Source organism: Hydractinia symbiolongicarpus, chromosome 5 (assembly GCF_029227915.1).
Source record: "Hydractinia symbiolongicarpus strain clone_291-10 chromosome 5, HSymV2.1, whole genome shotgun sequence".
NCBI classification, from domain to species: Eukaryota; Metazoa; Cnidaria; class Hydrozoa; order Anthoathecata; family Hydractiniidae; genus Hydractinia; species Hydractinia symbiolongicarpus.
Genome location: NC_079879.1, coordinates 20419077 through 20472505, shown reverse-complemented (window position 1 = coordinate 20472505; position 53429 = coordinate 20419077). Strand labels below are relative to the sequence as shown.

Below are 53429 nucleotides of genomic sequence, written 5' to 3'. Positions count from 1 at the left end.
CAGTCGGCGAGATATTCATTTCTTAGTGAATAGGAGGTGGGTTTTTCAAAAGATTTAACGATACATTCATTTTTTTAAAATTCACTTGATACCACAACTACCATCTTGTAAGCCTCTATTTCAGTAAAAAGGGACCATGGATGATTCATATCTCCCATAAAAAAACCGGCATCACAAAACGATAATTTTATTTCGCAAACAAATAATTTTCATGCGTAACAAAAGCCATTAAATACGAAATGTATCAATAGTGCTTCGTTAAAGAAGCTGTAATTTCACTCACATCTTTGAAAAGCGTATGTAACACTTTCTGATACTATAAATAACGTTTTATCATTCGAATATTTCGTTAATAATAAAAGATATGCACCAACTTAAAAATTTACGCTTTCATGCTCTTTCATTTCATTTAAAGTCTGTTTACATTGTGGTCTGAAAAAAAATTCTTTGAATCAAATTGCTAACTTCTTTTTATTATTAACAGAGCACGCTTCATTTCGCTCTCCTCCTTAGTAATTTCGGCAACAGCATCCGTTACCTACGCAATGACTTCACTGAAGTCATAACCACGTACACGTGTGTCATGCGAGAAAGGTTAATCAAACTGCGCCGGCTGTGTAATGAAAGCTATCCGAAAGTAGTGCTTCGTAAAGTTTTAACGTTTATACACATTTTTTCCCTAAAAGGCAAACCCAAACACGAAAAAAATGATAACTTCGTGATAATTGTATAGGGCAGAATAATTTAATGGCTGCTAAACCTTTAGCTTTAAAATGTATGCATTCTGATTTTTTTAAAATGAAATACAGAAATGGCGTAACAAAATATTTTTCCTTGGCTTTTTTGTTTACCAACTCCACTCTACACCCTGTTTCTTCAAACCTTTTCACAGATAATTTACACATAGGTCGAAATTATACTGTATGCATGTTCCATACCGTCTAAAACGTTCTGGTTTTATTTGTACTTTGTATTTGTCTGCATTGACAAATTACATAAACTGCATTTTGCGTTGCATACCAAGGATTATTACCACGCACCTTTTTGTCTAATTACAACCTCTTTAAATTGCAAAGTGTTGTAAAGGTTACCGTCAATGCTAAGTCTATCCTTATAACTGGCTTTACCTGTCCTCCATTTGCAACGTTGTTCCATTCTACGCGAATCTCTAACTTCTTGGTCTAAGCAAGACGCTTTACGGTAGTCTAAGACCACACTGGGGTATAAATAAAAAATAATCTTATACCCAATTATTTATTTATCTAAAATTTGCACAAAACTACCATAGAAAATTATTACAAGAAATCTCCCCATAAAAAAATACAAAAATATACCAACGATATACATAGACATTGCTTTTCGATACACACGCCAGCAACACTGTTTTGACTAGAATAATTTACTTACAATTGGGATTAAACTTCCATACTTTGTGTTTAATGGCGTATATAACTTTAAAACATTACAAAAATAAATCATTACATGTGATATGCATAGAACAACAAAAAATATCAAAATATCCAAAAAATATCACGTCAAGAAAATATATCTCATTATTAACAGGCGAGTTGTTTAGTAAAGGATATCGTCTGCACAAAAAGAGATTTTTTTATTAAATTTACCACGAAGAGAAGTTTGTTATACGGGAGTCATAATTATAACAAAAACTAAAACTGAATTGCAATATTTATTTCTTGTGTGTCTACATAAGTCCAATCACACATCTTTTTAGGTTCCGAATACCTTTCTGACAAGATTTCCCTAAAAAAAGAAAAAACATGCGTTGAAAAGCTACATATTGCAAAAATAAGGAAAAGGCTACAAGTTTGATAACTATAGTAGTCAGGTGTTTAAAAATTCTGCAGTACTTACTGGTACGCTGTACAAGAAAAGCACGATGAATGCCAGTACGATCAGGAAGATCAAGAAACCAATAATGTACCACTTATAATTTCTCCAAATGATGTACTTTAATGTCTTCCATGGTGATGTGAACCACAAGAATGAAGTGTCTGGACGACTAAAAACGACAAGTCATAGTCAAAAAATGCAACAGTGAAACATATTCAAGAGCCAAGAAAAGGTTCATGCAGATCAATCTGAGATAAATAAAGTTGAAGAACCTACTTTGGTTCCTCCAACTTAGGATGCATGTTGGGTTCCTCCCGACCTTGACCAGCTGGTTTTTCTTGTGCTTCTTGATCAGACACAATTTCAAGCGTCATTTCAATCTTGCCCTAAAATTAAACAAAGTGTAACACAAGCTTCGTCATTTCCATATTTCCAAACAAAAACATGTCTACTTACTTGTTCCTTCCTGGTGCCATCTTCCAGCTCTTCAACCAAAATCCACCATCCTTTGACCGATTTAGCGCTAAACAAATCCATAGTATCAGAGTTGTCTTCCAACATTGCTAAATTGCATTTCTTCGCCTGTTTCTTTGGGCGCGGTAATTTGCTCAAATCTAATTCAAGATTACCTAAAAACAAAGCATATTTTGTCAAGACAGTACCACACACTGGAAAAAGACTATTGTGCATATTTTGTTAATTTACCAATGAAGTCGTTTGCGGAAAAGAGATCATTATCCCAAACTTGAATGTTAACTCTTGGAGGCAATAGCTGTCTTGTGGCATCTAAACTCCAGAAATGCTCCTAAAAAGAAAAATCGAGTAAAAAGTTCAATATAAAACAAGGCAAGTTAACTAACAGCTCTCCTTTATTCTTTTTCCCTTTGCACATACCTTTTTCTCCACTACCATAACTTTCTCTTCAGGCATGTATTTAAATGGGAAACACATTCTCCAATTAAACATGCCCTCCCCATCCATGGAGCGATAGTGCACATCAGTCTTTTCTTTGTCATCCTCGCCGCCTTCCATCCAACCTAAAATTGATAGTCCATAGTACACAAAGCTATATACAACAGAATCTTCAGTAGCATGCTTAGCACTTAATTTGATCAGTACAATCACGTACCTTTTACGTAAAGATCACTCATTTCTTCACCGGTAATTGAGGTTTCGCTTGGTGGGACATCCGCTGTGTTCCAAATGATACAACGAAGATGATAACTACAAAAATCAATTAGCAATAAAATATTCATAATTTCAGTCAATATTTCTGGCAAACGGGTACAAAATTAATAAGTACTAAGGAACTCACTCTTTCGGTTTACGTGGTTCAATATTTAATGGAGGTCCAGGTTGACCTTGACTGAGAGGGAAAATGTCCACAAACATTTCGAGTTGACCCTAAGTAGACACAGACAGACGGCAATATATCAGCAGGTTAAAACCATATTAATATTGAAAAAACTTGGAAAAAAAGAGAACGAAACATCTGTTTTTACCTGATCCATACTCGGTTGCAATGGGTTACGTAGTGACCTAGTTTCAATATGTTCTGGTACTAATTTAAAGCCAGTTAAATCTCGCGTATTCAGAACATGCAGAGCAAGTCTTTGGTCTGGTGGGCCCAAATGCGGGTTAGTTGGTGGTGTCTCCTCTGAAGTAAATGAAAGTTTAATAGCTACCGAGTTAATAAAAGATACTGTAATGTACAATAAGGTAATTGCTTACCGAAGTCTTCAAGTTTGATCAATTCGCCATTCACAACAACCTGAGTTTGGCTAAGGTACTGTGGTTTGGATTTGCACAATGAATTAAGAAGTTCAACTGGACTCTTTTGGTCACGCCATTGGTATGGTCCAGAGCTAAATAAAGAACAATGTTAAGTTAAAGAATTTTAAATAATTTAACAAAAAAAAGCTTTGCAGCAGTGCACTCACGTGTAGTAAGCAGGTGGTAGACCACAGGTGGGGCGAGCTTTCGACAAATATCTGTTTTCCAGATCAATCACAGTCTCCCCAATCAAGTCATTTCTTGTCAACAGATCATAATCCATGACCTTGATTTTTAAATCTTTAGATAATGGTATTGTAGCTTTTAACTCAAAGTATGCACCAAAGTATGGATTGATTTCATTAGGGATGTAATTATCCTTATCGGATATCTTTTTGTTGCCTAACTCCACCTCAATGAACGGGTCTGCTTTTCCATTAGGGTCTTTGGGTTGCAATTCAATGCCTCGAATAATGTAAACTCGAACAGTGCATGGAACTGGCTTGCTGTCTTTTACTTTCGAGAAATACTTGTTCTTGATCTTCTCATTAGGGTCAGGAGGTAAGGGGTAGATTTTGAAGAGGCCCTAAAAATTGCAGGAATAGATATAGATTGAAAACAGGCGTTTCTAGGTTGAGAGAAAACAAAAAGCTACAGAATTACCTTAAATTCTCCAACCACATTATCATCTTCCTCATCATCTTCTTTTCCTCGTTCTAACGGATATGACTTAACAAAATCTCCAAATCCTCCAAAATCTTGAACTTCTTCCAATTCTTTTCGGTAGATCTAAAACATCAACAACAATAACTACACATGTTCAAAAAATACGTCAGTGGATAAGAACTTGAGAATACGAACACTATTACCTGTATGGTTTGATGTCCCTTTTCCAAAAAGTCTCCACATTTGGCTGTTTCACCGATTGACGCAAAATACTTTGACCACCAATCAAGCTGTTCTTCTACAATTTCCTAAAAGCAACAACAAAAAGGTTAACAAAAGCTCTATGAAAGTTCCCATTTAATTATATCCTCTCATAATATATTCTGACTAATAGCGATGTAATGTCGATGTGAAGAAATACACTTATAAAAATCATTTGAGTACCTTTTTCTTTTGTTTCTCTTCTATATCTAACGTAACGTCTTGTTTAGATTGCTCTCCAACGGGATCAACTAAAATTTTGTTTAGTTTAAAGAAATTTATAAAAGAAGCTAATATCAAATAAAATTTCTTAAACACGTTCCTATTTTCAGAAAAAAATAAGGTGTCGCCATTTTCATTTTATTTGGGAAGAAAAAATCCAGCTTTACACATACCCGGTAGTTCTGCTGGTGGATCAGCTTTCGGTGGAGGATCGAAATCCAATGATTTTATAATATGTCTTCCAACCACTGGCTTACGTCCAAACGTACGATGATCACGAATTTTAATGTTCACAGGAGGCATGTATAAAGGATCTTTAGGCAGATACTACGGAAACAAAACAAACGTTTGTTACAAAATCAAAAAAATTATCAACCTTTTAATTTATAGTTATAACGAAAACTTTACTATGTCTGCAAAGAAGATATTCTTTGAAAAATTAGGGTTTTTCTTTGTATTTTTGATCGTGTCAGATACAATAACTTGTCCACCAATTTCGAAAGTGGCTGACGGAGAAGTGCAACTGGCCAGTTGATACTTCTTCATATTTCTCACTCCCCAACATAAAATCTAAAAAATAATAAAGGTTATACAGTTTGTTGAAACATTTAACATATTGGTGTGAAGCTATTGCTTACCTCAACACCTGTTCGCACCATCACCGGGCGGATTCCATTAGGTACTATATATCGATTGTCTTTCATTGGAGGAGGGAATGGTAAATCTGCACCCTCATCCTAAATACAAATTCAAAGATGACAAAATAAGATTTCTCTATTAATCGGAAGTTACATTACAACTTAACAGAGTAACTAGGGGCTGTGATACAGAAAATTAAAGTTTTCAAAAATAGAAATCAAATATGACTAACCAAAAACAATTCAAACGCAGCTAAAAGCTCGCCACACTGTCGTTCACCTCTCATGACGTCGTACCACATCAAACGTGGTGCTGGAGGCTTTGATCCATTTAATCGCACCATAGGTTGGACAAAGCAACGACCAAGATATTCATCTTTACCCTGAAAAACAATAACAAATCACTTAAAAAATAAATGATATTTTTTAACATCAAAATGAAAGGAATTAAAAGATGTGTACCACTCGATCTTTGTCAAACAATTCTATGGTCACATATGGAGGGTTCTCAGCAATGACTTTTGGTGACCCAAACAAAGACATATCCTCAAACAACAATGTCTGATCCCAGTCAGGGCAAAGTGTTTCCTTCACAACTCTTGTATTTTCACTGACATTCTGAAAGCAAACTTTGGCATAGGCATCTGAAACACCTTCTGAATCCAAACCAAGGATATCTCGAGCTTGATAGAGATATGATCGCAATTGCCATTTATGTGGATCTATAAATTAATAATTAAATGAATTATTTTTTCATGAAAAGTAGGGCAAAGCGTCGAAATTGACTAGGTATTCTTACTATCATACGCCAGGAATATTCGAGGCATATATTGAACTGGTGGTTTGTCTTTATCCTTGTGTTGAATGGAGAACACTGGTGGAGCACCAGGTTCAGTGTTCACCATTTTACGATGCCATCTTCTTCTTCGCACCATATCGAGCTTGCGTTCTTTCAAATGATATTTCATTCCAAATACAGGAGCATATTCCCACCCTTCGCCACGCTTTGCTTCATCCTTCTGCTTTTTGCGTAATTTCTCAGGATCTTGTTCTAGACGTCTCGTTCTAACAAAACGTCTTCTACGGCATAAATGATATGATCTGTACACAGAAGTCCATCCACCTAACGTTGCTTCAACACAATACTCCCAACCTGTAATAAAAAAGTGTTTAAAGGCTTTCATTTGTCAGCTTGCATTACTTAATTAGAAGCTGAAGAAATGCTAGGGTTTTCAAGAAATAAACTAAGTAAACATGCCTTCTTCGTCACAAGCACGATTGACATCAACCTTCCAATCGTCCACCCAAACCCATCCTTCTGGTAGTTTTGTTTCATCACGATGATCAATCTGATCTCCTTGAATGTTTGTATAAGGAATTGTAGATGTTCCCCAATTGCCACCGGGTACACAGGATTCATTTTCAAAAGCATCTTGCACAAAAACTTTGTGGCCTGCATCAGCATCATAGTTTGCACTAAAAATATAAAAATTGTGAAGTAATACTGTATTTTATCCTTTAATATTAAATTGCAGCCACTGAACAGGAATCGTTAATATGGCAAGAAGCTTAGCAAAAGACTCACCTTAATTCTGGATCAACAAACCATTCACCATCTGGTGGGTCATCCCACTTCCATCCTTTCGGTGGCACAAAACTTTCTTTGTTTAATCTTATGTCTCCTTCTGCATCAGAGAACGCTGGTCTTGGACACCCTTTGGAAGTCCAGTCAACAATTGGAACATCAATTTGATTTTCATATGTTTCAGCGTAAACAGAATACTCTCCTTCCATTTGGTCAGTATCTGTCCAAGCAGCCTGGTCAGCTTCTAATCCAAGCCAAAAGATGCCACTCAATATGGCAGGGACTTCAGGATGATCTTCAACGTCTTTACCTTTTTTGCCTGGATACTAAAACAAAAATAGTAATAAATTATATTATAATTGTATTATAAATATGTAATATAATAATATATCTATGCTTTTAAAATCTGGCAGACTGGGGTTTAAACTAAATACCTTATGCACTGGAAGTAAACGCTCGACAAAAGGGCTAACAGTCTATTACCCTACCACAGAATTACCGTTTTAACCTTGGAAATAAAGGCAAGGTTTAATAGTAAAAAAATAGGATTCTTATTTTTTAATAGTAAAAAATAGGATTCTAATTTTTTAATGCATGAAAATTGGATTTGTATTACTTTGCGAAAAACCCATTAAGTTTTATAATATTTAAACGAAATTTTAACAAAAAAGCATTCATAATTGTTGCGAAAACCTACTCGCCCTTCTTCACCGCAGAAATGTTGGAAAAAATAGTAATGATGAAACTTCACAGAAATACACAATAAACCCAAATGTGGGATAATCATAGGCGAGAATATTTCATCAACCTATGCCAAAAAAGCTAGTGTACCGGAGAGGCAGGAATATACAGAAATAGACTTCATTCCGTGTATATTTGTCTGACCACAAATGACACAAAAATCTTAAATATTAATTCACAGAAGCTTACCTTCATAATAATATTCTGTAATTTTGCACAATTTATTCCCTTTGCTGCAGGATTTTTGGAATACATTATCGCATTAGCAGGTATGCGGAAATACGCAATTCTTTTACTTCCTGATATCATTGAAATAACAACATCTGGCATAGAGTTTTGTGGCTAAATTGTAAAGGAACAATAATTACATATAGATGTGAAATTAGTGTGCAAAAGCACTATGTACCTGCACTATTAAAAAGCCTGACTTACCTCAATACAAAGGTCTCTTACTCGTCCTAAATACCCATCAATAACCTCCATGGCTTCATGAATGTCAGTTGCTTGTTCACGAAGGGTGGTAGCTTCATCTACAAGATTAGCCAACTCGACCTGGCGAATTTCCTGCATCTTTAAGTCAAGTTCATTTACACCATTCATAGTGGCATCAAAGGCAGGTAATGGTGTTCTAAAATCAAGTAATTTATCTTTTGACAATTTCAGGTAATGGTTTCTAACGACCAGAATTGCAAAAGTTAGTTAAAAAAGGAAAGAGCGATGGTAAATTTGGCTTATTTTGCAATTAATGGTTTAAAGAAGACAATTACTACGGGTAGGTAGTTAGTGAATCATGATCAAGATAAATATATGTTGGCATTCAGCAAATGCTACCCAAAAAGTCGATGTGTCAACATAGCAGACAAACAAAAATTCAAAGTTGGCAAAAAATTGAATTAGAAAAGCTGACACATCATTCTTAACACTTACCTACAATCAGAGATCAGTTGGTCTAACAAAGCAATTAATAAAGCAGCTATTTCGGCAGGTTGAGATTTAGCTTTGATGGCTAAATTCACAGAATCAATATTTTTCATCAACTTATCAATTAATTTCTCCAGCATGTTAATAGGTTCAAGCCTAAATGCTATATCTTCCCAATGGCTTTCCACCACACAGCAAGGTTTCGTTTCGTTCCATGGCAAGTAATAATAGTTGGCTCCATCAAAAACTGGATTTGTAGGTGGTGTGCTGGATGATTGAGGCGTAACTGTGCTGTCCAACTTGTTGCCATAATTACCAATACTAACTTCAAATTCAACAGGTCCATCTGATTCTGCAATCATGTTTGCACTTAGAAAGCTGGCAAAGAGTTTGTATTTCCTTCGACGCATGTATGTTTGAACCCTTAAAAGTTCTTGGGCCATTATGTCATGGACTGGTTTTTCAGCATGATTACCAAATCTAGTATCAATCTCAACTAATGCTCGACCACGATAGGCAACACCTTCGCCACGACCATTATTTAAGTCATCATATTCATCTGGCAAATTTGAAAACTCCCTAAGTGATCCATACATATTGACAAAACAAGGTCCAAAGGAAGGTAAAAATCCTAAAAAAATACAAAAAGCTTTACTTAATCCTTAATCAAGTGGACTGAGATCTATTTCAAAACGTTTAAAATTGTGAATGCAATTTCAATTTAAATGTATAGATTTAGGTTATACATGGAAATAACATACCATCATCACCCATGCCAGATATTGCTGATAATGGAATGAATGTTGTACCAATGCAATCATCATTTCCAACTCTATCCCAATCAAAGAACTGTAACTTTAGTCTTTCACACATGGATGGAAACTTAAATGACACTCTTAGTTCCTGATTAAATTCGGGGTGATTAACACCATACTTGATATCTGTTTTAGCCTTTTGCCCAGCAAATGTAAATTTTGCATAAGGATCCACATGATCTTTTGGAGGACCAGAACTGAACAGCTTTTTCACACCATCGAATGCAGCTGTATCCATTTGTGGGAGATCTTCTGCCCTATAGATTTTAACAAGAAATGTGGCTGGCCTCAATGAAACCCCAGCTGGTCTAAGCAAATTTGATTCAATATCCTCTTCTTCTTCAGCCTTACCACCGCCTTTTGCTTTGTCGGGAATTTCATCACCTGGTCCTAGGACAAAAGCCGTGATTTTGAGATATCCAGCAGGGGGACCACCAGGTTGGGAAGCAGAGCCTTTTGCTTCTCCTTCTTCCCCTTCCTTGGGCTCCTTATCCTCAGGAGCTGTCATTAACAACCACTTTCGGATGATTGCATGGCCATCTCCATCATAAACAAGACCAACATCACAATGAAATGTACCCAACAAAGCATCTGACATTAAACTCTTGGCATTAAAGACCTCAAAGTTCATTAGTTTATCGAACATATCATTGGGTCTTTCGTTGAAATTAAAAAAAAAAGTTTCATCAAAGTGTGGTTTGTTTGAAGAATGTTTTACACGCGTCTGTTTTGTTTCTTCGCCAACTGTGATTCTTACTGTTGGATTAATGTTGCCACCAGGAAGATGTCTACCTTCAATAATTTTAACACGGACCTAGCAAGAAAAAAATTGTAAACTGCAAACTGCAAAAAAAATCAAGAAAAGCATCCAGGAGTTAAGGTTTTCTAGGATGCTTTACGACTTCAAACTAAAGCAGTAATTGCATTAACAAATTAAATAATACCTGAAAATCTGTGGGTTTATCTGGTAGATTATGCTGCCTTCGTTTGCGTTTCATGACTTTCCTAAAACAAATTCACAAAAACTGCAACAATCTGTTTCAAAAATTAAGGCCATCTAAAAATATTTCAAGCAGCTCAAAAGAGCTGCAAGCAAAGCTTAACTGAAAGGCTTTAAATCTGATAAAACAGTATTTTACAGCATTTTTAATGTAAAAATATAAATTTCATCATACAATAATTTCTTTTAAGTCAACAACATCAGCAAAAAATTAAGAGGACTGGGGCGAGCAAACGAATGTCGTTTGGCAAAAAAATTTATGTTAATCAATTCACCTCCATAATATCTAAGCATTGATAAAGTTTAAATGCCCATTCCTTAACAGGTCTAAAACTACTAGTGACTGAAAATGTCAAAATTTGCTATTACTTAAATATAACATCATAATTTATGCAACATAATTAAATCTTAAATTCTTTAAATGTGAATATCTTAAGAACGAAAAGAGCTTTATAAAAAAAAAAAAAAAAAAAAAACTTGTTAGCCAACTTTTTAGGTTCTGTAATATTAGTCTGACATCATTTTATACCTTGGGGTTCGTTCAATTTCTGTTTGTCAAAATTTTAATAACAAAAAGCTAATATTTCAAATAATGTCATAGCAATGAGTAAAAGAACAAGTCTTTCATCCTTAAATGATCTTTAAATATTTAAAAGAGTTTATCTAATGGTCACACATAAACAATGCAACAATAAAATTTTGAGACAAGCATTAACGACAGTCGAATCCTAATTCATAGGTCACAGTGGTATTAAGCCTGGTGCTGAGAAAACAGATTTTCCCTGTAGGTTAAACCAAATAAAATTTGTACATAATGACTCGTTCTTGCATTTTTAGTCATTTATAAAAAATGTAATGGTAACTCTTTAAGAAACACTAAGTTGATTTTGTCTAAAAAGCTGTTATTATAAATAATATTGTTATTATTTTTTGAAAATCCAAAAATGTCACTTTTTAGCATTTATTAAGGAGTAAAAAAATAATTAGCGGAAAAATGAAAAAATTTATAAAAAGGTTGATAAAATATGATTGAGAATTTGTTTACAAATTTTCCTAGCAAGGTGTAAGCCAGGGAAATTTGATGGAATGTGGAAGCTAAATTTCTATCAATTACTCATCCTGTTGCATAAGGATCACTAAAATGGTTGTCTCCAATAGCAACAGAATTAAATTGATCAACAGAAAACTATTGTTAATATAATCATCATACCTCTGTTTTCGCATTTCATCTCCTTCTGGTCCAGGTGGGATAGGTGTTCCATCAGGCATATGAGTTGCATCCTCATCACCATCAGCATCTCCAAGATCACCTTCGGCATTCTGTCGATCATCTCCACCACCACCTGCAGCTCCTTCAGCACCAGCAGGAGCAGCGTAGTCAATTCGAAATGTGATTTTACCCTAGTAGAAAATTAATACTTTTAAGATCCTGCATAAAATGTGTATAAATGACCCTACTGAACTCCTTAAATTTGTGGTGGCTTACAAACTGCCAGGGCAAATAGGCTGATATAATTTATTATATGCTTCTTCTCATGGTCCTTAGCACTTAATATTCACATAGTATTTATTGTGCATTTATTTTTTCTAAAATTTTGAAAATTAATGTATAATTCTGGGGATAGCTGAAAATATATAAAGTACAAAATAATGGCTAAATACATATTTAGCCGTTATTTATTTATTGTTTATCCCAAAATTAGAAAAAATATATTATATGGGATTATATTTCTAGAAACATAGTTAACTGTTAAAAACAAATTTAGACAATTTTACGTGTTCTGGCCACCCAGTCAACATAAAACTTGTTTAGAATACATTCAGTAAAAAAATTTTTACTATGCTATACCGTTGTTGGACGTCCATTAGAATCATTCAGTGTAGCACTAAACGGTGCACTTGTTGAACCTGGCTTCAACAATGGAGTAAGTGAAATAGTTGCTTTACCAACTAATCGATTTCGACCAATCTTCTCATGATCTTTAACAGTAACTTCAATAAAATCCTCCGGTCCGAGTGCTTTACCAGAAAGATCAAATTCAAAAACCTTAAAAAAATTCATTAGGGATCCATTAATGTTCCTTAACTATTTTTGTTGACATTGTTAGCTAAAAATTATAAAAGATTACCTCTCCAAAAGTAGGGTTTAATTCATTGTCTTTCTTTTCAGTTTTCTTATCAACACCTGCAAAAAATAGAATAAAAATTAAATCTAAAAAAATTGATAAAAATAATATATCCTTTGTTGACAACACAATTACATAATTGGAAATAGGCCATATAATTGTGTTAATCGAATTATAGAGAGCATTAAAATAGAACTGAAATGTGACAGGTAATACACGAGAACAGAGTTTTGATATTTGTATTTACATGTCTTGAGAAAGCGAAGAAGAAGTTGAATTTGTTGCTGTTGCAGTTACTAAGAATTTAATAACGCACATTTTTGTTGTACAGATTAAGCATTTTGATTGGTCAAAAGCTTTTGATTAATAGAAAAAGTTAAACAGGTCAACTTTTTAAAATTCGAATTCTACAAGTCTGCAGATGCCAAAAGCATGCAATTTTATGATATAGATCCAATTTGTTGAAAGCGACAAATCAAATTAATCGAATCATGTATCACTGACTTTAGAGCTTTTTCGATTTTAAAACATCAGGCCACTAAATTTGGGGGTAACAATGTCATTACCCAAACTTTAAATAGTGTAAAAAACATTTTGGTAACTTAGAGTATTAATTTTTTTACTCTTACACCAAGTTCATTTTGCTATGTTTGTTTGCTATTACTATTAATCGAGATAATTTTATGTGACACACATCAATGTGTCCATAATGGCAGATATGAGAAGTAGGACAGAAACTTGTTGGTCAGACAGTGATGCACGTCTCCACACACGCCTGAAACATAATTATGCGTTCTTTTTTATGCCCTAAATACACATGTAAACCAATTACACATGCAAAAGATTGTATATTCCAGTACATTTCAGGTATATTTTATCAATTTTAAACCTTTTTTCTAGCAGAACGGTTATTAAACGAAATGTTAACAGCTTCAATAACATGATGACTAAGAAGCAAATAAATCTAAAACAAATATAGATTCTCATTTTTTTTATTTCTTTTTTAATATTCTAAAAGTTGTTTCCAACAATATTCCACTTGCAGGAGATTGTGGTCACCCTTCTCCATAATATTTTTAATGGAATTATTTTTATCAATACACCATTTTTCAATGATAATCACAGATTCCCTTACTCTGATAGGAAAATTGTTCTGTTGAAAATATACAGCAAATGAGCAAATTATTTATCAGAAGCAAAATAATTTATTTTGCTTCTTTGCTCAGTATGATTACAAGTTTCTTGTTTTCTTTTTTTCATTGGGTTTGTTAAAAAATGTTAAATCCATGCAGAAAATATGCAAAGTCTCTTTATGTTTATCAGTCAGTCAGAAAACTCAGCTACACACAAAACACAAAACAATCATTTCATGAATTAAGTAAAGTAATTTTATCTTACTTATACCACAAAAAATAACCAGGAAATAAATTTCTTGGTGAGAAAATGTTCCTACTTGAATGAAGTTGTTTTGTGATTAAAACAACTTCATTCGATGTTCGATGACATGAAGCACTGACTCAAAACTTTCTTTTTTGTTTCTGGTTTCTCATGTCAAGAGTGGTTACACAGTAAATACTAATGTTTGATAATTTTTAGTGGGAATAAATATATACCCACTTTCCATGACACGTTTTGAGTCATTCAGAACAATGGACATAATACAAAATCATTTCTGAAGGTAATGTAAACAACACATTGGACCTCTCTGATAGATAGATTTCTTATAAATTTACAAAACAAAATTTGCCTAAAATTAAAGACACTTTTTAAAAAGAGGATCTTACTATTTCCAGTGCCTTTTCAAAAAAGGAATTTCAAATAATAGCCATTTTACACTAGCCTATTAACTAAGCTTTCTTCGAGTATATCAACTTCATTTTCTCTTATAGAAAGCTTAGCAAGACAAAAACAAATGTGTCAGACATATCTATAAAAATCCAAATCCACAAAATCACCAAACAAATTATCAGAGCAAGCTATGAAAATCAACTAATGAGCACAAGCAAACATTTTATATACCCTCTTAAATAGTACAAGAATTAATTAAATTGGTTTGGGTGAGTGAGGTTATTAGAAGTCAAAACAAAGTGTTCCAGATGATCAGGTGGGTGAAGAAAATAGACGTAACCAATACATGGCTTGCAATGTTTATAAAAGTGGTAGTATTATGACTGCAGGAAATTCATTCACGAGCCAGTGTATTTTTCCCCAAATTAACTATTATTCTGAGTTCCAGGTAGTAAGAAAAATTGTGCTGGATCTCCTGGATAATTTTACACCCATACAGGCCTGCTTCTTTACACAAATCAATGTGTACACATGTAGAAAGATCTGCAAGTTTTGTAACCTTTTGACAGTAAGTTATAGAACTTTTTTAATGTTTACAATTTTTGAGGTAACCCCTCTTTTAGTTTTAGCAATGGTGTGACAGGCAAAAAGATATAAGCGCTAGGCGAAGGGAGGTCTTTTTAATCTGTCATAGTACTGTGTTTGCAGAAATGGAGGCAATGTGTCTGCTTGGTTTGTTTAAATTTTCGGCGTGGCTAAAGAACCTGTACCGCCTCTTATACTAAAGAACCAGAAATTTTTAGCCGACCCTTTAACTAAAGAACCAGTAAATTAAGAACTACAACAAAAAATTAGCTTGTATAAGCAGAGAAATTTTACTGAAATGTGGATAAGGGATTGTAGAACCATTAAAAAGAATTAAATCCTGATTTGAAATATTAGAGTTAAAGTATGTATGTATCTCAAACGCAAAAGCCGCAAACGCCAGCATATATATGGGCAATGAAGATCACATCCAATGAAGCTTGATTAGATGTTAGCACACTTGGTTTCTGGATTCCTGGCCAACGAGTATTCTGGGATGTCAGGGTCTTTGACCTTAAAGCCCAGAGAGGTATATGCAATGAAAGGAATGAGCAAGAAAAGAAAATATCATACAACAAAAGGGTTTTGCAGGTTGAAAATGGTTCTTTTACACCTTTGGTGTTTTCTACACACGGTGGGTTAGGAAGAGAATGCTAGAGATTCTATCAACGTCTTGCTGAGTTGATAGCACATAAACTTGGTATACCAATGTCTATCGCTATGATGTTTGTCAGAACGAAAATTTGCTTTTTGTTACTCCGATCGACATTGCTATGGCTGTTGGGATCAAGATCATTGCAGCAGGATGTTAACATATCTGATATCGACATGTCTTTGACCAACACACTATCGAATATAAGGAAAAAAACCTGGCACTCTAATTTTTACGAAAAACCGGTATTCTGAGTATCACTGCAAACAAAACCAGCATTTTAATTTTTTCGAAAAAAAACAGTTCTCCAAGTATTATGAAGAAGTCCGGCACTGTTCTGCCCGGATAATGAACATTGGCCTGATTAAGTACGGCGGCTTGCCCAGGTTAAGAACAGGGCAAGAAATACATAATCAGGGCAACATAATCAAAACAGGCCGGCTTATTACTCAGAAAAAATTATGATGTACTTATAAAAGGAACATAATCAGGGCAGGCCAGTTTGTGTACCACAGTCTAATATTATTTCTCACTTATTATAAAACGCACATAATCGGGGAAGGTCAGCTTATGTATGACAGTCAAATATTATTCGAGACTTATAGAACAAATATAATCGGGGCCGACTGCTTTTATATCATTCGTCATCACTGCTGACAGCCCTGGTGGCAAAGTTGTTGTTGTTCTCAAACGAAACAAAATTTTGTGGCAAATACTAAATTTTGGGATTCGCAAGTTTAATAACGTTTCACCAAACTTAATTCCTGCAAAAAGAATAATTTAGGTTCCGTGAAATTTAGTTGCTTCAAGGTATGTATATTATGTTGAAATGTACTTACTACAAGAGTACTTTATACTAAGAATTACATCGATACTTTTTTCTTTCGCCATGTCTAGTTTTTAGGGGTGTTCTATCTTCCAGAGAATGTTTAATTCACAAAAGTTCGAAGAAAATGCCAATCACAGCCTGCCTGGCCAGCCATTATATCAGCGTTCATAATCCGGTCACTACGACATAACCAGTGCAAAAAAATATAATCGGACCATGCGTACATAATCCGGCCGTCCCGGTTGTAAACAGGCCGTTTTTGCAATCTGGGCAGAACAGCACCTTAAGCTTCAGAACGCCTTCAGCTTAAAGCACTGGTAGCTCTTCTACACCATTCACTTTGATTATTTAGCAAAAAAAACTGCATTGTTGAGATTCAGAAGGTGTAATACTTTATTCAGTTAACAAATATGTCAATTTCTTAACTATCGTTGCGCGCATGCCATTTTTAAATTTACCGGTTCTTTAAGCGATTTTGAGCTTGAAGAACCAGTACCAGTGCACTAGCCACGTCCTTAAATTTTACCTCCGTTTTTGTATGCGGATTGGGCATTACGCAATCACTTATATGCGCGCACAAGTAAATATCAGGACTGATTTCATCCATTTACACTCGGTAATTGTGTACCCAACAATGTATCTGTAGAAAGAAATTGACTGAAAAAAACCTTTTTAGCAAGCTCGTGCATCTTTCTACCTGCCACGCAGTTTTTAGAGTCAAAAGGGCCTACCGCAAAAAATGTAAACATTCAAAAAGGTCAAGCTAATAAAACTTGATATTGACATAATTGTAGAACATACCAAGGTACTCAAAAATGACATATGGATCGATAGCACCCTTTTTTTCAAGATTAGGCAATTCTGTGCACTTGATATCAGCGATTTTAAAACTCGTTGCCATCTCGCCCTTCCTTTTACCTCCTTTCTGCACGAAGGATTCTTCACCTTCAGAACTTGCAGCAGGGAAGTGAGAAGTCAACCAGAAGCTCTTTATAAATAACCTCGGTTCGATGCAAAAAAAATAATGGGGCGGGGTAAAAGCAAACTCGTTTTTTTTTTCTAAAAATAGTTTTCCGCGTTTTTCACAGAACTGACAGCACGACAGCAGGAGGTGAGCATGTAGGCGTAAAAAAACTGTCCACTTTTTTAAAATTCTTTTCTTTTTGATTTTTGATATGCCTAATCGTAAGGTTCAAACGTTGATTAAAAATATTTCCCCTACATAGGATTGTTTTTACGCCCAGCCACCTAGAGATATCATCGAACAATTTCTGTACCTCTTTGTCCTGGCGGTGTCTTAGGGTTTTTCATATTTAGAAGATTCCGTATAAATGCAAAATATTAGAAGCTCTAGGGACTAGGTTGTTATTTTGATACATTGTCAACAAAAAACAGTGAAAGTCTACCTTGCTGGTAGACAAGAGTCATTTTTATTGATTAAAGCCACCGACTATAAATTCGTTTCGGGGAAATATGTTGATGCCTTTATCAACTGGTTGAAACGATATACTTGAAATAAACGAAAATAAGCAATTACAGAATATATATCGCATAAATACTTAATGTTATTTTCACTGCTCATAGTAGTTATGGGAGGTTGGAAATGGAATATCAAAAATTCCACAAGAAAAATTTAGGTGTGGTGTTATATTAAAATGTGTTTCTAAAAACACGTTGGCATTGTTGCCATGAAGATATACGTCATGCTAAATCAGAATAGCTGGTTATTAAATATTTGTATGCAACACCTTTATTTAATAATAAGACTGGAGATAATAAAACGTGATTATTTTTTAAACTTGAACCATTCTTTTGCAGTTAAAAAAGAAATCCACGGTTTTATTAAGTGACCGGTTTTTTTATGATTCCAACCTCGTCCCTAGGTTTATGTTACGCTTATGTGATATCGCGTAGTACAGCATTGGAAACCAGTTTGTTTTTTTCGTCAAGAATAATACAAGTTAAATAAAGTAGAAATCCTTTTTACAGAAACTCAAACGCCAAAGTAAATTTGAATGACGTCATTATTATTGTGGAAAAAGATGGTGTTCTGACGGGGTATTTGCCGTCTAAACAAATATGCAATTGAATATCGTAACCATTATTTTTCGCAAAAAATTTCGACCACTTCCAAGCATTGGGGAATTTAGCGTTATTGCCTAGAGTATGACTGGATTTTCCTGTTCTTCATTTTTAACGTTGTTGCATTCTACGCGAATCTGTAACTTCCTGGTCTGCCGTACAGGGCCCTTTACGGTTAATCTAATACGTTGTAGGGATTTGTTCACACCACATCGAGCAAGAGTAAGTGGGAATTGCATCTGCACCAACACATGAAATATCCGAGCTAACCACAAAACCATCACAAAGGAAGCAATGCAGGCTGTGTAACAAATAACATTTTTTTTGTAACCTTTTATCCTTTCATCAAAACTACCATGGAAAATTAATAATATACAAAAGTATCATGGAAAATTAATAAATATACGAATGATCGTGGAAAATTAAAAAATATAAATAAACTATAAATATTAAACAAATACAGAAACTCTCCATAAAAAACTACAAAAATTTACCAACGATATACAAAAAAATTGCTTTTCGATACACACGCCAGCAACACACTGGTTTCGATTAAAGTAATTTAGGATGAAACTTCCATACTTTCATACTCTCAGTGTTTAATGCCGTGTATAACTTTAAAACATTACAAAATAAATCATTACCTGTCATATGCATAGAACAAAAAATATCTAATCCACGTCCAACAAATCGGTCTTACTACTTCAGACGAATTGTTTTAAAGAAAAGGATTTCGTCTGCACAAAAAAGAGATTTTCTAGGCGTGTTTACTACGCGGAAAAATGTGTAACATGAGATTCATAACTGTAACAAAAACCCAAAAGTAAATTGCAATATTCGTTTATTGTGTCCACATAAAAGTCCGATCACACATTCTTTCAACCTGTGAGAATTTAGGTTCCAAATATCCTTCTGACAAGATTTCCCTGAAAAATAAAATAAAACTAGCGTTACCTCGAGTTACATAATGTAAAAAAAGCTACTAAAAAAGACAACAAGTTTCACGAGAATTTACTGACTTTTTTTACACAAACAAGATTAGCAAAAACATGGTGTATCAGACCGAAGGACGACAAACAAAAGAATATTTCTGAAGTACTTACAGGTACGCTATACATGAAGAGCACTATGAACACTAGCAAGAGCAGGAAGATGAGGAAACCAATGATGAACCACCTATAATTTCTCCAAATGACGTATTTCAATGTCTTCCATGGTGATGTGAACCACAAGAATGAAGTTTTCGGACGACTAAAAACAAAAGCTCACTCACTCTTATTGAAAATGCAACAGTGTGACGTATTTAAGAACCGAGAGCAGGTTCATGCGAATCAATCGAGATAATCAAGGTAAAGAACTTACTCTGGTTCCTCCAACTTAGGATTCATGTTTGGTTCCTCCCGCCCTTGACCAGCTGGTTTCTCTTCTGCTTCTTGATCAGATACAATTTCAAGTGTCATTTCTATCTTACCCTTAAAAAATTAAGAGACTGTGTGCTTCGCAATTTCCATAAAAATGGAAAATCAGATAAAAAGGAAATCTCTTGGACTTACTTTTTTCTTCATGGTGCCATCTTCGTTCTCTTCAGCCATCATCCACCATCCTTTGACCGATTTGGCGATAAACAAATCCATAGTATCAGCGTTGTCTTCCAACATTGCTAAATTGCATTTATTCGCCTGTTTCTTTGGTCGTGGTAATTTGCTCAGATCCAGTTCAAGGTTACCTATAAAAGAATGAAAAATATGTTAGGTTCGTCAAGACAGTCACAACGACACAGGAAACAGACGAAGGCGCAAATTTTGTTAATTTACCAATAAAGTCGTTGGCGGAGAAAAGATCATTGTCCCAAACTTGAATGTTAATTTTTGGAGGCAATAGCTGTCTTGTGGTATCCAAACTCCAAAAATGCTCCTGAAAAAACAGTAAAGACAGCAATGTAAACTGATATATGATAAGGCAAGTTAACCATAAGATCTCCGTTAATCAGTTTTCCCTCTGCATGTACCTTTTTGTCCACTATCATAACTTTCTCTTCAGGCATGTATTTAAATGGGAAGCACATTCTCCAGTTAAACATGCCCTCACCGCCCATGGAGCGATAGTGCACATCAGTCTTTTCTTTGTCATCCTCGCCGCCTTCCATCCAACCTAAAATTTATATTACATAATTTATTTTATCTGTATTTTAAAAAAAACCTGGTTCATAGTAAACAAATTTTCAGTAGCATATAAACTTTTGGAAGTTAGTATCATAAGTACAATCACGTACCTTTTACGTAAAGATCACTCATTTTTTCGCCATTAAACGAGGTATCGCTTGGTGGGACATCTGCTGTGTTCCAAATGATACAACGAAGATGATAACTACAAAACAGCAATCGTATACAGAGACTTTTTTGTCAAAACATTTGTTTAAATGGTCTCCATAAGCGCTACCATAGTTGGCGCTGAGAGAAATTTACGATTTAACGCCTGTAGTTTGGCAGAAAATTCATTTGCGATGATAAATCTGCTGCTACATGCCTTTTAAAAACATGCATCTTGTAGCAACAATCTTAACTATTTGTCTTGACAAATTTGGTCAAGTTGTTTTTCCTTGATTTAACGAGAAGATGGCACGTCGTCACACGGTTTTGGAAAAGTTGTAAATAGGGAGAATATTATTGTTTTAAACGGTTAATAGGGAAGATCAACATTTAAACGTTTCTTGCAAACACAGTATTTGTTACAAATCAATTTTAATTTTTAACTTTTTGATTTTTTTAGAATAAGAATTTGGGATTTTATACCAGTCAAATAATAGCAAATACACAATTTCAGTCAATATTTCTGGTAAACGGGACCGAAATAATAAGTACTAACGAACTCACTCTTTCGGTTTACGTGGTTTAATATTAAATGGAGGTCCAGGTTGACCTTGACTGAGAGGGAAAATGTCCACAAACATTTCAAGCTGACCCTAAGTAGACATAGAAAAGAAGTTAATATATTAGCAGGTTAAAGCCATATATTGAAAAAATCCAGAATTTCGAAGAAGAGAGATGAAACATTTGTTCTCACCTGATCCATACTCGGTTGCAATGGGTTGCGTAGTGACCTAGTTTCTACGTGTTCTGGTACTAATTTCGAACCAGTTAAATCTCGTGTGTTTAGAACATGCAAAGCAAGTCTTTGGTCTGGTGGGCCCAAATGCGGGTTGGTCGGTGGTGTTTTCTCTGAAATAAATAGAAGTTTGTTAATGGGTATCGAGTTAATAAAGTTACTGTAATGGGCGATGAGTTAATTGCTTACCGAAGTATTCAAGGTTAATCAGTTCGCCATTCACAACAACCTGCGTTTGGCTAAGGTACTGTGGTGTGGACTTGCACAATGAATTAAGAAGTTCAACTGGACTCTTTTGGTCACGCCATTGGTATGGTCCAGAGCTAAATAAAGAACAACGTTAAGTTAAAGAATTTTAAATAATTCAACAAATAAAGCTTTGCAGCAGTGCACTCACGTGTAGTAAGCAGGTGGTAGACCACAGGTGGGGCGAGCTTTCGACAAATATCTGTTTTCTAGATCAATCACAGTCTCCCCAATCAAGTCATTTCTTGTCAACAGATCATAATCCATGACCTTAATTTTTAAATCTTTAGATAATGGTATTGTAGCTTTTAACTCAAAGTATGCACCAAAGTATGGATTGATTTCATTAGGGATGTAATTATCCTTATCGGATATCTTTTTGTCGCCTAACTCCACCTCAATGAACGGGTCTGCTTTTCCATTAGGGTCTTTGGGTTGCAATTCAATGCCTCGAATAATGTAAACTCGAACAGTGCATGGAACTGGCTTGCTGTCTTTTACTTTCGAGAAATACTTGTTCTTGATTTTCTCATTAGGGTCAGGAGGTAAGGGGTAGATTTTGAAGAGGCCCTGAAAATTGCAGGTATAGATATAGAAAGGCCTTCCTAAGCAAAGAAAAAACAAAATGCTATGACAGTGTAACCTTAAACTCTCCAACCACACTATCATTTTCTTCATCATCTTCTTTTCCTCGTTCTAATGGAAACGACTTAACGAAGTCTTCGAATTCTCCGAATTCTTTAACTTCTTCCAATTCTTTTCGGTAGATCTGTAACATCAATACAAACGTTCATAAGCTACGTCAGTGGAGGAGAGTTTTAGGATGTAAAGACATTTACCTGTATAGGTAGATGTCCTTTTTTAAAAAAGTCTCCACATTTGGCTGTTTCACCAGTCGATGCAAAATACTTTGACCACCAATCAAGTTGTTCCTCTACAATTTCCTAAAAGTATCAATTCGAATGTTAACTCTACAAAAAGTTTTGATTAGAGGAAAAAAAGGTACGTTGGTCACCACCTTTTTCTTTTGTTTCTCTTCTATGTCCAACGTAACGTCTCTTTTAAGTTTTTTCCTAATAGGATCAACTAAAATAATAACAGCTTACTAAATCTTTTTGAGTAGCTACTATTAATCAACTTTCATGAACAGTCAGAAGTAGAATTTCGACTTCATAACTCGTTCTTATTTTTTAAACAAATCTCACAATGAAAACTCCCAATCAATAAAACCAGGTTCTAGAAAGGGTAATTTTACAGCTTTTAAATTTTTTTGGGGGAAATAGAAATCCGGCTACACACATACCTAGCGATTCTGCTGGTGGATCAGCTTTTGGTGGAAGATTGAAATCTAATGATTTTAAAATATGTCTTCCAACCACTGGCTTACGTCCAAAAGTACGATGATCACGAATTTTAATGTTCACAGGAGGCATGTATAAAGGATCTTTAGGTAGATACTACGGAAACAAAGTAAACGTTTGTTATAAAATCAATTTTCAACAAAATTTTAATTTGTAGTTTTAACAAAAAACCTTACCATGTCAATAAAGAAGACATTCTTTACAAAGTTAGGATTTTTCCTTGTATTTTTGATTGTGTCCGATTTGATAACTTGTCCACCGATTTCGAAAGTAGCTGACGGAGAAGTGCAATTCGCCAGTTGATACTTCTTCATATTTCTTACTCCCCAACATAAAATCTGAAAAAAATTAATAAAAAAATAATTTCTTCTTGAAAATTTCACATATTGGTATGTGCAGAGCTATTCCTAACCTCAACGCCTGTTCGCACCATCAGGGGGCGGATTCCATTAGGTACTACATATCGATTCTCTTTCATTGGAGGAGGGAATGGTAAATCTGCACCCTCATCCTAAATACAAATTCAAAAAAATATTAACAATAAATTAAAGATTTATATACATACGTTGTTAACATTTAAACAATGTTTAGAATAAAATATGGTCAACAAGGGTTGCCAATTTTTGAAAAGAAAGTAACCGAAAAATAAATACAATGTACTTGAAGAAAGAGAGAAAATGCGTTCTATAGGAAGCCGCTATCACATTGCATGTTTGCATTTTAACACAAATATGACTTACTAAAAACAACTCAAATGCAGCTAAAAGCTCGCCACACTGTCGTTCACCTCTCATGACGTTGTACCACATTAAACGTGCTGCTGGAGGGTTTGATCCATTTAACCGCACCATAGGTTGGACAAAGCAACGACCAAGATATTCATCTTTACCCTAAAAAAACTAACCCAATATCTTAAAAAATGAATGATATTTTTTTAACAAAATAAAAGGAATTAAAAGATGTATACCACTCGATCTTTGTCAAATAATTCTATGGTCACATATGGAGGGTTCTCAGCAATGACTTTTGGTGACCCAAACAAAGACATATCCTCAAACAACAATGTCTGATCCCAATCAGGGCAAAGTGTTTCCTTCACAACTCTTGTATTTTTACTGACATTCTGAAAGCAAACTTTGGCAAAGGCATCTGAAACACCTTCTGAATCCAAACCAAGGATATCTCGAGCTTGGTAGAGATATGATCGCAATTGCCATTTATGTGGATCTATAAATTAATAATTAAATGAATCATTTTTTCATGAAAAATAGAGCAAAGCTTAAAAATAACAGCAAAATTTTCTATGTTATCTTACTATCATAGGCCAGGAATATTCGGGGCATATATTGAACTGGTGGTTTGTCTTTATCGTGTTGAATGGAGAACACTGGTGGAGCACCAGGTTCGGTATTCACCATTTTACGATGCCATCTTCTTCTTCGCACCATATCAAAATGGCGTTTTTTTAAATGATATTTCATACCAAAGACAGGAGCATATTCCCATCCCTCGCCACACTTTGTATCATCCTTCTCCTTCTTGCGTAACTTCTCCATATCTTGTTCTAGACGTCTTGTTCTAACAAAACGTCTTCTACGGCATAAATGATACGATCTGTACACAGAAGTCCATCCACCTAACGTTGCTTCAACACAATACTCCCAACCTGTAATTAAATAACAAGTGTTCAAAGATTCTCTTTGGTCAACTTGCATTACTTAGTAATGGAAATAAAGATTGGGTTCTCAGGAAATAAAGTAAGCACTGAAAACATACCTTCTTCGTCACAAGCACGGTTGACATCAACCCTCCAATCATCCACCCAAACCCATCCTTCTGGTAGTTTTGTTTCATCACGATGATCAATCTGATCTCCTTGAATGTTTGTATAAGGAATTGTAGATGTTCCCCAATTACCACCGGGTACACAGGATTCGTTTTCAAAAGCATCTTGTACAAAATCTCTGTGCCCTGCATCAGAATCATAGTTAGCACTAAAAAAATGGTGCAAATAAGTAAATATTGTATTATATCTTTCAATAATAACATGCAAGAGCTAATGAAGGATAACTAGAGGCCGCCATTTACTAGCAAACATTGCAAGAAGCTTAACATAAGACATACCTTAATTCTGGATCAACAAACCATTCGCCATCTGGTGGAACATCCCATTTCCATCCTTTTGGTGGTACAAAACTTTCTTTGTTTAATCTTATGTCTCCTTCTGCATCAGAGAATGCTGGTCTTGGGCAACCCTTGGAAGTCCAATCAACAAATAAATATTTTTTTTGATTTTCATATGTTTCAGCATAAACGGAATACTCTCCTTCCATTTGGTCAGTATCTGTCCAAGCAGCCTGGTCTGCTTCCAATCCAAGCCAAAAGATGCCACTTAATATGGCAGGGACTACAGGATGATCTTCAACATCATTTTCTTCTTTTCCTGGATACTTAAACAAAAATAACACAAGAACCATTAGTAAACTTTAAACTGTTTAATTGTTGTATTTGCCTCTCAGGATGATCTTTTTAACCTTAGAAATACTGGTGGGTTTATTAGAGAGGCAGGAATAGTACAGGTGCAAAAAAAAATAGAATAAATATGATTTAGTATGACCAAGAATGCACCTATACCTCTTTCTAAAAATTAATTTACGTAAGCTTACCTTCATAATAATATTCTGTAATTTTGCACAATTCATTCCCATTGCTGCAGAATTTTTTGAATACAAGATTGTATTAGCAGGTATGCGGAAGCATGCAATTCTTTTACTGCCTGAGATCATCGAAATAACAACATCTGGCATAGAGTTTTGCGGCTAAAGTGAAAAGGACTAATAATTAATGACATTAGAGTGTAAAGGCAACTAACTATATACCCATAATATTAAGAAGACTGACCTACCTCAATACAAAGGTCTCTTACTCGTCCTAAATACCCATCAATAACCTCCATGGCTTCATGAATGTCAGTTGCTTGTTCACGAAGGGTGGTAGCTTCATCTACAAGATTAGCCATTTCAACCTGGCGAATCTCTTGCATCTTCAAGTCAAGTTCATTTACACCATTTAAAGTGGCATCAAAAGCAGGTAACGGTGTTCTAAAAAGAGGTCAATCATCTTTTAACAATTTCAGGTAATGGTTTTATTACCTAAATTTTGTGACAGTATTATAAGCTCATATCCCAGAACTGCTATTATTCAATCAATGGCTTGTTCATTATCAGTAAATGCAAGTATACCGTTGCGTCCTTTTTGCGAGCTCATGAAGCTGTAGTTGCCATTTTTATTTGCTGTTCTTTTTAATTACATTTGCTTTTTAGCACTAAATGTCATATGTCACAACCATACCAACTCTGCATGCTCCACTTGGTACCTTTCGTTCCTACTTTGTACATACAGTTTACAGAGGCTTTTAGTAAGAGATGTATCACAATTATAGACTTAATTTATGGGATCAACACATATTTAATATTTGATATATATATATATAATTACACACATGTTAATATTTATGTTTTAGAGGGTTTCACTTGCGTTTTGTTTTAGTGGATCTTTTTTTGGTAAATTACTTGTACCTTATCCAAAGAATTGGAATTGTAGGGGTTGTTCTGCGTGTAGTAACATAAAGTTTATATTTTGTCCTTAGTTTACTTGAATACCATCGAATATAAAAAAAAAAAATTAAATTCTACTTAAAAGCAATATTTTCGAATTTTTGTTTACATTTATAATGCATGTTGTTATCTAGCAAACTATCTCGTAGAAGGTCACATACACTGAAATCAAAGGGTACCATGTTTAAGACATAGAGTCACCAGCCAGGACTTCGGAGTTCATCGTAAACCCAAAAATCTAGTGGTGGACAAGCATGCAGTTTGTTTAAAAGCTGTCAAAAGAACAATAGCTGGACATTTAAAAAGAGGAAAATCAGGACGTTTTAATAATATTATATATTTTGCTCTTTATGGAAAGTATTTATAAAAAAAGGAAAAAACAATCTTGAAGATGGCGAGAGAATATAAGTCCCCTGTATTTTAGATTTAAAAGCAAAAGCAAAGTTTGTAGCAATTTTAAAAAACAGTTCGTAAAATTAAAACAAATTTAACCATTTTATTAAATTTAGTTTTTATTTCTTTTAAAGGTGGACTTATTGGATGGTATTTTAACAATGAGAGAAATTGTTTTATTTCGAAGCAATAGTTCTCATAAAGGCTTCAAATTATCAGGCTAATATGCCACACGAGTTATGGCTAGGTAAACATCCAAATTAGAAACGTTCAGAACTTTGAAGACAATAGAAAGAAAGGGGGAAATAAAAAATTTAATTTTGTTTTTCTGTTTCAAGTAGAAATTGCAACGCATGTAGGAACAGTATTCTCCTTTACACTGCATTCCTCCACGATTTTTTGTATATTAAAGGTGTTTTTTTATTGAACTGATCTGTAAGAGTTTGTTAAGGCAAAATCAAAGGGTAACAGACGTCAGGACATAAAGATGTCCCCCCCATGAGGGGTACCTTATACTAAGAGCTTACTGTTTCTAATTCATGTTGGCACTCAAAAAATACTGATGCAGATGTGAATGTATTAACAAAGCAGACAAGCAAATAAAATTGGCAAAATATTGAAAAAGAAAGGCTTAATGCTTACCTGCAGTCAGAGATCAGTTGATCTAACAAATCAATTAATAGACCAGCTTTTTCAGCAGGTTGAGATTTAGTTTTGATGGCCAAATTCACAGAATCGATATTTTTCATCAACTTATCAATTAATTTCTCCAGCATGTTAATCGGTTCAAGCCTAAATGCTATATCTTCCCAATGGCTTTCCACAACACAGCAAGGTTTCGTTTCGTTCCATGGCAAGTAATAATAGTTGGCTCCATCAAATACTGGATTTGTAGGTGGTGTGCTGGATGATTGAGGCGTAACTGTTCTGTCCAACTTGTTGCCATAATTACCAATACTAACTTCAAATTCAACAGGTCCATCTGATTCTGCAATCATGTTTGCACTTAGAAAGCTGGCAAAGAGTTTGTATTTCCTTCGACGCATGTATGTTTGCACCTTTAAAAGCTCCTGCGCCATGATATTGTGCACTGGTTTTTTAGCATGATTACCAAATCTAGTATCAATCTTAACTAATGCTCGACCACGATAGGCAACACCTTCGCCACGACCATTATTTAAGTCATCATATTCATCTGGCAAGCTTGAAAACTCTCGTAGTGATCCATAGAAATTTACAAAACAAGGTCCAAAAGAGGGTAAAAATCCTACAGTAAAAAGTGGAAAGATAAATTTGTTTTAATTGACCATTAAGCAAGTGGACTGACATTAAAAAACCATTTCAAATCTGAGTATAAATTATTATGTTAAGCAGTGATTTAGGCTACACAGGAAAAACATACCATCATCACCCATGCCAGATATTGCTGACAATGGAATGAATGTTGTACCAATGCAATCATCCTTTCCAACTCTATCCCAATCAAAGAACTGCAACTTCAGCCTTTCACACATGGAAGGAAATTTAAAGGAAACTCTTAGCTCCTGATTAAATTCAGGGTGATTGATGCCATACTTGATGTCTGTTTTTGCCTTTTGCCCAGCAAATGTAAATTTTGCATAAGGATCCACATGATCTTTCGGAGGACCAGAACTGAATAGCTTTTTGACACCTTCGAATGTAGCTGTATCCATTTGGGGGAGATCTTCTGCCCTGTAGATCTTGACAAGAAATGTTGCTGGTCTCAATGTAACCCCAGCTGGTCGAAGTAGATTTGATTCAATATCTTCTTCTTCTTCACTGATTTCACCATTATTTACTTTGTAAGGAATTTCATCCCCAGGCCCTAGGATAAATGCTGTGATTTTGAGATATCCAGCAGGGGGGCCACCAGGTTGGGAAGCAGAGCCTTTTGCTTGTCCATCTTCCGCTTTTTTGGGGTCCTTGTCCTCAGGAGCTGTCATTAACAACCACTTTCGGATGATTGCATGACCATCTCTATCATAAACAAAACCAACATCACAATGAAATGTACCCAACAAAGCATCTGATATTAAACTTTTGGCATTAAAGACCTCAAAGTTTATCAGTTTATCAAACATATCATTGGGTCTTTCGTTGAAATTGAAAAAGAATGTTTCGTTGAAGTGTGGTTTGTTTGAAGAATGCTTTACACGTGTCTGTCTAGCTTCCTCCCCAACTGTAATTCTTACAGTTGGATTAATGTTGCCACCGGGAAGGTGTCTACCTTTAATAATTTTGATACGAACCTAATAAAAACAAAATTGTAAGTTGTAAAAAAAAGCAAAAAACATGTCTGTTCAAGTTAAACTTCCACTGAAAATTTTAGGAAACCATGAGTTCAGGTTTTTAAGATGCATTGCACAACATGATTTTAAAGTTTCTAGGGAAATCCTATTTTCAAGAAATATTCTTCCAGGTGTAAATACTGTTCTTGCATTTGCTATAAATAAATATAAACCTGGAAATCTGTAAGTTTATCTGCTAAGTTATGCTGCCTTCGTTTACGTTTCATGAGTTTCCTAAAAAAAGTTTATAAATACTGTTGACAGCCACATAACCTTTTTCTGTTCCTAAGTCTCAAGGCACTTGACAAGTTTTGTAGGTCAAGGTACGTTGCAATAATTCATGCTGTATTTTAAGACAGAAAAAATGCATTACAATCAAGGAATAAAAAGAAAATGGCATCATTGCACACTCAATCTTTCCAAAAAGACTGTAAACAAAGGTATATTTATTTGGTATGTATTTTAAGGCATTTATTTTCAAGATTTTTATTATCATCTACTTTTACTTAGAAGTTTTCCATGTTTTTAAGGCCTGACTGACAAACTGAGGTCAAGTAGGGAGTTAAATTTAATAAAACAGTAAATTTTACTGTAAAAATACTTTCACAATTACTGATTTCATCATCATCACCATCATTTTCGGCTTAACGTCCGTTTTCCATGCTAGCATGGGTTGGACGGGGTATATTAATGGCCCTCTTCCAACCTGATCTAGACTGATTATATCTAAACTCAACATCCTCTGTATTAAGTCTGTCCTTATAACCTCCTGCCAAGTCTTTCTCGGTCTGCCTCTGGGTTTTGCTCCAGGAACTATGAAGTCTCTACACTTTTTTACCCAATTATCCTCCTTCATTCTTTCCAAGAGCCCCAGCCAATTCAATCTTCTTATCTGGATAACATCTTTAATTCTACAGATAGTTAGCCTGCTTTTTAGCTCATCTGAACTCTTTCTGTCTCTCAGACTGGCATTACACATCCACCTAAACCATTCTCATATCATTCCTTTTTAAACGGTCAAGATCTTCCTGCTTCACTGCTTCTAACACCCCTTTCACTGCCGAACATATCACCTTAGTAACAGCAGTTCTCAACTATCTCTAACAAGCCACTGTTGTATACATTATGAAAGCTGGAAATACTTCATTCTCTATAATCTCACCTTTGCAACGCTTGCATACAAACTGAATGTCAACTCTTAACCTTCCACCAATACTACTGCACTTCTTATGTACCCAATGCTTGCAAGTCTGACAAAAAATTGAGTTACTACCAACCCCTTTTTGTTTCTCCTACATATAATTATGCACTGCTTACTTTTAAGGTAACAACATATAGTCACAGTTTGAATCAAAAAGAAGAGCAAACCCCTCCTAGTTTTATTTTTTCAAACTTTCAATGTATAAGGGGTAGTAGTAAAATTTGTGACATTACCGGAATTTGTATTAAGAAACTAGAAATTTGGAGCAAAAAGATTCTTAATGGTACCATGCCGAAAGAAAAAAATAACTTTAAAATAAGACGGATGGAATGTCATCAAGAAAAATAGTCAAATTCTAAGTCTGTGTAAGTTAAATTTCACATCAGTAACTCATATTATAAAATTTGAGGATCCAGGAGTCTCTGATAAATGTATGAGGATCACTAAAAGGCCTTTCTCAACCAACAACAGAAAAAATTTGATTTTTTATACCTCTGTTTACGCATTTCGTCTCCCTCTGGTCCAGGCACGATAGGTGTGCCATCAGGCATATGAGTTGCATCCTCATCATCGTCGTTATCATTAGCGTGTTCAAGAACACCTTCTGCATTCAGTCGGTCATCTCCACCACCACCTGCAGCTCTTTTAGTACCAGCAGGAGCAATGTAGTCAATTTGAAATGTGATTTTACCCTGGTAGAAAATTAGTCTTATAGAATAAAATGTAAATACAGTACCAGTTAATGTCACTATATTTCATTCCAAAATGATGACAGCTGGTTTTTGTTCAGGAATGATATGGAGCAACCAAAATTATTATTTTTAATCAAGTTAATGAGTATGGAAAACGGTTGTTAAAATAATTTATTATGTATTAAGAAATATATAAATTAAAATGCTTTTGTCATAAATTACCTGATCATGTTACAATGGGAACAAAAGGCTATATTATTCTTATTGTTATGACTCAAACACAAAAGTAAAGATTAAAAAAATTATAAACTCGTGTAAATGAAAGATATCCAAAGGTTTTTTATGTAGACGTTGTGTTGTGAGCAGCAAATAAATACTACAAAAAACTACTCATACCATTGTTGGTCGTCCATTAGAATCATGTAGTGCAGCACTAAATTGTGCACTTGTTGTACCTGAGTTTAACAACGGAGTAAGTGAAATACTTGCTTGACCAACTAATCGATTTCGAGCAAAATACTCGAAATCTTTAACAGTAACCTCTAGAAAATCTTCAGGTCCAAGAGCTTTACCAGAAAGATCAAATTCAAACACCTATAAAAAAAATCATATTCCTATTGTTTCTTGACTAAGCTTTCGTGACATTACTAAAAATTGTTACAATTTACCTCTCCAAAGATTGGGTTTAATTCATTGTTCTTCTTTTCAGTTTCCTTTTGAACACCTGCAAAGACAATAAATCACTTTTAAAAATAATAAGAATTATCTTTCATTTTAAAACAACTTGATGTTGAAAATTATATAACCTTAGTTGGTAATAAATTACATATTTTCAAAAAATGTAATCCTTTTTGGTCACATAATTGGAATTTTTTTCATTTGATCTATCTAAAACTAAAGAGTTTGATTTTGAAACTAAAACAATAAAAACAAGGAAAAAGTCTTGAATAGAAATTAAAACAGAAAGTATAAATTTGCTCAAGTTTTTATTGAGAACGCCCTGGATATTACTTTTTGCAATATCATGTGACACATTTATTACATAATAAAATAGCCAAAACAGTCAAAATTAGTTCAATTTTTTGTATGTTCTAATGCCAAATAAATAGAAAAATCGGTAAAATAAGTAATTTGTGTTATCATACACTTATTTTTTAATGAGCATATGGTAAATTTCCACTTAGGTTCAGTATGCTTAAGAATTTTTCATTTTGAGCCTGTAATCATGCTTATTCCAATGCATAGGTGATGTTTTATAGAGGCATGTCAGTTTTGATTATTTCGATTTATTGTATGTAATTAAATACACTATATACTGGTTTCAACCATATTATATGCAGAGAATTCGAATGTTTCTCTAAATTTATCTCTAAAAATGTTGGTATTCAGTACAAATTTTTGACAAGCTGAATGATGATTACAGTTGTGCTTATTTTGGAGGGTACGTATGCTTATAAAAAAATGAGGGTATATATAAAAATCTCACTCCTTCACATCATGTCATGTCAAGTAATTAAAATGTTAGTGCATGCTAAAAATGGTACCTAGCAACTTGTGCATTATAAACAATCACCAACATTGTCCTTTTGAAGTCTCAATTTACACCCCCTGGAACATATTTACATCACCATATTTATTAGGCAAACAAAAATATATTGTTTTTAGAATCACTTGAAAGACAATAGAACTGGGTCAGTACACAGGTAAAAACTTTAAGAGTTGGTATATTTACCTTGCTGTATACCTGTTATTTAAACTTTTGCAAAATATTCTCTTTTCTACTACTTTCTCAAATGCCAGAGAGTGTGAATGTGTACTGTTAACAGGAGAACTGTTAAAATAAATCTATTTATTAAAGCAGTTCCACTCATTTTTTTAAAAGTATATATAAGGCCTTATACATAAAAGTGCAATGCAATGACTTCGTTAATTTTAAAAATGCTATCGACGCCAGTCAGATGCATATATGACTTGCTGTAACATTAGAAAAGTCAACAAATAAGACATAACTTTTTCGGTAACTTCAAAAATGAACACATCCATTATTGTATTACTAGTCAATAAGGAGAACACTCAAATTTTGATGACTTGAACCCGTCACGAGACAAAATATTACTTTTTTTATTAATTTGTTTACTTGTTGCCTCCATTGTGAAGAGCTTAAATAGCTGACAAAAAAATGTTTAGGATCATACACCCACAGAGATATAAGGGTTTATAAATTTTGCTGACATCAGCAAGGACCCGCCAAAACACAAAAAAATTGTTTTTGGAAATTTCTATACCCATTGCCTTCTTGTTATATTAAAACAATGATCAAGAAAATGTAAAGGATCATGTACTTTTGACAAACCGTTACGGAAATATTGGTGACGTCATTAACCGTTCATTCCAGAACGGATTCATGGACCCAGGTTTGGAAAACTTCCCCAAATTGTTTCTAGCTGGTCTTATGCGGTGAAAAAAGGACTGACAAAGTTTTAAGTGCACTGTAAATGGCTTCTTTAATTTTCCATGCAAAGTCCATGCAAAGTTAGAAATAGACAGCTTGCTAATAAAAGGGCTCTTACAGCAGCATAATAACAAAAATGTTAATAAGTGTAAAGCTAAAACGTAACATACCAAGGTACTTAAAAATGACAAAGGGATCAATAGTACCCCTTTTTTCAATATTAAGCAATTCTGTGCACTTGATATTAGAAATTTTAAAACTCGTTGCCATCTCTGCCTTTCTTTTACCTCCTTTCTGCACGAAGGCTTAAAACCATGAATGCAAAAAGGAAGTAAAAAGCCAAAGAGGAACTTTTTCATCTCCGCACCTGTTGCCTGAGTCACGTCACGTATAGACGATTTTAATTTATTTTTAATTTTGTTTTTCCCGCGGGCTTTTTTTAGAAGTTGGAACAGTGGGAACCACATGTCCTGACCGGGACTCGGGACCCGATATTATAAAGCTAGGACTCGGGACCCAATATTTGTAATTGTGTAAAAATCAGACCAGAAGAAATTCTATTCGCTGTTTTGAAGACAAATAGACTGCAGTCATGTACACAATTTAATGAAATAGGAAGGCTAATTTCAAATTTAGCTGCCCCAAGTGATTTGTTGTTTTTAAAGTTCTACCTAGACAATGGATCGTTTATTTGGCTGACATTATTATCATTGAGAGATTATAGACTTACTCTTGATGAACAGTACTTTCGCGATGCGATTTATATAAAATACGTAATTACTCTCCGAAGATAATCAACAGTGTGCATTTGTGAGTTTGTGTGGGTTTGTCAACAGCCGACGCAGTGATATTAGAAATATCACTGCTGAAATTCTAAACGACACGTTTTAGCAAGAGGGTTTCGGCTTTAAGTGTAAAAGTCGTTTTCTGGTACGCGGGTGTTCAACCCATTAGCCAAATGCAAGCAAAGTCCAAACCCTTGATGCCGTGCACGGAAAGTATTTTCGTGGGAATGTCTCGCGAGACCGATAAGAGAAAGCTACTAAATCTTTAGTTAGCTGTTAATTGAAGGAACACGTACTTCGCATAATCAAGTTTTCTTTGAGAACATTGATATCAAACTCGACGCGTTCGATTTAAGAGCCAACAATGAGTAAACATTGTAACATCAACTTTTCGTGTTAATTTGTTAGGGACTATTCAATAATTACGTAACACCCAAATTCGCCATTGTTTACCACTTCCACCCCTTGTAACGCATCGTAACAAATCTAAACAAATTTAGACCTCATCTATTCATTTTTTATAGTACCAAAAACCTTCATGGAAGAGATAATCATCAGGCAAACTAGTGCTCTGATATGAGAAAAAGATATAACAGGGTCATTTATGTAGCGCACAAGATGACATTTCTGATACTTTGCGTAAGTCCAGAGGAAAGAAACAAAATTAGGGTGTAGATCATACACTAAAATAAGTAAAAATATCCGTAATACATAAAAATTCTCTGTTGCCTAACAGAAAAGCTAAGTAAGGTCAAAGTGTTACTACGGTTCTCTGCTATGACAGTATCGATAAGATCTTTCTGTTCCGTAAATTATTAAATTAGTGTGACGTAATTTCCTCGGGGGAGGTAAACAAACGCATTCTGAATTAACGAAGTGAGGAAATGCTGGACGAATAAACTGTATTGCAATTTTTTTCAGATTAATTTTGTTTATACTCATAATTAAATATACTTTGTATTTTTTTATATAAAAGAACATATATGTAAGTTATTTTTCCCGTTACTTCCCCTTTAAATAACATCAGTTAGATGACAAAAAATATCTTTGGGCGCAAACGCATTCTGAATCAACGTAGCGAGAAAATGCTGGACGAATAAATTGTAATACGTCTCTTGCAAATTTTTTGAGATTAATTTTATTTATAAAAGCAAACTAGATGTTTAAAAACTCTGAAATCATTCGCACTGCAGCATTTTAAGAGTTCCTTATAAAAATTATCAGACATCAACTTAATTTGTACCTCCTCCAATGGTTTCATATAATTTTCGCATTACAAAAATTCAACTCAACGTTGGTACTTTGTTACCTGTTCAGATAGAACAGAGCAAATCCTACCTTACTAACCAGACACGAAATCCCCTCAAGCTTATTTTTATGGATAAAAAGTGCCAACCAAGATTCGTCCTCACGGAGGAAAGCAAATTTATTTGAAAGAAAAGAGAACGTGTAATTACAAAAAATACATATTGCAACCATAAATACTATGTTATTTTTACAACTCATAGTAACGGGAGATTGAGAATGAAATATTAACGAAAAAAAAGAAAATTCCACATAAAAAAATTAGGGCGTGTAGTTATATAACAAAAGCGTACATGAATATGTTTTAAAAAACATTAGTATTGTGGCTAGGTAGATATTATGCCATCCTAAAAGAGAAAAGCTTGTTATTAAATGATTTGCATGCAACACCTTCAGTTAAATTTAAAACTGGGGATAACTGGGGATTGGGGATGTTCTGCCCAATCTTGGAACGCGCCCCGTCTTAAGACTGGCCAGGCCAATCTTCCGACAGTGACAAATGGGTGGCCAGTCTTAAGACTGGACTGCCCAATCTATGGACGTACATGCCCAATCTTAGAACAATTGTGGAAGACAAACAGAACAATAAAATTTTTAGAATTTACCTCTTAATAGGAACTTTAATTTGACATTTTTGTTGGAAAATCAAAAGCCAAAAATTTATATATACCATGTATTTTATGTATAAAAAATTGAAACTACTCAACCATTTTAGCATAGTCTATAAAGTTTTTCTTCTATAGACTATGATATTACATCTAGCTAACTAATAATATGGTTGAATACGATTTTTCTGATACTTCATAAATATAAACATTTTATTTTTAAAATTTAGCCACTACTACAAGCTGTATATAAATGCTAAATGTATAACACATGCTCTACCAGCTACCTAGCTAGCTAGCTACGATTTTCACTCTACTGTGTCCAAAAACAGGCCGGGTCAATTCAACAGTACCCAAAATATGATGTTTTAAGTGCCTAAGAATGTTTGTTGGGAGTCGCAAAAAACATAGCTCGTGTGGTGCATCCCTTCCTTAAAATCTAAACGGCGCCAAAGATGGGCCTAACATGGTCTTTTGCCCAATCTTGTGACGCCCTGCCCAGTCTTAAGACTGGCCGGCCAGTCTTAAGACTGGGCAATTTTATGTCCAAAGATTGGGAAGCGTCCTAAGATTGCGCAGAACAGGGATAATTAAACTTGAACATTTTTTTTTTGCAGTAAAAAAAGAAAATCTATTATTTATTAAGCGATGGCTTTCTCATAACATTTTGAATAAAACTAGAAAAAATCTTTAAAGATCAAATTCTGCAGCCACGTGTATTAAACTCAGCAAACACAAGACATTCTCAATTTCTTGTTTATATTTGTACTTAAATCCCAGCCTCGTCCACAGGCTCCCTATGGATATGACATCACGCAGTTTTGAATATCGTAAGAGTTTCTATATACTTTACCTTTTATTAAAAATATTTAGTAATACATACAGCTGATCGAAACTGAACAAAACAACATGCATGGTGTGTGACTAGACAACAAAAATTCGTTTCACATACAAATTCAATTATTTACTTTAGATAAAGTGAAAACACCTGACTTCTCGATACCACATAAATCCGAAAAAACTTGGGAATCAATTTTTGTCAGAATGTGTACATGTTGTAAGAAGAAACCTTAAGCATTTTTCCTTTTTTAAAAAATTGTTGAAATTCCAAGATATATACAATGTTTTTTTAGGCGATGCTTCACGACTCTCCAACTTAGCGTACTTCTCCATCCATTTGCAGGACCCCTCCCCGACCAATTTCAAAGAACTTTCTCAAGCACAAGGCAAGGGCCTTAATAAATACTTTGTAGAACCTCGTAGATCATAGATCTTCTAAGGGTTTGACTTCTCTTCATTTTCCTCCAGTTCTAACATATCCTCGATTTCTTGTTCCCACTTTCCATCGTCAGCACTAGGTGCGTTTTCGTTCACTAGCTCAAAACTCTAAAGTAATGATCAAATAAAATAAGTTTTTTGTATTAAAAAAATTATATATTTAAATTCAGGAAAGGCAAGTAAATCATAAATTTATTAGATTTATTAACAATCCCAGAAATGAATAGTAAAAACATTAAACAAAAAACAGCGCTCCTTTTTGTGAAGGCAAACCATAAAACCATTAAAGAGTTAAACAACATTGCAATTCTCACCTCCAATTCTTCTTGTAATTCCTGCTCGATTTCCCAATCTTCCAAAGTTTTAGTTTCGTCAGTGCCTTGTTTAGTAACCGAGTCAACTTTATCACCTACTCCGAGCATTTGTTTTTTTTCTTCTTCGCTTAAGCCTAAACAAACGTATTGGTATTACAATTAAGTAACCCAACAGTTTTTATTATCGTCCATACCAAAATTATAAACTGCGTTAAAGAGTTATATTTAACTGGGATTTCTCATAATACAGTATGATAGATGATAATGTATAGATAATTGCTTTTGCGACTTAACAGAGAAGAGGCATTGTGAGATGATGATCTTATTATGATCGCATGAGCATGTTTTAATAAACCACCAATCAAAAAATTTAATCACAGACGAATGTTTTAAGTATACGCATGACGTCATCGTTATCACTCTTGCGTCGCTTTACACGATACATACCTTCTTCTTGCGTTTGAAATGCATCGCTGACAAATTCATTAGTAGATGGACTTCCAGCATTTTCCTGATCCACATCTGGAAAGACAGTCCCTTCTTGGTCGTCAGCAGAGGTATCTTTTACCTTCGCCCCACCTAAATATAAATCACGTGGCTCAACCGAAGCAGAATCTTCCAAGTTTACTAATTCCACAAAGCATATCGGATTTAAAAATCGTACTGTAATAACAGTCAATGATAACTTTCTTTATCAAAGTTATCACTTCTTGTTAAGTTATCTCTAGAGCTAAGACTTGGTGTAATAGATTCTAAATAAACTTCCTACCTTTTGTGTTTAAACTTTCAGATGATGACGTCATGGAGGATCGATTTAATTCTACAAGGTGTAAGAAATGTTTCACAATTTTCAATCGATTATATTATATCTATCACATAACTATGCGAACTTTAACAAGTCCAATTTGTGTGGTTTAAGTATAGAAATATCCTATTTAATTACCGGTGGGGATCAACTTTGACATTTGTCACCACATCTAGGTATATTAAGCGGAGAGTTGTGAATAATAAAGAATATAACATATTTTTGCAAAAATAAGCTAAAATAAGCAATATTTTCTTTTCCAAGTTTTTTGTCCCTTCTTTAAAATTCATGATTTTTTTTTTTTCGAACGCATTTTTCTAATTTTGGGGAACTTTTGATTTTGGTGTTTCATTCTGTTGCTGCATTCAGAATTTTTCCTCGATCTTTCGAAGAGCGTTCTTTAATACGTTATCCATGGTTTGTTATTTTTTTTTTACCTCCACCAAAAAGAATAAAAAACAAGCGCAATAACGCACGTTATAATTTTTAAAAATTAAGAAATATGCAGAACTTTTCTTAAACAAAGTGAAGCACGGCCTAAATTCTAACAACAGAACAAATAGCTCCAAGCATGTTCATAAACAAAGCCAAGGATAAAGCAGAGCGCGAGTAGCAAACCCAATTGCGCATTGTGTGACCCTTCGGGTCTATCACAGAAAATACGAACAAAACATTTATATTTATCTGCCAGACGTACCAATAAATTTCGAGAAAAAAAACCTGTCAAAATAAGTCCCGCAAAAATTAGTCAATTTTAAAACACTTGATCAGAAAAGATTTATTTTGCAAAATCTCAGATCACCTCATCGACATACCTAGGTCGGCCATTGTGGAAAGTTGAGTCGACTGTTTAATTAGTGTTACACGATAAAAGTAATTCTTCCAGAATTTTTCCTCTTTTACTCTAAACAAAAAATAGCAAATTTTGGTAATACTAAATTTGTTAAAATTGTATTAACTTAAATTCTCAGAACAGAACGAGCTTGCTTTTATCATTCCATACCTTTCATTTAATCGTTAAAATTTCAGATATAATTAGTCAGTTGTGAAAATTATTTCACAACACACAATGCATAAGTAAGTTACCTTTTCGGAACTAAATTGAACCTCATAACTTTTAAGTCGTCATCTTCGTTCAAGGCTGCTAGGGCTACTGGCATCATTTGTGAAAGATCAAAAGAAAATTCCACACCATTTGGTGGATCTCTCAGGAAATTTCTCTCATCCTAAAAAGTGTAATGTAATAATGTACCCAACTTCATACATCATACACGTAAACCAACAAACCAACTAACAACGAACAAACAAGAAAATAAACAGACATTGGGAGAGATTGGCCATGGTCAACCTACCATGGTCACTCTCCCCTATCAACATCTAAGAAGGTGATGTTAAATCACAGAAGATTCATGCGTCTGCAATCATTAATTTAGCGGCAGATACCAACTCACATGAAAATTTAATTTCAGCTTTACTTATCCTTAAAGAGGAAAAGAATGGTAAATCCTGAAATCTTTAGCCAGCTAATAGTATGCCCTCGTTTAAGTCGTAAGTATTACGTAACGTAAGTACGACGTAAAGCAAAATCTATTACACATTAATAAAAGCCACGTATTTTTTGCTAAAAAGTTTCTAAAACATAGATTAGATAAAAGTGATACAAGACTTCGTAAGACCTAATCTCCTGACAAGATTAAGTTTTATTAATTCTTCATCGCTCTCTTGCAAGGTTTTGCCAAATTTAATAATTTTACCGTCTAAATGAAAAAACATCATCTTCTTGTTTGGAAAAGGACTTAGTCAAAAAAAAATATGACAGGAAAATTCTTGCAAAGTAATTCTATGCTAAATTTAAAGGAGACTAAATTCATACCGCCGACAATGCTAAAATTTGTCGCTTCATAGCTGATTCTTCATGGTAGCCTTCCCATGGAGGCACTGCGTCACCTGCAGAGTGAAAAAAAAAAAAATGTGCCTATTTGTTCCTATTCTTTTACAAGTAGTTAATACCTCAGTAACAAGAAGACATGGGTTGGTTGGGTAAGCAAACAACAGGCTGTATAGTTTAACTTGACAGTGTCATTTAGTGACTGTAAAGCATTAAACATTGACCAAGAATAAGCAATCAGTTTCTGTGATTATATAGGGACACAAACCAAGCAACAAATAACCATCGTTAGTTGTCATCTTTTATTTCTTCACACTTTTTGTGAATTGTAAAAATAATTACTTTCTTCTTCTTTTTAACAGTTTTTATTCTTTTACCTATGCGTCTTGCTTCCTTTTCATGGATAAATTTATCATTTTCTCGCTGGAAATCGCCAATAATAGTCTATAAAATAAAACAAAATTTTTCTTTTATGATGTCCTAGGGAAAACCTTACCTCCGTTAGTTAAGTTACCTCCGTAAAAAATGTCATTGTTTCATGGCTTGCCTTTTAACAATAATTATTACCCTCTTCCACCTTTCCCACAACGTGCAATATCATTCATTGTCCACCACCTGCTACTTACTGCACCAATTTCTAAAATTTGCCCGGTACTCAGGACTTTAATTATGTGTTATAAAATTTGATAACACGTTCTGGTGAAAAATTAAACCATTAAGGAGAATATAGTTCAAAAAGAGTAATTATTTATCAAAAAATCCCCCCCCCCAAAAAAAAAAAATAAAATAAATAAACAAATAAATAAATAAATAAATAAATAAATAATAAAACTATGCAGCTATTGTGATTTAGACTGTAAACACTAGCCAATTGCAACAAGAAACAGGACTTAAAACCACGTAAATTAAACGACTAAGATGCTTTGTTTAAAGAAATTTTAAAAACAAAGTATCAGTAGCATATGTTTTTCATGAAAATGTTTCACCTTGTTAAGCAGTTGTACACAAGTGCTTGAAGGATTTTTTGTTTATAGTTAAATCAATAAGCATTAAGGAAATTGATGTAAAGATTTACTATTTCAAAAATAAAACAAAGCAGAGGCGTAATTCATACATGTTCAAGTTTTTCATCCACTGTTTCCTTCCATTTCGAAGCTGTCTGTCCAGCTACATTTGCAAATTTATAAAGATAACCTAAACAAAATAAGAATATTCTCTATTTAAATTTAACAATTCACTCAAAAACAATTAAAATTAGGGGCAAAGATTGCTTAAATTCAAACTTTTATCCACAGTCATTCAGACCTGTATTATCATTGACAATTATTTACAGGGGATGCAACACATAAAATATTCATTATTACCAACATGGACACCTCCTAAGCAATAATTATCAAACTTTTTTTGTAACAATTTGACAGGCAATGGTGGAAAGAAGGATTCTTTTAGTCTAAAAAGACCAAGAATATTAACTTCCTTTTAGAAATAAATTAATTATATAAAAGTAAATTAATGAATTGAAATCCAGTACACTAAGAAGCCTTTAAACTCTTTACAGTTTAGATTTTTTGTGTCAGGTGACGGATTAAGAGAATCTGAAGAAAACCAAAAAGATAAACGAATTGTTACTGTTAAACGAGAACATTGATAAATCTTTGCTTCTACTCAACAAAAAATTGTGCTGTTTATATATTGTTAAATTTAAATTCAGGTTTATGACTAATTAGTTTTTCCCCCTGTATTCTCTGAGATATTTCCTGCCGTTGTTCGCAACTTGGACCTACTACACCATTCTTTACTCCATTTAGAAAATTAATACTCATATATTTGTTAAATAGGCTGTGAAGAAATCCACTTGATCAGGAGGCAAAAAGTTATAAGGATATATTTTGTTAACAATGACATGTTAATATACATTTTTTTGACGTCATCAACCAGTCTGTTTTCAAGCCGGTGGGTAAGACAGCTTTAGAGAATTGGTCCCATTTTTATCCCAGGGTCCTACTTATCCATGTGAGAGATTATCTCATCCACCTCTAAGTACTATACTTAAAAACTCAAGCATGTACCTTTTTTAATTCTAGTATTTTCCAGTATTTTTGGCAGTTATTCCATTATCAGTGGTCGCTCTGATCTACATCTAAGGGATATTTACCCATGAAGGGATGCATTAAAAGGTAAGGGAGTGTCAAGCCATATTTTTTACAATGGGAGCAGTTTCAGTTTTTCTGAAATTTTTTAGTCAACAATAATAAGAATACACTTTAGTAATAAAAAAAATTAAAGTGATAAAAATGTAGATAGTGTGATATAAACAAAGCTCTTTGTTAGTGTTCTCAATACGATACTTTCTAATATTTTTCTTCTTGCTATAACTTTTCCATTATCAATATTAATGAATCCTACAAGAAGACCCTGAATAGAATAAATCTACAGGAAAATATGAATCTATACAACAGCAACCGTTAAATATATTCGACTTTAAAAATACATGCACAAACCTGTTTAATAGCATAGGAAATACTAATGGTGTGTCAAATTTTTTTGATTTATGATACAACATCTGTTTTAAAGATACTCTTTAATACCAAATCAACGTTAAATGTATATATAAATGTACATTTTACAGTACTCAACAACTGTATCAATCAAATGAACAGAAGATGACAAATGAAACACTAGGAACGTTTTTTATCAATTGCACCGTTTTTCATTTTGTTCCTGTGCATGGCATATATTATAAAATTGTTGTGGCCCACTTTGCATTTACGTGTTTACTTAGTGTATGTATCATTATTCCAAACACATTAATTATGCTGGTTATTTACACTAAACCGTCTTTACAAACTTCTGCAAACGTGTTTACATTCTTTATGGAATTGAGTGACACATTGATTGGAATCGTATCTATACCATGGGCAGTTAATTTTATTCTTGCATTGTTTAGCAAACAGAACTGCTTTTTATATTTATCAACAGTCTCATTCGGTTATGGAATGATACTATTGGCAATTGTTACAGTGTTTGCAACTGCTTTGGACCGCTACATTGCAATCTTTAAGCCATATTACTACTGGGAAAAATCAGAACAAATTAAATCTTGGTACATTATATTTCTAATATTAACTTTTATAACAGCAATGACAATAGCAGGTCTCAGTTTATTAACATTTCAGTTTACATTAGCCAAAGCTGCCATTCTCATTATCACCCCCATAACATTGCTTCCTTCTACCATAATCCATGTAAAAATATATTTAACTGTGCGGAAAATAACAAGGCAGATCTATCCACAGCATGCAAATAAAGGCAAGAAAATAAAACCAATAGATCATAAAGCCTATATGATTGCTCTAACTCTGACAGCGTCTTATATTGGCTGTTACATCCCAATCTTCTTTCATTTGGTTTATCAAATCACAACAGGAGACACTAGTGATGCAGCAGCAACCATTTTTATTTGGCTAGTAACAGTTGGAGGGGTAAAGTCTTTACTCAATCCATTAATATATATAAACCAACTTGCACCAATTCGTGAAGGAATAAAAAAGTTTTTGCAAAGCAAATGATGGTCAAGTTAAACTAGAGAGATATTCCCAAACAAAAAACTAGGTTGTATATTGATATTGTGAATGTATATGTTAAATTTATTGAAAGTTAAATAAAAGTTTTGATTAAGTCAAATTTGCCCCCCTCTTCCTCTCCTTGACCCATTCATTAGCAAATGTTTTAGGAAAAAGTAGCAACAGTTGAGAAAAAATCAATTTGTTGAGAGGAGCCACTTAGGAATGACATTTGAAATCTAGGATTTTCCCAGGTTAAATATTACAGAATACCAAGGTTTCCTTGTTGATATATTTTTTTGCAAAAATAGTAGTGTACCTATACCTTTTTTTGTGTTTTAACTGATCTTAACAATATTTTGCAATAGCCAATATTGGTTTTCTCAGCAAAACTACTGCAGTTTTTGTCATGAGATAAGACCATTGTAACAACATTATTTAGCCCACATTTGCTTTATAATTAAAATAATAACTTTATTAATGTATTTGTATTTTCGCTTAATCCCAAAAAATTGTAACCAATTTGCAAGCTTTGCTATAAATAAATTCACTTTGTGAATGTATTGCATATACCCTAATACTACAGTGTTATTTTGTCCATTAGATTGACAATTCTCAATTGAAATAAGTTTACTTTCCCTTACAAGCATTTGTTTGTCTATTCTAATGACATTTTCTACTAAACGAACCTAAAAGTCAGCCAAAAATTCATTTATTGCAAATACATTTTCAATTTTTCTTCATCAAATCATTCAACAATGAAATGATTTAAATTTATTGATTTGAAATCTTATCAATTATTAAGAAACAAGTTGATAAGGCCCGTGGAAAAATCCACTTAGGAAAAAAGGCCATTAAAAAAATAAGTTGCTTTAGATGTTTTGCTGGCGTAAGCAATGCATATACAAAAAAATGTTCTTAAAATCTTAAAATAAAAAAAGAAAAGCTTACAAGGTGCAAAGTCTAGTTGATAAAAAGTTACAACAATGACACTCACAACATCGACACCCACGATACCAATACTCACAAAATCGACAGTAAGAACACCAACAGTCACAACACGGATAATAACAATGTCAGAAATAACGCATCTCAAATATGTACATCTTATAAATGATTATGTTGAAAACCCTCTGTATTTTATTCTGAAATGTCAAAAAGTTGACCTGCAAGAGTTAGCACAAATCAACAAAAATAAGTTCTTTACACATTTTAAATAATGTCTTTCCCTTAAAAGCTTATACAAAATTATGAAAAAACCATAGTTTAGAAAACAATAAATGTAAATCTACAAAAATCAGTCATTTCAGTTACATACCATTCTCTCCCACAAAAATTTACACAAAATGTAAAAATCAAACAGTTAAGAACACAAAAAATTTTCTTTTTTAGTATGATCATCTGTACTGCCCTTTACCAACAATTCTGAACCTAAATGTCCAAAAATCAATAAGCAAAGAATAAACTTGAATTAAAAAAGATCATTATTTTGGAAACATTGTATACAGTTTGTAAACAAAAGTTTATACAAAATGTAAAATAGATTGGTTTTTGAGAAACACATCTATATCAACGAAAATAATTTCATTCAGCATGTCGTATATTGCCATTACCCATCAATCTTCCACAAAAAGGTTATGAAACACATCAAAATTTAGAAACATCAGTCATTTCAGTGCATACAGTCATCACCCATTAGATTACAAAATCAGAAACAAAACAATAATAAATAACTTAACACACACACTTTAAATTCTATAAAATTCGTTCCACTAGTCATATTGCACGTGGTTCCCCTTGTAAAGTGCAGAGGTAATGTGAAAAAAAAATTATAGATGAATTCCAGCGTGACGTCATTTGTTTACTTTTTAGCAGTAAGCTCCTTGACTCTGGGTTTTCCGTGGCAGGAAAAAAGATGCTATGATTTGGTAAAGAAAGGTCTTTTATTGTGGATTTCTTCTATAGGGGACATCGTTGGGGTTATAAACTATTATCGAGTGTAGGTTGATGCCTTCTGATTTATTTGAATTCATTAAAAGTCATAAGAATGCCTTCGTTTGAAAAAATGAACTGATAATTACTTTGCTTCACCTAGCACCCCAATCTTTTTCTCTGCCACGCAAATGCCAAAGCCGAAAGAGGTTACCACTGAAAATGTAAACAACGGAATTCATCTATACTCTATATGGGCATAAAAAAACATCCTACTATCCTGCAAAAGTTCAGATCTTTGAAAGATTTTGTAGGTAGCTAGCTAGCTTGTTCCATTATAATTGGTGTTAATAAAAGAAGAGAAATTTGGAAACTATAGTAGTTAGCTATAGAAAATTAAAAAAGAGGAATAACAACAGAAGTCATAGGTTAGAGTTAGCCATGGGATGGGGAGCTGGACTTGGAGGCTAACATTAGCTAGCTAACAGTAGCTAAGACACACAGTTAAATATACTTAAACTGGGAACACTATTTATAGCTAGCTATTTATGCTTAGTAAAACACATATAAAGAGAAGCAATAGTAATGTAAAATTAATAACATTACAGTTTAACAAACCAATGTTTTCCGTTTTTTAGTCAGCCAACAGCTTTATGTAGCATTTTGAATTTTAGGACAATACAATAGTTATGCGCCAGGGCACATGAATTATGCAACAAAACGCAAACAAATATGGCTACATACGCGGTAAAATTTAAAACTGTGGCTTTTCCTGGGAAATGCGAGTCTGGTTGCTCCACTGACATAAAAACAAAACGTCTAAAAATATCAAAGTTCTTACTATTTGTGATTTCAAATCCACTTTAAACTCTAGCCTTTGTTTTCTACTTCTAACTTTACTTTGCATCTAGTTCCACTTCTCACTTCACTTTTCTACTTCTTCACTTGGTCTCTTTTCTTTTTAAATATATAGTTATGCTTTTTTAAACCACTTTTTTTCCCTTTTTTTCAAGGTAAAGGGATCGTTCTGTTATGCTTTTTTTGGTGGCCTTTATTTTCTACTTCTAAATTTACTTTACTTCTATAGCTCCACGCAGCTCCACTTTCACTTCCAACTTCACTTTTCTACTTCTTCACTTGGACTTTTTTCTTTTTAAATATGTTTTTTAAACCACTTATTTTACTTTTTTCAAGGTCGTTCTTTTGTGGGGTTTTTTGGTGGCGAGAGGACACCATTTTTCGAAAGTTAGCCGTTAAATTTATTTCAGCAAATCAAATTGAGTCGTTTTTATCACATGATGTAAACAAAGTAACCCGCTAACCCAAAATGGACATAATTTTTTCGGCAACCTCCAAGAGAATTTCGGCAACATCAAAGGAAAATGATGATGTCCACTTTGCCTGTCACAGACACACGAAGCTGGCGTAATATTATATAGATATTCTGAGGAGTGCTTTTTCAGGCATCTTGAACCATAGCAATTCAAAATTTTTGCTCTGAAAGAGTCTTCAAAAAAAATGCCCAATTGGTACCAAGCAGCCCTATTTGTGAATTTCTAGGTGAATTTCTACACCCTTCTCAATATTGCATCCGTTCTCAAGATGCATTACCAGGGAAAATAAAATATTTTCCAGAATAAAGTTAAGTTGCTTCCTATAGCGATACCTAAAGCATTTATTAACCAACAGAAAATAGATAATTGAATATGTTAATTATAATTCTGCAAACAAGGTACGAGTTTTTGGGTCAAAGTTTTTCTTACTTTTGATGATAAGCCAAACACCACATGGAAGGTAAAATGTTAGGTGTTTTTTTTAATCTATATTGATGTGCACAAATATTAAAAAATGGCAACACAGCTAGCGGTGGACAAAATGTGGGTTATAGAAAAACCAATTTATCAAAATAAATTACACTTTTACTGTTATTTCACCCTCTTTTCCAGTTAATTTTTGCCTTTTTAATATGAGAGAAGACTGCAAAAAATTCTCTGGTATTGTTGACCTGATTTTGAAATATGATTGCCTTTCACATTTTGCACATAATTATGATGATTTTTTTCCTTATTGAGCACTTTTCCAGGTCAAGATTAAAATGGTGGTTAATTAGATTTGTAAACAAATCCTTATAAAGTTGGTAAATTTACAAAAGAACATTTTGTTGTTACTTTATAGTACTGTCCTCAGTGTAAGAGTTGATAAAATATAATGGACTTGGTCTTGGTGCTAAAAAATTGCGGCATAAAAATGTAGACTGATAAAGTAAGAAAAACAGCAGTCATGCTTTAACTTTTAGAAAGTGCATGTACGTTGCGTGTGGTTAGTAATAAAAAATTTACTGTAGGCGTCTAGGTAGCAGCCTGCTTTATGTATTGTAGCTTTATGTTTTGTTTACATTTAATGATAGCTAGCTAAACTTTTTATTTTATTTTAAGTATAATTTGCGAATTTAGATGACACTGTTAGCTAGGTAGAGGATTAAATCTTGCAAGAATAATCTTTTAGCACCTCTTTTAGTAATATTGTTGAATATATTTGCAAAAAATAAGGCTTGAAACATTTTTAGGAACCCAATTCACAAATCTGGCAAATTAAAAACAAAAAATTCATTTCTTTATTCCTTTGCGAATTTTCTCCATAAAACATGCACTCACAAAACATTTGTTTTAAATTTAATTCACTAGAAAGAATTCCACAAATATGTATATTTATGGGAAATATATTTGCAAAAATTAATCAAATACTCACTTAAAATTGTTGAATATTTTTAAAAAAAGAGAATACGATTAAAAATCTTTTGGGGGTCTAGCATCTCTGAGAAATTTATGAATTTAAAATCAACCTGTCTGCTGCTAAATGTGTCTATACATTAAATTTGTCTGATTAGAACTGAAACTTGGTACAACAGAATTTAATTTTTTTATTGGCAGAGTGGATTTCTGTGGGATAGTGACAGATATTTCATGAAACACAAGCAAATAGGAAATTACACAATCCAAACATAGCACAGATTTTTAATTAGACCCCAATAATTAGACCCAAAATTGATATGTATACTGTCAAAAATGGTTGCGTCCTCGAAAAGCGCTAAAAACAGGAAGTCAGAAACTATGTTAATAGTTAAATTTTTTTGGCTTAATTTTATCAAACTGGTCTAAAAACATGTCATACCAAGTTTCAAGTCTATTATTTCAATTGTCACCAAGGTTATATGAATTTTAATTTTAGTGAAAAGTATGGTTTTAAATCTCTTTAAATAAAAGAAGCCTTTTAAACAAAGAAGGACTTTTAAAAAATGTTTTAAAAATTAGTTCTTGCAAAAATTAATTCCCTCAAGATATGGTTCTGATTTTTAACATAACAGAATGGGTGTATGTACAAAATTCTGGAAACTTTTGTAAACAATCTGGATTTGACATCACTCAAACAAACAAAATTTATATACAGAGATAGATATATTAAATTATTTTCATAACCTGCTGGTAAAACAGCACAACATACTTACTAAATTTTAAAGAAGTTTATCACAGTTACAATGACAATTTGTCTGGTCACTCAAGTTCCACCATTTTTAGTTGCATAAATTAACGTATTACATATGACATGTTTGCATAAATTTGGCCATATATTGGCAATAAACAGTCAACAATACCATAGGGTTTTTTGCTGTCTTCTCTCATATTAAAAAGGCAAAAATCCCTCAGGATAAGTTATTTATGCTTGTGTTTAGTTTCGATTTTTACTCAACATTATTAGTGCGTTGGGTAAGATTTAGAAACGTATGACACAAAGGTGCTAAGATTTCTTGTGGCGTCATTAAAAATTTTTTATCACTGCCTACGGTTAAATTTAATTAGTAGAAAAGGGTAAGTGTATATAGTCTAAAAAAAACATCCAGCCAATTTACTTTTACCTGTATTATGAATTGAACATAAAACATATTGGGATGCAAATCTGAATCCCCCCTCACTGGTTAATAATTTCAATAAATTTACCAATGCATGACATCAGAAACATACATATAGTTTGCATGGAACTTGTAGGGTTTGGAGTAGGGGGGCGGGGTGTTGAATAGTGCTGTTGCTTCTGGATATCATAATGTTAGAACTTTTTAAAATACCCCCCCCCCCCCCCCCCCCTTATTCATTAGGATAAAACAAAATACCAATCATTTATTGTAAATATTTTACCTATTTAAAAAAAATAAAGATAAAGTGTATTCGAAGCCAGCCTATAAGTTTCAGTAAATGCACAGACTGCTAGTTAAGTAAACAACTGTATACATGGATTGATATTATCATCAACACTGACTTTTTTCAGTTGGTAAACTGAGGATTGGCTGACGGACTCCTTTTGGTGACAGGGTAATTGAACTTACATAAGAACAGGCAATACGTTGTTTTAGAATCATTTCTAAATTTTGCAGATATACCTCTCCATTTACATAAAAAATAATTTTTCAGTTAATAAAGTTACTACAATTCCATTGGGTTTAGATTTTTTAGTGTCAAATCTCAGATGACAAATCTCAATATGCTTTTCATTGAATTCTTTTTTTAATAGGGTCTGAACAACGACATTTATAACAAGATGTTAAACACAAATTTGTTTTGTTTACTGTATCTACAGACCAGGAGGAACAAGAGGATATAACCTTAAATCTATAACAACCAGTTGTTGGCAAGAGAGGCACACATGTCTCTACAACCTTGCCAGTGTAATTCAAAACCTCAAAAAAGGGTAAGGAGCAAAAGCTATAATTAATGGTTTAAGTTTATTTGGGTTAACAAAACTGAGAAAGAAATTATTAATTTTAGTTGGAAGCCAGTTCCACCCCCATTTAATTTTTCTGGTTTTAATTTATGAAAACTATATATATTTTTTTATTTTCAAAAAAATCCACATTGTACTTACTGCCAAGATTAGTTGCAACATCTTTAACTTTCTTGGCTGAATCTGGATTACTATCAACACCTATTTTTCCACTCTCATTCTTGGCATCCCCTTCTTGTGGGTCCCCATCTTCTGTTTTTTCTACAGGGGATGAATCAGCAGTCTTTTTCTCATTACTTATACCCAACCAATTCCACATCGCCTCGTTTTTGATGACAAAAGTATTGTTTTTGTAATTTATCTTCCTGGAAACAGGAATAAAAAATGATAATACAACAGCTAAATGAAATATTTAGTCAATTAAATGTCATTATCTCAGCTTCTTGGTAAAGTTTTTGATCACAAAGAACTTTAGTTATAAGTTATTTAAATAAAACCAATGTTTGTAATTTCTCATAACATTCACAACCCTGGTGTATTACAACTACAAGGGTCTTCCAAATTCATTTTAATAAATTAAAGGAGAAAAACGACTTTGAGTTGATTAGGCAGAAATAAAGAAAGCTTAAACTAAATAAAAGAAAAAATTAAAATATTTTGAAAGAGAAGTTAAAAAATAATTGCTATTTTTATGTCAGGTTTAACTCATTATTGCTAAAATAGTCTGGAATATAGTATATACAAGTAACATGCAAAAAGCATGACAAAATATTGTGCTTATCACAACCCCAGTTATTTATACAATACATAATTATTTTCATGGTTATTGATAGAAATAAACAATATTAGTGATAAAATAACTTTAAACAAAGATCCTGGAGTCATTTATTGGATATTGGGCAGATTCTACTTAGGCAAATTTTATATTTTATGAGAAAAAAAATTATTTGCAGGTAAGGATTGCTTTGTGTCTTTTATAGGTAAACAATTGAACAAATGAAATGCATTATCTACTTACAATATTTATTTACAAGATAAAAGGGTAATTGAGAATATATATAGGTAAAAAAAGTTAAATAGTGAAGTGAAGGACCGCTAATTTCTTTAGGGCAATTAAACCACCACAAACCACAAAACACAGCCCACAAACATTAAAACAAAATGTTTGCTCAGATAATTTGGCCAATATTTATAGCTAGCTGCTGATACCCTGCTTTTACGTTCAAACATCAAAACAACAATAATAGCCCAGCCGGCACAAGACGTCTTTAAGACGTCTTAAGATGTCTTTTTTAAATCTTATATTAGAGAACGGTATTAAGATGTCTTTAATGCATTTTCTTTAGAACGTCTTTTAAAAGATGTCTTTTAAACGTCTTTTGAAAGTAAATAAATTCGTATCTTGTAGTATACGCATTTTAGATGTCTTTTAGAAGGTGTGCGCAAACTTAGTTAGCATTTTATTTTTTTTAGAAATCAATGTTTTAAAAGATGTTTAAAAGACGTCTTTTAGACATATTCCGCATTTCTAAAAGACGTCTTTTTTAGCGCTGATTTGTCCGTCTATAATGCATCTTTTTAAGCATCTAAAAGAGGTCTTTTCAAAGATGCATTTTAAAAGATCTCTTTTAGACATCTTTTAAAAGACGTCTTTTAAAAGATGTCTTTAGAAAGACATCTTTTATCTATCTATAAGACGTCTTCCTTGGGTTTTTTTTTTTTTTTTTAATTTTTTAGAAAAAATATGGATTTTATGAAATAATTTTAAGACGTTTACGTACGTTAACGATAATGATAAATCACGATATAAAAGACGACAAATATTTTGCTATTAAAATATTTTGAACTTTTTATATCAAACTCGTATTAAACAATAAATATATTTTACAATTACAGTAAGCAAATATAACCGGAAATAAATAAATAAAATATTATTTATAATAAACACTATACAATTAAATCATTCATATTAATATTTACAAACAGTAATCATTAAAATAATCTGTATTACGAATTCTACCTATGAATTTATCCATGCGTAGAGAAGTACGCTAATTTTTACGTCAGTTTTTAAATAAAGCATGCTATTTAAAGCATAAATTAGAACTCTAATTGAAAATTCTGTGAAAATTGCTAGTAGTTGAAATTCATCGTAACGCTTGCAAGGCCGAAATAAACAAAATAAATATTCGAAATAATAAAGAAGTAAGTTCAGAAGAAACAAAAGAGATATATTAAATGTATTTAAATGACATTCATAAACGAGTTAA

General features: G+C 33.4%; 3 protein-coding genes across 4 annotated transcripts; all 3 read right to left on the bottom strand.

Annotated features, from left to right (window-relative positions):
• Positions 1-1240: 1240 nt before the first annotated feature.
• On the bottom strand, positions 1241-17589 carry LOC130645240 (myoferlin-like). Its single transcript, XM_057451161.1, has 31 exons — positions 17255-17589; positions 12603-12658; positions 12323-12520; positions 11684-11874; positions 10418-10478; positions 9420-10287; positions 8665-9289; positions 8170-8365; positions 7927-8079; positions 6997-7322; positions 6670-6887; positions 6211-6564; positions 5874-6133; positions 5645-5794; positions 5412-5510; positions 5182-5343; positions 4947-5100; positions 4735-4802; positions 4494-4598; positions 4288-4413; positions 3792-4210; positions 3583-3716; positions 3354-3508; positions 3167-3255; positions 2981-3075; positions 2746-2888; positions 2557-2656; positions 2308-2480; positions 2128-2237; positions 1873-2020; positions 1241-1761 (listed from the first exon to the last, which is right to left on the bottom strand). Exons 1-31 carry the CDS (start codon positions 17352-17354, stop codon positions 1729-1731), a joined length of 6069 nt encoding a protein of 2022 aa, XP_057307144.1. The 5' UTR covers positions 17355-17589; the 3' UTR covers positions 1241-1728.
• A 964-nt stretch (positions 17590-18553) lies between these two features.
• LOC130645239 (myoferlin-like) lies at positions 18554-34311 on the bottom strand. The gene is made up of 31 exons (XM_057451160.1): positions 34082-34311; positions 32128-32183; positions 31856-32053; positions 31260-31459; positions 29740-29800; positions 28660-29527; positions 27900-28524; positions 26153-26348; positions 25914-26066; positions 25372-25697; positions 25024-25241; positions 24563-24913; positions 24215-24474; positions 23988-24137; positions 23660-23758; positions 23424-23585; positions 23190-23343; positions 22905-22972; positions 22726-22830; positions 22530-22655; positions 22038-22456; positions 21830-21963; positions 21599-21753; positions 21409-21497; positions 20808-20902; positions 20544-20686; positions 20350-20449; positions 20089-20261; positions 19898-20007; positions 19639-19786; positions 18554-19461 (listed from the first exon to the last, which is right to left on the bottom strand). The coding sequence occupies exons 1-31, from the start codon at positions 34179-34181 to the stop codon at positions 19429-19431; spliced, it is 6075 nt and encodes a 2024-aa protein (XP_057307143.1). The 5' UTR covers positions 34182-34311; the 3' UTR covers positions 18554-19428.
• A 1793-nt stretch (positions 34312-36104) lies between these two features.
• LOC130645244 (synapse-associated protein 1-like) lies at positions 36105-51545 on the bottom strand. 2 transcript variants are annotated; one of them, XM_057451169.1, is made up of 11 exons: positions 51301-51545; positions 42006-42085; positions 41269-41335; positions 40877-40950; positions 40090-40229; positions 39819-39907; positions 38968-39018; positions 38646-38777; positions 38199-38332; positions 37863-37992; positions 36105-36348 (listed from the first exon to the last, which is right to left on the bottom strand). In XM_057451169.1, exons 1-10 carry the CDS (start codon positions 51476-51478, stop codon positions 37882-37884), a joined length of 1056 nt encoding a protein of 351 aa, XP_057307152.1. In that variant the 5' UTR covers positions 51479-51545; the 3' UTR covers positions 36105-36348; positions 37863-37881. The 2 variants fall into 2 exon arrangements, with proteins under 2 accessions (XP_057307152.1, XP_057307151.1); XM_057451168.1 differs by lacking the exon at positions 36105-36348 and having other exon boundaries at positions 37349-37992.
• Between the last annotated feature and the right edge of the window lie 1884 nt (positions 51546-53429).

What these genes read in the sequence shown, in the direction of transcription:
- LOC130645240 (XM_057451161.1), bottom strand. Translation starts at nt 17,354, where the DNA reads ATGGCAACGAGTTTTAAAATCGCTGATATCAAGTGCACAGAATTGCCT. An exon ending in TGTCATTTTTGAGTACCTTG is followed by an intron (nt 12,659 to 17,254) that starts GTATGTTCTACA and finishes TATTTTTTGCAG; the next exon opens with GTGTTGATAAGAAAACTGAA. An exon ending in CTAATGGACGTCCAACAACG is followed by an intron (nt 11,875 to 12,322) that starts GTATAGCATAGT and finishes ATTTTCTACTAG; the next exon opens with GGTAAAATCACATTTCGAAT.
- LOC130645239 (XM_057451160.1), bottom strand. Translation starts at nt 34,181, where the DNA reads ATGGCAACGAGTTTTAAAATTTCTAATATCAAGTGCACAGAATTGCTT. An exon ending in CTAATGGACGACCAACAATG is followed by an intron (nt 31,460 to 31,855) that starts GTATGAGTAGTT and finishes ATTTTCTACCAG; the next exon opens with GGTAAAATCACATTTCAAAT. An exon ending in GACGAAATGCGTAAACAGAG is followed by an intron (nt 29,801 to 31,259) that starts GTATAAAAAATC and finishes AACTTTTTTTAG; the next exon opens with GAAACTCATGAAACGTAAAC.
- LOC130645244 (XM_057451169.1), bottom strand. Translation starts at nt 51,478, where the DNA reads ATGTGGAATTGGTTGGGTATAAGTAATGAGAAAAAGACTGCTGATTCA. An exon ending in AAATTTTAGCATTGTCGGCG is followed by an intron (nt 40,230 to 40,876) that starts GTATGAATTTAG and finishes TACACTTTTTAG; the next exon opens with GATGAGAGAAATTTCCTGAG. An exon ending in AATTACAAGAAGAATTGGAG is followed by an intron (nt 37,993 to 38,198) that starts GTGAGAATTGCA and finishes TCATTACTTTAG; the next exon opens with AGTTTTGAGCTAGTGAACGA.